The sequence below is a fragment of the Podarcis vaucheri genome (assembly GCF_965113315.1).
Source record: "Podarcis vaucheri genome assembly, chromosome: 11".
Lineage (NCBI taxonomy): Eukaryota > Metazoa > Chordata > Lepidosauria > Squamata > Lacertidae > Podarcis > Podarcis vaucheri.
The window spans coordinates 18206216-18259566 of NC_138749.1; the positions used below are offsets into that span (position 1 = coordinate 18206216).

Consider the following 53351-nt stretch of genomic DNA (forward strand, 5'->3'; position numbering starts at 1 on the left):
TGCTGTGATTACTGATTCTGTAACCCTAAATGTGTATTTTTGCAAATTTATGCTAACATCAGGCGCTGCATACAATGAACTTTTTCCCTTTTTGGCTGAGTAGTTTAAATGACTTGTGTCCTTTACATACACAACATTGTCGCTGCTAAAAAAAACAACCAAATTGCATTCATGAAGAATCTGAGTCCCCCTCCACCACTCTAACTAGTTCACACCATTACATGCATAAACTGCAATTCTCAACAGATTTGTCTCAAATTTGTCCACCTTGTGTCACAGTCAACATGCAGATATTCCACACCAAACTTGAGATCAGTTGGCCACATCATCTGGGCATGGTAAACAATTAGAGGTTATTGGGGTTGTTTGTTTTTTTTTTGTGTGTGTGTGTGTGTGTTCAAATGGTGCCTCTAAAGCACAGGGATGGGCCCTGCAGACTACAACTCCCATCATTCCTAAGCATTACCTATGCTGGCTGGGGATGAAGGGAGTCGGAGTCCAGCGACATCTAGAGTGTTACTGGTTCATCATCCCTGTTCCCACAGACTTTCAATGGGTTGCACACTTCCAATTTCAATTATGACTGCTAGCGAAAAGTACTGTTTGCTAGCTTCCTAGTCTAAAATCATTCCATCTACTGGTAAATTCATGTGGCACTTTCTGATTTTGCAGTCCATTCTGATTGCTTCCTAAATCCTCCATAGTTCACCATCTTATCTGTAACACATCAGCACCTTTGCAAATGACTTTGTCAACAAACATTGTTAAAGAAATCAGTAAATAATGCCAATGCCAGATTTTTAAAAATTGATCTTATCAGCCAATACTGTCAGTGATGCTGTCAGGGATGGTGTATAGGGAGATTTTTAATGTTTGATGTTGATGTTTTACTGTGTTTGATGTTTTGATTTGGTTCGCCAGATACTCCATTCCTTTCCCACCCATGGCCAGCCATCTATATACACAAAATTCTATATACAGAGGCCAACTGGGCTAGCCATTTAATCTGACTTCAACACTAACATAGCAGCACATATGAGGCTTGCCTTTGCCATGCAGAGCCATCTGCATGGTACACACACTTTGCTGATGCCTGAGCTATCTCACTCTGCCTAACGATAGAGCTGGCCCCACACCTACCCCAGTTCTGATTCAGTTTGATTATTTTCTGGACAGACACTCAGGTTGCAATCCTGTGCCCTTACCTGGGAGTGAACCTTACTGAACTTCTAAGTAGGCATATCTAGGGTTGTTTTGTTAGTGTCTTTTGGCCACTGGGCAAATTGGAAAAGGTTTGGAAAAGGGCAATCAAAATGATCACCTTCCCTATAAGGAAAGCTTACAACATTTCAGGCTTTTTGAGTTTAGACATGATAGAGGCGTAGACAATTACTTCTCCATATCCACTTTCTTTACTTCATGCATAATGTTCTCCTATAAGACTCAGGGACATGCAGTGAAGCTGAAGTATGGAAGATTCAGGGCAGACAAAATAAATTAATTCTTAACGCAGTGCATACTGCTTTGGGGGGTTTTGCTTTTATTTTACTGTCAAGTGGTATATAAACGTTATGAAATAAATAAATAAATAAAATAGTAAAACTGTGGCATTTGCTCTCACAAGGGGTAGTAATGGCCCCCAACATAGCTTAAACAGATTTAAAGATTTCCATTTACTGAGAGAAACCTTCTTCCCTCTTTTACCTTCCTTGACTCTGCCCATTAACTATGTTGCCATCCTCTTGACTTTTGTGCTACCTTTCCTGATCTGCAATATACATTCTTCCATTATTGCGAACAACAAAACTCTGGTTATATGTCTACTGCTATTTTAGGATTCATTCTACTGCTATTTGCTAGTTAGGTAAAGGTAAAGGGACCCCTGACCATTAGGTCCAGTCGTGGGCCGACTCTGGGGTTGCGGCGCTCATCTCGCTTTATTGGCCGAGGGAGCCGGCGTACAGCTTCCGGGTCATGTGGCCAGCATGACTAAGCCGCTTCTGGCAAACCAGAGCAGCGCACAGAAACGCCGTTTACCTTCCCGCCGGAGCGGTACCTATTTATCTACTTGCACTTTGACATGCTTTCGAACTGCTAGGTTGGCAGGAGCAGGGACCAAGCAATGGGAGCTCACCCCGTCTTCTGATCGGCAAGTCCTAGGCTCTGTGGTTTAACCCACAGTGCCACCCGCGTCCCTATTTGCTAGTTAGCCTTTGGCTAAAACTGTGATACTCCAGAAACAAGCACTATGATTGTTATAGATCTTTATTTTGTGAACCACACTGAGAACTACGAGTGAAAGGGTGGCATGCAAATTTAATAAATGAAATTCAGGGCAGGTAAGGCTATCTCTCCATGCCTCCTAGCCACAATGGCTATACTCTGCCTCCATGATTGGGGACAGTATGTTTCTGAATACCAGTTGCCAGAAACTGCAGAAAGGGCAAGTGCTGGTGCCTATTGGATTCCCACAAATATCTGGTTGGCCACTGTGAGAACAGGAAACTTATCCAGATGAGCTATTGACCAGATCCATCAGAACTAGTCATGTTCTTACATAAAGCACTCTTCTATCACTTTAGCAGTCCCGGAGAAGCCCGGGAACTGTAGTTTGTGATGGATGTTGGGAAATATAGCGCTCTGAGGTCAGCACTCTTAACAAACCACAGTTCCCAAGATTCTTTGGGGGAAGCAATGACTTCTTAAGCGATATAAGAGTGCTTTAAATGTATGGACGTGACCTCAGGGAAGACGTTTGCAGTTATAGAGGTATGCATTTTTTATCCATGACTCAGGGAGTAAAAATAAATATGGAAATGTCTTATGAGTGGCCTGAAGGAGCCACCAGCATTCCTCTGAAACTGTGTGCAACGTCTCGCTCGGCATCTTAAAATGCGCTCATTCTTTGGAAGTCTGCATCCTGGGTGCGCAGTAAATTAAAGCAAAAGAGAAACTTCGAAGCAGCTGTCCTTTCCCTCGTTACCTTTCACGCCTTCCTAAAGCGCTGAAAGTTTCGGCTGGGCTTGAATTTACTTCGGGAGGCTTTTAAAAAAAAACGCTGACAGAACAGTCTTGAATGCAGCGTAACGACGAGTCACGGGAGAGGGCAGGGAGACAGACCAAAAGGAAGAAGAGCCGTCTGTGCTTCTGTTGACTTTTCCCTTGTCCTGGTCCTGCTCACTCCTGAGAAATCGCAGACAGGTTACTCGCCCTCTGGGGCAGCTTTCACAGAGCACTGATTTCACACGCACACACAAATAAAAATACCAACACGTTTCCTGACCTCCTACAGGAAGACTTGAAAAGAGAGCGCACACTTGCACCACTATTATTTTTTTATTTTTTAAAATATTTATTTATTATTATTATTATTATTATTATTATTATTATTATTATTATTATTATTATTATTATTATTATTATTATCCTAAAAGGATAGATGCATGTATATAATGCTGCATAACGCTATCTGGAGACCCAGAAATCTCGTTTGGCAAGGCGACGAAGGCAAGAGGAGAGGCTTGCGCGCTCGCCATTCTCTCCCGGGTCCAGAGTTTGCATTTCCAAGGAAGCTGAACTGACAAAGCGTGAAAGTGGCCTAAAAGTGGGGCGGGGGGCGCACAAAGGAAAGCCACCCCGGCTGCGGAGCGCGGAGGCTCATCAGTATTCGCCAGGCTCGCCTCCCAGCGCCCCTCGGCGCCGCCGCCGCCTGCGCGCACACACATTTGCCAGGCGCGGCTCCTCCCCTTTCCTTAACTTGCTGCGCTTCTAAGTTGCCTCCGGCAGAGTCCCAGCCTGCGCCCCCGGCCCACCTTCTCGCTCCTGCTTCCCCGGACAGCTTCCGACCCTCCCCGCGTGGTCTCCGCTCGATCCGGAGGGAATCTCGCCTCTTGCCTCCCGCCCGCTTCGCTCGGAGTCTGGAAAGGTGAGCGCGCGCTCTCGATCTCGAATTGTAGAGTTGCGAGGGGATCGTATAGTCCGGACTCCCTTTAGTGCGCGGATCTTTTGCGCGACGTGGGGCTCGAACCCGCGACCCCGAGGTTCAGAGTCTCGCTGTGCTATCCCTTCTCCAGTTGCATATGCCTTCCTCTCCCCTTGGCACCCCCGGCCCTTTCCTGCCTCAGTGGATGCTGTCTCCCTTTGGGGTACTCCTTGCACCCAGGATATTGATACGGACAGGTTGGGGGGGGTCCTGATTTGGGATGCGGGAGAAGAGCGACTGTTTCTTTAACAGCGTAATGACCTGTGAAGTGTCTCCTGGAGAGGTAAGTTCCCCAAAGTTCAGTGGGACCTGTTTCCCAAAAAAAGGGGGTATAGGGTTGCAGCAAAAAAAATATACCCCTTACAAATAGGATTCCCCTGCCCCAAAACGATATCTTTCCAAAACCAGCAGACAGTGGGAAACTTTAATTTGTTCTAAATAATGCAGAAATTAATATTTCAACACGGCTGAGAGGATGAATGTTTCAGCAGGTACTTGTGAGAAACTTTATTAAAACTTCTATGGTTTTCGGTAGCTGGAAACCACCGGCTACTAGAGATGTTAAGCAGTTGATACAATTGGAAAATCTTGTTGTCTGTGCCCAGCTTCTCATCATTTCTAATCTTTTGTGAGTCAGCCTCATAACTTTTGCAGTGGGAGACGCGAACAGCTGTCTTAAATACTACGATCAAACGTGGAAGGTGAAGTTGGATTTAAGTCAAGGATTTTTTTAAAATCCCAATCATGCACACCTTTAGAATTGGGTGTTTGATGTGTGAACTGCACATCAAAATATTAGTACTTGTGAGTGTAAATGTGTAATAAGCAAGCAGTGTCCCTCTAATAGGGGTTTAAACTCTAATTTGTCCTGTTTTGAGTTGATATGCAGACTACAGGATACCTCAAGAGAAGGTAGTGCCTGTGGAAGGGAAAGTGCCTAAGAGCAACCTTCTTAAATACAGCAGATGAATGGATTGCATGCTTTTGTTTGGGGTCATGTACAAGATAATGCAAATTACTCATATACTGTCAGCAGAGAACTAAAAATGATTTGCACAAAAGCTGTGAAATTTGGCTAAAGTGTGATATGATTCCCCCCCAAAATATATAACAATAATAAGTAATTTGATCTGAAATAGATTTTTTAAAGCAACCGTAAGATATCCTGACGCAACGCAGCCAAATTTAAGTCCTGTTGCTTTTAGTGGGGGTGCTAAACCTGTTCTTTAATCTAAGCACTGGAACTTTGAGGATGCATTAATATGCTGCTTAGCTGAGCTCCAATGAACACAGTGCAGTTCATATCTGAATAAACACGCATACCGTTGTGCCCTAAAATAGCTGGATTGTGTCCGCGCCCCTCTTCATACAAGCGACTCTATTCTCCATTGGTGTGGTGTAAATTATTCCATATTGACTACAATGCCTTGATTATTATAATTTTTTTAAAAAAATGTTTGCATAAAAGAGCTGAAAGTTGGGTTTCTACTGCATGGTTTTGAAGGCACTTATTGAAAACTCGGCTTTCTCAATCTCCCTCTCTCTCTCTTTTAGGGTTTCTGTTGTCACTGATCAAGGAAAAGGAGTTTTCACCCCACCACCACCACCACCACAGAGATTTTAACAGCAGCAAATCTATAAAGTAGAGGCGTTGTGAGCTATAGATGACTAAAAGTAACGGTGAAGACACGAGGTCAGGCAACAGGATGGAGCGCATTCAGCAAGGGGTCCGGAAACGTACTCTCCTGGCAAAGAAGAAAGTGCAGAGCATCACAAAGGATGATGTCAAAAGTTACTTACTGAGGAATTTTTTTGTGCTCTTCACCATCATTGCTGTCATTGTCGGTGAGTAATTTTGACTGAGGCAACAAATCTTGAAAAAACATCACTTGGACAGAGCGGTTGCTGTTGTCCACTTTCTCCCCCGTTGAGAAGAACTTGCCGGCTTGGAAAGTTTTCTATCCGAACACTCTGCGTTGTTCAGGAGTTGGTGAAAGTTTCACTGTTGATGGTCAGGTCTGCAGTTGCACGTCTCTGTGTTTTAAATCAGTAGAGCTCCAAGGGGTGTAAATCAGGAGGAAAATGGTTGAGTTATTTTACTGATTCCTTTAAAAAAAAAAGCCCTTAATTAGAAGCCGCTTTTTATGAGCCCTTAATCCTTCTTAACAATTAAAGAAAATTGGCTACTGCCTCAGCGCAATTTCCCAAGGGTGTGTTTCTCTTACGTATTTATTTACTATATTTTTATCCTGCTTCTCAGACCATTTCAGACAGCTATTGTCTCCCCAAGCAGCTCACTTCAATAAAAAGAGAGTGAAAGAGGCCAGCCATCAGACTTACAAACTAAAAAGGGAAGAGGAGTAAAGGGAAAGAAAGGTAGAAGAGAGAAAATCAGTTATTTGAGGCCAGAACGAAGTGTTGAGTTATAAGCATTTGTTATACCCTGTTTGGGTCAGGCTGATCTTCCTCTGCTGGTGTTCATGCTTAAATTCCAGTTGGTAGCTCTTAGAGCAAAGTTTCCAGTTTCTCTTAATTTTGAACAAAGTCAAGATCCAAAAATGAGAACATAACAGCCTCAATATTAAGCTATTTTTCCCCCTCACAGTTAAAGAATTACAGCCACACAGCCAAGGTCAGGAGTTTATGGTTTGTTTGGTTTTGGGGTTTTTTTAGAAATCTGTGTGTTACTCATGCAATTCAGTAGCTATTAAGATATATACCTGCATAATGGTTATGGAAGGTAACCTGATTGGGTTTTGTTTACAAAGCCGATTAGGGCAATGTTTGCACTTTTTATATATTTTGAATATCTTCGGTCAGATGAAAGAAAAAAGTTGGCTTGGGAATTTTCCTTGCTGTGTTTACAATCCACCCATATATATATATATAACCTTCAGATAAGAATTTATAGTGGCCTGAATCTACAGAACAGTGTGGTCCCTAGTTCTACGTGGCAAGAAGACTTTGGGCTGGTAGTCCCCATTTGCCTCATGGCAAATCTCTTTTTGAAACATTAAAAAGATACAGCGTTCTCATCCACCATTCAAATGAAAAACCATTTTGATCCCACCAGGCCCGTCCAACTCCTTAGGCACGCCTAAAGTAGCTTTCTGAGCCATCGCTGTCGGGTTCCTTTTGTGAGAAAATATTTTTATAGGAAGAAAAGAATTCACGAAAGTGTGGTGTGTATGAAAATATTTGATTTCTGGGGTTCTGCTTTCTGCAAACAAAAATCATTTGCACTCTGGAGAGTCGCATTCTTTATTTTGGAGAGTATCAGGTGTTGGCTATTATTAAAAGCAAGACAGAAAGGCTGCCGAATACAGCGAAAGAGGCTGACCCTGCTTGCTTCCTAAGATTGCACATCACGGATATATTCCTGTGGGAATTTCACAAGGATGCTAATAGGGGTGTCTGGTTCAGTGAGAAGATGCACAGAATCCCGGACCACTTTCCCAAAGTTTGCACTGCGTGCAGATTGTGTCCCAAGCTTTCCACCCTTTTTGTCATTACATTTTAATGGCCCGACTGGGTGTGAACCAATGCAGTTGGGCTTGCAAGCGAAAACTTCTAGTTAATTTATGCCATGATTCATCTTAAGAAACAAATTGGACTCCCAAGAGGAAGCTTATGTCTTCGGGGGAGGATGTGGTACTTCAGGAAAAAGGAAGGCTGAAATCCTCTGACCCTGAACCTGTCTCACAAACCGATTAGAGTTAATATAATGTACTTGGACTTCAAAAAAGTTTTCAACAAGGACCCCTGAGTAAGCTTAACAATTAAGGGAAAAGAGGAGAGGTCCTCCTGTGGATCAGGAATTGGTTAAGCAGGAAGCAGGGAGTGGGAATGAATTGACATTTCTCTGAACGAAGGGATGTAGAAAAATTAGTACCCCCAAGGATGAGTATTGGGACTTGTTCTTTAAACTTGTTCATACATGACTTAAGAGTTCCACGCTAGGAATAATTAGAAAAAGGAATTGAAAATAAAACTACCAATATCATAATGTTGTTATACAAATGTATGGTGTGGCTGCAGTAGGAATACTATGTATAATTCTGGTCACCTGACCGCAAAAAGGATATTATAGAGTAGGAAAAGGTTCAGAAATGGGCAACCAAAATGGTCAAGGGGACAGAGTGACTCCCCTAGACAGCAGTGTGTGTGACATATTGATTTGGTTTAAAGAAAAGGCAAGTAAGAGGTGTCATGAAAGAAGTTTATAAAAAGGATGCATAACATGGAGAAAGGGGGGGGAGTTTTTATCCCATCCATAACACTAGAACAGGCATGTCCAACAGCTAGATCATGATCTACCAGTAGATCACTAGACATCTGTGGTAGATCACTGGCTCCCCTCAAACAACTTTGACCTGAACCCCACAAAAACAGGGCTTCCCCACCTAAGAAAAGCTAAACAACTTTGACCTGAACTCCCCAAAAGGGCGTAGATCACTGCCAGTTTTTAACTCTGTGAGTAGATTGCAGTCTCTTGGGAGTTGGCCACCCATTCACTAGAACATTGGAAGATTCAGCACAAATAAAACGAAGTACTTCTTCATGTGGTGCATAGTTGAACTATGAAACCCATAGTTTCAGGAGGCAGTGGTAGCTACCAACTTAGATGGCTTTAAAAGGGTTAGGAAAATTTGTGGAGGTGGCAGCTATTGATGGCTACCAGCCATGATGGTAATTCTCTGCCTCCATGGTTGGAGACAGTAATGCCATTGAATCCCAGTTGCTGGAAACTACAGGAGTAGAGAGCGTTCTAGTATTTGGGTCCCGTTCCCTGGTTTCTCACTGGCATCTGGTTTGCCACTATGGGAACAGGGTGTTAGACTAGATGAGCCATTGGCCTGATCCTGCAGTCTCGTCTTATGTTACCTGGGAGCGTGGCCTCACTGAATTCAGTGGGGCTTGACTAGACCTATGTAAGGCTGTGCTGCAAATAAAGTCTACAGGATGTCACTGTTTAGGTATTGGAGATGTAACCATCAGAATCCTAACTGTTTCTATGTGGATACACCTTCCATTAAAAATAAATATTGGTGAGCAATTTTAAGAATTGCATTTCCTTCAGAATGCAAAGACTGTCTCGCACGCCTTTCAGGAAATCTCTCTTTGGGCATTGAATAGGCTTAGAACTCTATGGTTTTAACGGATTATCAGTCTAGCATCATCATATATATATGCCCTTAGATGGGCCCCCGTATAGAATCATAGACTAATGGATTGATATTATCTAACACACACACACACACACACATTTTGTTGTGGAACTCTAAGCAATCACAAAAATTGTCTCGAAACCTATGCCAACAATTATTAAGAGTGGCTACAGAATTAAGGGTGATAGTTTCAATGGGAAAAACTTTCTGCATTGTAAAAAGGAATCAAAAGGACAGGTGGATTCACTTAAAGAAAGTCCTTTCATGTCCAGTTCCTCTAAGGATAACTTAGATTCACCTGCTGTACACTTCCCCCCCCCAAAAAAAAAGAGGTTCTGTAAGCTCTGTGTGGGGTGTGGGATGAGCTGTTGTTTTCCCCAGAACCAAGCTGCAAGCTGAACATCAGAACCAACAGCTATTTTTGTTTGGTGTTTCCATTTGTCGCAGTAAAACAGAAAGCGACATTGTACATGTTTGAGAAACCACTGGGAATGATTTCGTATGAGGTGCTTCCTGTCTTGTCAGTCATATTGGACAGCATGGAAACCTTGAATTGCAGCATTCGAAGTTTTGATGTGCAATCTTTCTAGTGTGCTAGCATATTCTGAAATGTCTATTACAATTTGGAAATGAGCCTTTCTAGTGCCCCCCCCCAAAAAAAAACTGAATGATGTTGGTAGAATTGCAGGTCTTGGCATACAATCTCAAAGAAAAGATGATTTAACTTTTGAATTTTGCGGAAATCTTCCTCCTTTTTAAGAAAAAGAGAGGGAGAAAGAAGACGAGAAAAAAAATGTTGCTGATACAAGGACTTATTTGTTGAATTTATTTGTTTGTTGGAATTTCTATACCGCTTAACGTTTTAAAATACATGAGCAATGTGCATTTTAAAACCTGGAATTACGGTATATGCAAAATACAAAACGGAAAAAGAGCAAAATATCTTCAACAGCATGGGCAACTATGGTAGGGAAAGCCTGCATGAATAAGAAAGCTTGAAGCATAGGTCTAAAACATAGTAATGTAGACACTGATCAGAAATCCATTCTATAAAATAGTGTAGTAAAGTCAAATCAGCAATATATGATAGTCTTAAGATGTTGATTTGCAGACTAATTTAGTTTGCTTCACTTGCTAAAGAACTAATTTTGTACCATGGATGTTTTGTAAATAGATCAAGCGGGCCAATTACAATGCAATCTTACATTGTCATCTTCTGGAATCCTATGAGTTTGGTTTTTTCTCTCTTTCTGCATGGATATTGTCTATTTCAATCAGGAATGCATCAAGCAAGAATGGGGCACCCGCAGCCCATCAGGTGGTGTTAGACTCAGCTCCTATCAGCCTCAGATTTGTGGTCAGTGGTCAGGGATGATGGAAGTTGGAGTCCAAAAGCTTCTGTAGGGTCACAGGTCCTGCAATCCTGGTGCAGAGCATTGAGAATTCCTTTCTGAAAAGGAGAACCTTCCCTACTGGTCATGATTTTGGGGGGTGAAGAGATGAAAACTGGAAAGAAGTGGTGAGGGGAAGGATGGATATTTGTACTTCACAGAGGAGCACTATTTCTAAATAGAGAGCTGAGCTTGAGTTCAGGGCACTTTGCACCATCAGGCAAAGCCAAGGAGGAGGAGGAGACCTAATGGTTAACACAAGGATGAAAAGATTTTTCTCATATAAGGAATATTTTGGTGGGTTTCATAAATGCGCAGTAAAATGGAAGCAAAGATACCGTGTGTGATGAGCAATCTGAATTGTGAGTGCCAGCAGGATGATAACTATGTAAATATTCAGCCAGGCAATCCTCATTACAGCCACTGCTAATTCATGGTGACTAGCAGGATCAGTATGGGGGAAAGTCTCATATTCCTGTGGCCAGATCCAGCACTAATCAGCAATGGTAGCATAGAACTTGAAGAAGAAGAAGAAAAGTTTGGACTTGATATCCCACCTTTCACTCCCCTTAAGGAGTCTCAAAGCGGCTAACAATCTCCTTTCCCTTCCTCCCCCACAACAAACACTCTGTGAGGTGAGTGGGGCTGAGAGACTTCAGAGAAGTGTGACTGGCCCAAGGTCACCCAGCAGCTGCATGTGGAGGAGCGGAGACGCGAACCCGGTTCCTCAGATTACGAGACTACCGCTCTTAACCACTACACCACACTGGCTCTCAGCGAGAGGCACTTCATTTTGCAGATGCTTTAAGGGATAGCAGTTCTGCTGTGATGAGGAAGTAGCTGCCACCTGTAATGATTCTGCTATCCTGTCTGGTCTAGCAGTGAACAACAGAATCATAGAATCATAGAATTGGAAGGGATCCTGAGGATCATCTAGTCCAACCCCTTGAAATGTAGGAATCTCAACTAAAGCATCTATGACAGATGGCCACCCAACCTCTGCTTAAAAAGGAAGGAGATTCCACCACCTTCCGAGGGAGTCCCAGCCAGCATGGCAATGGTCTGGGCAGATGGGATCCAATCACATCTAGAGGGTCACAGGTTTCTCATCTACGCTCTAGCCAAAACTTTGCCATTTTTCTCTTTCTTTGGACCAGGTGGTAAGAAACTCCACCTACAATCAGTAAGAAATACTCCCTCCATTTTATAATCATTAACCTGCTGGGAGGCGAAGTGAGGCTAAGAGGCAGTAAGGGGCTCAAGGTGACCACATGAACTTTATGGCTGAGCATAGATTTGGACATGGATCGCCTTATGTGACACTATCATCTGCACCACATTGATTCTCTAAATTTTAATGCCCCATGATTCCTATAAATACCTCCCAGGTAGCTAGGTCAGTTCCGTCTCAACTTATCCAAGAGATATGTTGCCTTTTGCAGTTCTTGTTTTGATTTACTGCTTGCCTCATCTCCAACCAGCTGACATCCAACATACGGTAGTTTATTTTTGCTTGCTCTGTAGTGAGATAGCTCTGACTTCAGTGTGAGACTTAAGTTTGGCATCATGTTTTGCTCAGATTTTAGCACCTGGTTTCACTCAGGGCTTAAGGCCTCAAAAGAACATTAGAATGGGTTACCTTTCTGGAACTATTTGCCTTAGCTCCAGTTTAACCAATCAGCACAGTCTGATTGCAAGCTTAATTTAAGTACAGTGGTACCTCAGGTTACATATGCTTCAGGTTACATACGCTTCAGGTTACAGACTCCGCTAACCCAGAAATAGTGCTTCAGGTTAAGAACTTTGCTTCAGGATGAGAACAGAAATTGTGCTTCGGGGGCGCAGCGGCAGTGGGAGGCCCCATTAGCTAAAGTGGTGCCTCAGGTTAAGAACAGTTTCAGGTTAAGAACGGACCTCCGGAACAAATTAAGTACTAAACCCAAGGTACCACTGTAACTCCTTTCATCATTTGTGAAAAGTTGAAAACTATTACAGCTGAACTAGAAACATCAAGTTGTACATTCAGTTAACTTAGTATAACATTGTAATCCTTTGAGCTCTGTCTCTTGTGCCTTCTTCCTTTCCCGCTTGATGGCTCAATCCATTAAGGCTCCCCATAACTTGTTGGACTCCAGCTCCCATCAGCCTCATTCTGCCTGATCAATGGTCAGGAATCATGGGCATTGGTACAGTTTGGTGGGCACCTAAGGCTCCAGGGGAAGCTGGCAATGCTAAGGTAAAGAAGAGAGTATACAGAACCTTGGACAGCTCCAAGGGGCCCTATAAATAGAGCTACTGGCGATGATGTCCCTTGTGGGGCCAACCAGAACCTTATGTAGGCTGATCAGACCTGTCGTGTGCTAGGCTTTACCTCCCTGAAAGAGCAGGCGGTCTGGTTGAAGAGTCGTCACCTTATATAGCAGTCTATGGCTTCTATGAGACTAGGGAGACAGGTGTTCTGCAGGGGCTTTCCCTCTGAGTCAAGATATGGTGGTAGAGCTGTGTTCTCTGGGGCCCTGAATGAGGTGCTGGTGTTCTTCCCTCAAGGAAGATGCCTGAACCTTCTCCTCATCAGTCCCCACTATGCATGGCTGGGTCCCCAAGTCATGTGGTGTAGTGGTTAAGAGCGGTAGACTCGTAATCTGGTGAACCGGGTTCGCTTCCCCGCTCCTCCACATGCAGCTGCTGCCAGTCACGCTTCTCTGAAGTCTCTCAGCCCCACTCACCTCACAGAGTGTTTGTTGTGGGGGAGGAAGGGAGGAAGGGAAAGGAGAATGTTAGCCGCTTTGAGACTCCTTCGGGTAGTGATAAAGCGGGATATCAAATCCAAACTCTAGTCATGACAGAGTCCAAGTCCAGCAATATTTGGAGGGATGCAAGTTCCCCATCAAGAGCTTGGAGTAGCTTCCTTATGAAGAAACATTTGGGATGCTACTTAGTTTAGGGGCGGCAACTGCATCACTGAAGTTTATGACATTATGAAAATTCTGGAGTGAGTTTATTTGGTGGTTTAGAGGGAGGCAAAGAGGAAGAGCCCCTGCTTGTGAAATACTCTCCCCACCTGGCACCAACACTACAATATTTTTAGTACCATCTCAGGACTTTCCCTTGTTCACAAGCATTTGATGTTACTGTCTTTTGTGCCAGCTATTTTTTCAGATTTTGGTTTGGTTTTTTGGATGATGTTCCTAGCAGCGCATGGTTACATTTTTCTTTCCTTGTCTAGTTATTCTTCACATGGAATAACATACAGAACTGATCCCAAGATGGTGCTGTGTTGCTAAATAAGACAGATTGTTCAAGAATGGGTTTTGACAGAGAACAGTCTTGCAATAGCTATTAGCTAGGAAAGTTAGCAAGATGTTAACGATCTTTGTATTACCTACTATCCAGAGGTATACTATCCTGTTTTTTGTAATATACATATGATTACTGAATGCTGGAACAAACAAATTCTTATATTTTTAGTTTCCACAGAAAGCTCTTCAATTGCCTTAATAAGGAGGGAGTTGTTTTATTGCAAGCTCATGCTTATTTGTGTGATTCTTGACTTTGTACAGTATATTTTGATTATTTTTCATAATGAATAAGAAGAACGCAATAGTTTGCTAATAGTGGCCTGGTTCACAACCACACCATGGGTGGTCTTCAGGGCCTTGTCTTGGGTTTGCATGCGGTGGTTCCCTCCCTCATTTCCTGCTTCATGATAACTATAAATTGCCATGATGACTAATAGGGCAAACTATGGGGTTTCTAAAATACTGCTATCTTATTGGAACTCCCAGAAATCTCGTAACCAAAGTCTATACCTTTTTAGCTCCAGAGAAACACTAGCCTATTGCGCACTCCCAGATCATTTCCTGGGCTTTGAGCAAACTATTGTTATTATCGGAATTGGAAAGTCAGTTCAAATTGATATCCCATTCTCAAAACCAAGCTGTAGTTTGAAACAACCGTAATTTTCGAAAATTGGGATGGCTTGTCAAACTATAGTTATTGCAAACCAAAGAGGGAATTGGTGCATAAGAAAGCAGGAAAGAAAGGAGGGATTACACAAAAGCCTGAAGAACAGTCTGGGTAGACAAAGCTTGGTTTGGCCACAACATCTGAACTTATCCACTGAATTGGATGTGTATGTTTATCAAAGGGAGTGAAAATAATTGGACAAAACTGAAATAAAACCAAGCTAAATCTTACTGGTATTGGACTTCCTTAGAGGACCTAAGTGGGTTATATGTGTAATAAATAAATGGCACGAGGAGGAATTATATTACAGTATATTACCCTTTCATTCTCTCTGCATAGTGCACCTCTTTGAAATAGATTATCCTTCCAGCCATAAATTCATCTTTCTCGTTAGTTTTTGTCCATGTTCTTCCAGCTGGTTTATTTTGGATAGGAAGCATCATTATTTCTACTAAGATAACACTTCTCTGACACTTCCCTGCACAAGAGGACATCATTTTGGATGACATATCAAAACGAATTCCATCTCAAGTTTGCATTGCTTTTAAAAACCACTCCTCCTTTTTCTTCCCATCTCCCAATGTATCCTACCTGGATCCTTTGGGTCTTATGAGAGTTCCAAAAATCTAGACCAGTCAGCTGCTAATTACATTTTATTGTGGTAAAATAACTATTTTAAATTATGCAGGACTGCTAGCTTTACTCATCTTAATCGGTAGATGAACAAACTAAGCAATCCTACACAATGCTTTCTGGGAAGTAAGTCCTATTGAAGTTCGTGAGACTTACAAATCTAAGATTGTACTGCACAGGTTTAACTGATGTGAATTAGTGCCACAAATTTAAACAGATGCAGGACAACTCAAAGTGGTTACATCTTGTTATTACTAACAGAAGGCAATGCATGTAACATATTTTTCATCTCTGTGTAAACATTTATGTAACCTCCATTGGCAACTTGGACCTTTTCTGTATTCTTCATCATAATATTATAGTGTGTACTTAGTCTCTTTTCCATCATTTGGAGAGAGGCTATAATAAATGCTGCTGCATGTGTCCCTGATTTGCATGTGAGATAAAATCAAACTACACTATATGAAAATACAATATTTTATCTTTGCCTCCAGCTAATTTAAGTTGGTACATGATTATTTTTTTTCTCCCAGGGCTTTTTGCCACAGCTCACTGTACCAAGAAGACACTGTTAAAAGTTCTGCAGTTGCCCAATTTTGTGCTTATTACCCTGCAACTATGTAGCCTTTGGGCTCAGATGTGTTGTTGAAATATGAAAGGAAAAAGAAAACATTAAAAATAGCCTAGTTTGGGTTTCTTTAAATTATATTCCCCTTTTCTTGGGTCAGAAAGAAAAGCTGGTTTTAGTTCGTTGGATAGGTGGTAGACACCTAAAAGAGCGATCAGACAATGCGGTTCCTTCAATGTAATGTTGAACTACAACTCCCAGGCAGCATGGCCAGTGGCCAAAGATGATATGGGTTGTAGTCCAAGAACATATGGAGGGCACCCTATTGGCTACCTTGATCTAAATGTATATGAGGCTGTTCAGAGGTTTGGGCTGAAGTGTCACCAATAGATCACTAAAATGCAGGACTCCGTTGTCACCTTTGCATCTGAGTCAGATGAGGTGATGGAAGTGCTGAGTGGGTGACTGGAATCAGTAATGGTTTGAATGATGGGGTAAGAAATTGAAGCAAAATACCAATATTGGAAATCCTGGTAGTTGGGTGTTTTAATGGATCTGATAAGTGACGTTCAGCCTTTTCCTGGATGGGGTTGCACTTCCCCTGAAAGACCAGTTTTGCAGCTTAGGAGGACTGTTAGCTCGGGCCCTTACTTTAGATGCCCAAGTGCTATCAGGGAAATGATTTTGCTTTCTCCAGCTCCAGACCCTCTTGTCACACTTACCCATGCCCTAGGTGAAGATTTGGCTGCTACAATGTATTGGGCTCTCCTTGGAAACATCCCCATGTTCAGAACATGGCCACCACATAATTGATTGGCATGGGTGGCTTGGAACACGGGCTTTCTGTTTTTAAAACAATGCTCACCGGTTTCCGGTTACGATTCAGTTCAAGGAGCTGATGTTAACATATAAAGTCCTATATGTCTTTAAACTTGAATCCATCGGCTCAGGTTGGGTTCTGTGTATTTTTATGGCCACAGTTGTGTTTCAGACAGTGTTCTATCGGGAAATAAATAAGTGGCACCTACACCAAAATAGGGCTCAAATGCTAGACATTGCCTGCAACTTTGAAATATAAAGAGACAAAGTTGACATAACATTTATCACATTGTTTAAAGGGGGGGGATCTTCCCTATCTTGGGCTCATGTTATCTGAAGGACTGCCCGTTCCAAGCCTCCCTTTTCTCCACCCCCGAGGACCCCTGAGGACCAGTTCTCAGTGCCATCACCTTCACAGGTGAGGCAGGTATCAATCAGATATACCACAGAAACACCATATAGATATTTAACATTAATAATTATTTTTTAAATGCTGTGTATGATTTGGAGAAAGCCAAGTACCTCCAAATGCCTTGTAAGGATCATGTATGGTATTTCTAGAAAGAGTCCATTAATAAAATGTTGTGCCTGCTGGACCAAGTCTTTTGTGTGACCTCAGTCCTATTCCCCCCTTCTCCGTCATGAAATTCCCTTTGTGGTCAAGCTTCTAAATTGTGCACGGAAGTCCGGCAGACTCCGCGCTGCAGACATTCAGCCGGAAGCCATGTTGGGCTGACATTGATAACAAGGGTGGAGAATCGAGGAGCATGCCCCCCCCCCGCTTTTCACAAGTGGGTAGGGTTTTAGTAAGGCCTTCATAGTGAATGTGTGCAAAAAGGCCATCGGAGTGGAAGGGTAGATATCAATATTTGTGGCAGAGGGTAAGGTGCAAATAAGTGGTCTGGTAATGTTTGTGTGAGTGTGGACATACAAGCGATTTTTGTCATACACTCTTGCTAATGATGCACAGATCTGTTACTTTTTTTTCCACCTGAGTTAGGAGAGGCAAGGCAACTTCTTGGTCAGTTTGTGGTTCTGGTAATGGACTGTATGAGGGCCAATGAGCTGAGATTGAATCCTGATAAGATGGTGGCCCTGTGAATTGAAGGTTCCCACAACTGGGAATTGGGCAAGTTCTGAATGGGGTTGCAGCCCCCTATAAGGAATAGCCACATAGTCTGTTGGTACTCTTCAATTTAGCATTGCCAATGGAAACGCTGGTAGCCTCCATAGGGTTTGAAACGCTCTTGGCCAGCTTTAGCTGGTGTGCCATCTAGGGCCATTCCTAGCCAGGGATAACTTGGCCACAGTGATCCATGCAGTGGTAACTTCACAAATTGATTATTGCAGTGCACTCTGTGTGGGGCTGCCGACTGGAGCAGGCTGGTGAGTACATGTCACACCAGTTCTAAAATAGCTGCAATGGCTACCAGTGTACTACCAAGCCAAGTTCAAGGTGCTTGTGTTGACATAAAGCCCTACACTGCTGCAGACCAGGATACCTGATGGAGTCCCTACTCCCTTATGCACCTGCCATTGCTGTAAAACTGGCTGGGATGCTCTCCTTTGCCAAGTATGCATTGTGCAGCAACAAGTGAGGGGGCTTTGTCATCTGTGGCACCTCGATTTGTGGAGTGCTCTCCCCTCAGTGCCAGGTGGCTTCTCGTCTGTGGAATGCTCTCCTCAGTTAGGTCTGCCTGGTGCCTTCATTAACATCCTTTAGGCTACCAGGCTAAAATGTCCATCATCTCTCATTGTAATCAAAAGATGGATGATGGACAAGTTGGTTGAAGGACTATTGGAGAAAAGGTTCTAGGTGCTTTAGTTTTCTTTATTTCTCTGCTGGGTTTCCATGTAGGTTATTGGAATGGTTTTATTGACATTTATTGTTTTGTACATTATGCCTCCTCCCTCTCTTAGAGACTTTTTTGGACTAAGAGACCAGCTAGCCAATTCAAATAAATAAATGTTAAAAACAACAACCTTGATGGTTATCCACCACCTATTATAAATGTTTTAATTTACATAGACTGGTTTAATTGAAGGTGGAATTGGCTGGGTTATTTTCACAGATGTGATAATTTTGTTACTGCTGTATGTAGATGGTTATTTTCATTGCTTGTCTACTTTTTTAATTATTTCCTCTTGGATTTGTTTTAAATGAAAAATGTGATACGATTTTAATAGAATAAAAGAGGATGCAATGTAGCCACATGGTTTCATTGCTGTTCAGGAATCTCACAGAACCCAGTTGTTTGACCGATAGACGTTTCATAGGATAGAAAAAGCAAATATTCAGCCAGGCATCCCCAACCTGCGGCCCTCCAGATGTTTTGGCCTACAACTCCCATGATCCCTAGCTAACAGGAGCAGTTGTCAGGGATGATGGGAATTGTAGTCCAAAACATCTGGAGGGCCGAAGGTTGGGGATGCCTGGGATAGGCTTTTAGGTGTGATCAGAGTTTGGTAAAAGATCTGATTTTGGATAAGCAAGTTTACATGCAGCAATCTATTGAATGCTTGCCTCGAAATTGGTTTTATAGTTCTGTAGTTTTATCATTCTGTAATTATTCATCGGATGTGCTTATTGTTTGTCATCATCTTGCATGGCCTGTGGTCAAACAAACAGAAGTATTACCAAGCTGTAACTAATAACATGGCAGAGCTGCCTTTTAAAAACTCACTTAAACCTAATGTCTGTCCATTAACATGAAAAAGTATAAAATAGAATAAAAAGGCTTTATATTTTATTCTGTTCTTTTTGGTGGTTATACACAGCTGAATCTTTTAAGTACATTTCTAATTCTGCATTATATTAAAACTGGAATAAATTGTTCTCCAGAAAACAATCAGGGCATGGATTGGTGTTTTTTTTAATTATATGAAAATATGTGCTTCTCCCGTGCTCTCTCTGAATATTTGCTTTTTCTACCCCACTGATGTGAAAGGTCAAGGCAAAGCCTGTAGAACAGCTTTGGGGTATTTCTTACAAGCCTTTGTTCCTTTGAAAGGCTCACAAATTATTTGGAAACCTGAAACTCTTACTGAAAAGGGCTTGCTCCAGGTCTAGTCAATTTACGTCTGATCCTTTAGTGTGCTAAGTTCCTCTTAAGTGATACTCAGCACCTCCATTTCTCTGTAGAGTACAGTTGTACTGTTGAGGGTCAAACAGCTCATGACAATTATCATGTTGTTTGCCCCTGAGTGCAGAAATAGCCAGCATAAGGAGTCCAGTCTGGGTTGGGATCCCAGAGTAGAAGTCAGGGTGCTTTAGTCCTTTACCTCCTGCTGTGTTCCTGAGCTGGATTTAGGGACTTTTTTCATCCTGAGGGCCGTATTCTCTCCCAGGCACTCTTCTGAGGTCCACATGCCCATGGCGGGCCAAGGACAGAGGAAACAACAGGTGGAGCAATGCATTCAAAATTTACCTATGCGCAGTAGGCTAGTTTCTACAAGCATGTACCCAAGAAACAGGATGAGCTCAGCTAGGAAATCTGAAGTGTGTTCTCTATGTTGTGCAGAAAGGTATGCTGTGAGAGTTGTTGTTTAGTCGTTTAGTCGTGTGCGACTCTTCATGACCCCATGGACCAGAGCACTCCAGGCACTCCTGTCTTCCACTGCCTCCCGCAGTTTGGTCAAAACTTTTATATGCCTGTTGTCTTTGTCCATGGAGTTTTCTTGGCAGGGATACTGGAGTGGCTTGCCGGTTCCTGCTCCTGGTCAAAACTCTCCACTATGACCTGTCCATCTTGTGTGGCCCTGCACGGCAAAGCTCACAGCTTCTCTGAGTTATTCAAGCCCCTTCGCCACGGCAAGGCAGTGATCCATGAAGGGGGCTGTGAGAGAGACTGTAGCAAAAGGGAATTGGTACCAAAACATCCATCAGCATCCAGCATCTTCAGATGGGTGAAGCCCTTCTTACGCACTAACTGTGTTCACATCAGCAAGATGCAAAAAAAAGCTTACGGACCCTAAATTTGCTAAGAGTTTTCTGCATATCTGGGCTATTTCTGGATTCTGTCTGAAACACACACTGATCTGTGGGAGTGGAAATGCACGCAGCATCTTTTTGCTCTTCTGCCCAAAGAGGCACATTTAGCAAAGTTAGGAACTTAGCACACAGCTATTGCCCATTGCAGAGTTTGTAATTTAAAGTTGTCCTTCCATAGCCACTGAGGTCAAACAGGAGCAAGTTTCCCATTACACTTGGCACAGATATATGTCCTTGTGGACAATCCAGGCTGGTGCACAGGACCACCTTGTGTGTGCTGGCCATAGTGCTGAGCAAAACATCAAGGGTTCCTTGAGGTGAACAAGCCTCATGACCTATTTAGGATGAGAAGGGAGAATCACTACAGAGAGGTCTGAAAAGATTATTTCCAAGCTTCTGTAAGCAGGGCACTCATGTGCCCTTGACCTTCAGTGCAAGTCAAGTTACTGTAATGAAATAAAAGTTTGTGAGGTTTTTCTCTTCAGGGGCAAGCCCCATGCAAGTGAACTCGGAGCATGCTTGTACTATGGACAAGCAGGTTTAATGGCCAATGCCTTGCTCCAAGGAACCTTGCATAAATAGCATAACTAGAGGCAGGTCAGGATTGTGGTTCATGATTGCTAAGGTGTTGATGAGGAAATACAAAGCTACCTTAAATGTGTTCAGGTCTAGTGTAAGGAAGGAATTTGCTGGTGTACGCCCAGAATATTTGTCCACCTTCTTTGAGAAATCTTGGAGAACAGGTGAAGTAGCACAAGACTGGAGGCAGGTAAATGTTGTCCCAGTCTCCAAAAAGGGGAGAAGGGAAGAGTTAACGGAAAATATTTTGATTCTGGTGAAGAATATAATGGAGAAAATTTATAAGCATATTGGTAATAATGCAGTGATTAGTAGGAGTCAGCATGGATTTGTATCCCAGCAGATTAATGTTACCTTCCTTTTTATTGGGTTACTAGCTTAGTGGATTGTGGGAATGCTGTGGATATAATTTATCTTGATTTCAGCAAAGTATTTAATGAAAGTTTGTTGAGTGTATGCTCAGAGCTTCCGTGAGCCTCCTTTCAGTTGACCCTGAATACATGCAATTTGTGATGAAGATGGTAGTCTCATTTTTTCCCATTACTTTCTCCCCAGGTATCATCCTTGGATTTGGTCTTCGGTCATACCACTTCAGCTACCGAGAAGTGAAGTACTTTTCCTTCCCAGGCGAACTCTTAATGAGAATGTTGCAGATGCTGGTTTTGCCTCTCATTGTATCCAGCTTAGTAACAGGTACACTCTTATCTTTTCCCTTTTTCTGTTTTGCAGCAGCTGCTGCTTTCTCTTTCCCTTTTGCCAATGTGTTGATAAAGAGAAAGGAAAGCCTACAGCCGAGTGCATGAAAAATGGCAAACTCCAGGATTCAGATACTTAGTAAAATAATTCAGGGGCCATCAACATGGTACCTCTGGGTGCAGTGGTCCCCCTTGGGGTCTTCCCTTGGCACAAGAAAGCCTTTGAGTACCCCCTCTCATTGAGCACCCCTTGATCACAAAGTGGTGGTTACGTTTTCTCCCTTGAAAAATACATAGAGCTGAAGGAGGAAGTTGTAAGAGTGATGCTCTTTCCCACTTCCTCTTTCAGCTCATTAACTCCACTGGGTCTGACTTTTACCCAGCTCCCTTGGAAAGGTGAGGTGTGGGCTGATTCAAGGAAGGAGGAAAGAATTGAGTTGCTTAAAAAACCAAATGTGCCCACTGGCTTAAAAGTATTGGTGACCTCTGCAGTAATACACCCTGAATTATTAGGAAAGAAATTGAAATTAAAATTCCTTTATATATAGATGCTTTACATGCAGAAGGTCCCATGTTGAGTTTCTGACATCATTTAAAAGGGCAAATTTGCACTTGATGAGATAGATCTCTCTCTGCCTGAGATCTTAGAAAGTGGCTACCATTCAAAGGAACAATATTGAGATAGGTGAGCAAATTGTCTGACCTGGTCTAAGCTTCTTTGTCTACTGACAGTCAGCAGCAAGGCTGGCTGATTTCACAGAAATTGCTCGGAAACATACCTGCACATTTTGCTTCATAACTTTCTTTCTAGGAGCGCTCCAGACCTACTTGCTGAAAAAAGTAAATATCAGAATCAGGGCCTCCTCCCTGGGGCTGTCAATGAAGGCCTTTGCAAGGCCACGGCAACCCTTACAATAGAAGGAAATATTTTTTCAGAGCTGAAGTTGTCTTTGGTCGTACCAAATATGCTCATGTTTTACTCATCTGCTTATTTCATATTGTTACACACACCCCAGTCTCTGAGTAGTAAGAGGTTTCGGGGGTTCTAGTGTGAGCCCTGGGGTTAGTTATCTTGGAATGAAGGCCGCAGGAGAATGATGGCATTTCTGTGATAGCAAGGTTTTGTTTATACATACAGTGGTACCTCGGGTTACAAACACTTTGAGTTACAGACTCCACTAACCCGGAAGTAGTACCTCGGGTTAAGAACTTTACCTCAGAATGAGAACAGAAATCGTGCAGCAGCGGGAGGCCCCATTAGCTAAAGTGGTACCTCAGGTTAAGAATGGTTTCAGGTTAAGAATGGACCTCCGGAATGAATTAAGTTCTTAACCAGAGGTACCGCTGTATTTATACAGGCTGAGCATAAGTAGAAGAATGGAAGAATGTGGAAGGCATTTTAGCCACAACAAACCCTCTCTGCTGCCACAAATGACAAAGCAGGAAAATTAGGATTTACACACCCCTCCTAAAAGTAAATTAATAAATAGGTTTGCTGCATAGATAGTGCTTTGAGTATTTTGACTTGTAACAAAAATATAAGACTATTTTACGATACTGCATAAGAATCTTCTCAACTGCTTTGTGTGACTGCAATAATATTATTTTTTAAAACAGAAAATATCCTTCCCTCCTTCCTCCACCCTTTTATAAATACAACAAATATCAGAGGGAGGAAGAAGACCCATTGTAGAACCAAGAAGGGTGCGAGACATGAGGGGTAGTGGGGTAGTTGGCAAGAAAACAGGATGGTTTCCACTTTCCTTGAGCAGGGAGGACAGAGTGGCTTTATCAATGGCTAGAAGTATCTTTGTAGACAGTATTGATGTCCATATGCTGTTGTCTGCAGAAGGCAGCTAGTTTGTAAAGGGAATGAGGTCAGTTGTCCAGTGTGAATAGGTAAGGATTCTTCGTTCTGATGTTTCAACACAAGTTGTTTGGCTGCTTCGCGTGGTGCAAAGAATCCACTTCTTTTGTCTGGATACAAAGTCTCATTGAGGCAATACAACTTAGCAGTAAGTCTTTTGAGGGCCATTGGATCGTAGCCCATCTCCCCCCACAAACTACCTTCTCAAAGTGATTCTCTATGAAGTGATGGATGGATCAGTCTATTTTTGCTCCATGTCATTTTTGCATCTGTTCCTTCATAAGCTTATTCCATTTCTACACTAATCTGTGTTTATTTTAATCTGCATCAGAAGTCATGTTTAAATACATATTGGAATATGAATCTTTGGATGCATTTTCTCGCAAAGTACACATTTATACTTGTGTAAATGCTTTACAAAAATAGCTGTGTTGCAATATTCAGAGCAGTGTGAAATCTGAAAGATAACTGTCCTGTTCTCATTTTGCAGAAGCTGGGGGTAGGGGAGTGAAAATCAACTCTGTTTTTAAATAGAGCATTCCTCAAGCACCCCCACCTCTGAGAAATCTAGTTGCTAACCTTGGGCATATGTTAGATTCCCGCCCCCAGAACTTGAATTTTTATTTATTATTTGTTTGTTTTTTTTAATGCAAGTTACTTGCATGAAATGGCAGAATTTTGCTCAGCTCTGTTTGTTTTGTGGTGTTATATACCAACCTTGATACAAGGTGTTTCTGAGATATAGCTATAGATATGCAACCTGTTCCCCGCATTCCCATTCAGCGAGAAACTCCAGAACCAGTACTACAGGACTGAGAGTCGAGCTAGTCATGACAATAAATGTCATGCATTGCATTTCAGCCTTTTGAACTAAAAATAAAATAAAATAAAATAAGGCAGCCACTGGTGGAGAGAGCAGGTTTAACCACAGTGCAGGGAAGGGGTCCTGTGCTGTTGAAAGTCCTGCCCCTGGAAAGATGTTTTTTTCCTTAGGCAGAGGGACATTTAATTATTAAAACATTTTTATATGGTGCTCCATGTTTTTCCTCCCATACCAAATAGCTTGAGATGGAGCTCGCTCAGTGGTTGTTCTCAGGAGCAGTTTGTGTGCCATTTGACCAATTCTGAGACCATGAAATTTCAAGTCACTGCACTGAGGCATGAAGACTAGGGTATTTCTTTCCTTTCTCCTGCACCCTGAGATTGTTCTGCCTTCTCACTGCAGCTTCATGCTTCCCCATTCCATGCACTCTCAGATGCTCCAGCAATGATTACTCTTTTTCTGAGAGTAAGTGATGAGTGTCATTGTGGCCACAAAACTCCCTTCCCTTATGCCACGTGACTCTACCGGACCTAAATTCCTCTCCCAGGAACAGCAGGAGTTCCTTGCTGAACTTGATGTGTGGCTGCATTCAGAGAGCACCGTTGCCGCAACTGACAGCATTTCCAACAAGGCCATGAACTCTGACCCTCATTTCCAGGGGTCAGAAAGTTGTGCCCGATTCTGGAGCGGGAAATCTGGTTTTTCTGTGACACCATGACCCCTGCCTGCAGCTATAGGAGAAAGACTCCATGGCTCATGTTTCAGGGGAATGTCATCTTGCTGGTTTTAGTTCTGAGTCCATCTCCAAGCATCAATCTTATCGTCAGAGAAAATCTAATTCCATAGACCTGGAAGAACTAGCAGCATTTGGAAGAGCTGGTCCAGGACTGAGCTGAAATGGCCTCTCCAATTTTGCCACCCCATTCAGAAACTTTGCATTCGGGAAGGTCATTTTGATGATTTTCTGTGGCACAGAAGAGAGGGGGCTGACATAGGCAGTAATTGCTATTGGTGACCAGACTGTTTCCTAGTGTGGGGCGATCACCATTTTGCCTCCAGGATTTCCTAGATTGAGGGCAGTAGGTCACCACATTGTGCCACCATTGAGTCAATGAGAGTGAGGGCAATACTTCCAGCTGTCACTCTTGGAAGTTGGGGGATGGCAATGCCAGCAACCAGCCACTGGAATTCCAAGGAACACCATTATCATCACCAGGACAGTAAAACAGATGGTAGGTAAACCTAGAAGGATGGTCTTGGGAAATCTCAAACCTCACTCAGAACTCCCAAATCCTGAGCCAAAAGTTCTTTCAAGGGAATGTTTGACTTGGTCCTTGTTAATGTGGAAGTCCCAAATTTATGCCCTGTCCCAGTGTCACGGTTCAGTTCACCGGCAATCAAAGTCCCGGCAGGGGACGTCAGGACCGGAAGCCGGAACAAGGGTCCAGATGCCAGGAGTCAGGAAGCCAAGAGTCTGAGGGTCAGAGAGCCTGGAGTCAAGAAGCCAAGAAGCCAAGGGTCCAATGGTCAGGAAGCAAGGAGTCAAGAAGCCGAGGTTCAAGGATCAGGAAGCAAGAAGCCAAACTCAGCAAGGCAGGAAGCGTGTTGCTGTGGCAAAGAGCCAAGGGGAAATGCTGACCTTATATCCCTTCCCAGCTCTTGCCACCAGGTGCTGTGAGTTACCAATCTGCCTCACCTGTGTGGCCACGCCTTGCCTCTTCAGAACAAACTTAGGAAGACCCCAGTCCTGTAAAGTCCTACTGTCACAGGGCCTGGCTCCTGCACACACACCTGACACCCAGTCTCAAACTTACTAAGTAGTCTTAGCCAAGTTTTTATCTTTCAGCCTCAACCATTCATCTTAAGCATGAGGATAATAATGCTAATCTATCTTTCAGAGTTCTTGTAATAATTATTAGTATAAGATATACTAATCCTTGCAATTTATGGTCCCCTGAGCATAAGAAAGCCCATCAGCTGCATATTGCAATATGCTCCACTTTCCAATGAAACCCCTTGCTTTGGGTTTGGTGGTTCCAGAAACTTTATTATTTTATTTTCTTTGAGAAAATGTGCGTCCTGCACTTTCACTGGAAAAACAGTGCTCAGTTTATGGTGGACTGCAGTACACAGAGGGTGCACTACTTTCAGCCTGTTGAGTTGCAAGTTGTGCGAGTTGTATATGTGGAGCATTTTGAGAAAGCATTTCATAGATACGAAGCTGAATCTATTGTTTGGTCATACAAATCCATCACTGGTTGCAACTCCAAGAAGCCCTGGGGGCTCGCTCAGCACCCACTCTGTGGGGCCTTGGACGCAACTTCTGGGTCTCATCTGAGGCCTTGGGGGGCCTTGAAAGGGGTGTCCTAGGCCTCGCAGGGCCTCCAACATCACTTCTGGGGGTGACATAAAGCCATGACTTCATGTTATAACGGCACCGCTGGGCACCCATGATGTGGGGCCCAAGTCAGCACCCTGAAATCCCTTTGTTCCTGACTGGGGAATTTGATTTGGGAGAGAGGATAACCTCAGCCAAATGAACATAATGATCTTTCAAGCCAAAGATGGCTACCCTTGTAGATATTGTTGAACATTGACTCCCATCAGCATCAGCCAGAATGATCAATGGTCAGGGATGATGGGAGTTGTAGTCTAACAACATCTGGTGTGCCACGTACAAGTGTCTGCTATTTCCCTGCATCAAGAATCTGCTTCTGATGTATTATTTTTACTAGTGTATTAATTTTCTGCTTTAATTGCTCTGCATCCCAAGTGACCATGCCATTTGACTGGCTTAACAAGTTACTATGATGAACTCTCCTCTAATTAAACTAAAGCAATTCACCGCATTACATCATGCTTATTTAGCATTAGGAGGGCCAACAAAATCATCAACTGGAAGTTCTTTTTTCAGAAGCAAATCGCCTTTAATAGTGGGTGACTGATGTGAGTGTGCCAGCGCCCCTTTCCCCCCTCCCTGCCAACACTCATTTCTTCTTCTTTTTGTGAATGAGCAACGTTAAACCTTCTTGTGAGATGGGGGGGAAATGCTATCAAGATGTCACGTCCAGAAAAGGATGGCCTTTTCAGGTCTCCACTAAGCAGGTATCAGCTGTGTTTTGTTCCTGTAAAAAAAATAAAATTGTGCTGCTCTTCTCTGTGCTCCTGCACTTCTGATTCTTGGCACTGGGACAGTAAGTTCTTTGTGCTCTGGTATTACAATGAGGCTACCAAAGAGAAAGAGCCTTGGTCCGAGGCTGTCAGCTGTTACTAATCACTGTTCTATGGCTTGCTGTGAATCTCTGCGAGTCCTTACCTCTTGCTCTGCTTAGCACACATAAAGAAGATAAATTACGCCTTTAGTTTCCCTTCAAAAAGCATATTGTGTGGCACATTCCAATACAGTGAGCAAAAGGCGGAATCATGCAAAGAGTTAAATTAGTATCTAAACAGCCCCCGCAGCAGGGCTTTGCCCTGGCAGATGTGAGGAACAGGAAATGTACTGCTGGGCTGGGCATCCAAAAAGTTCCTTGTTGCTTTGCACTTGACAAGTTTCAGAGGATAAATCAGTTGCAGCTCAAAGCACAGCATGTCTGGAGTTTATTTGGAGCCTGCCTATGCTCTTCCGCTATAGAACCTGGCTTCAGTGCCAAGGGCGGCGTTATGGAAAGTGATGATAAAAAGACAAGAGTGAATCTGAGCATGTACAAAATTATCTCGAAGTAATCACAATCTCTCCACAAAACATGGCATTGGGGAACCTGCCTGAGGGCAAGAGGCCTTGACCCCGGTGAAAGATTCATGAACCGTGGTCCAAATGAAAATATCTCTACATCATCTTCATTGGAGGTCTCTTTGTATTACATGACAGGTTTGTTTTGCTTTGTTTATATTAAACAGGGTTAACGATGACAGCAGTTAAAGTACCTGGCTAAATAACTTTTTTTTCTGGCACCAAAATATAGCAACTTAGGCACCTAGTGAGCCTTTTAAGGGAGGGCATTCCAGAATGGGGTTTCTATTAGCAAATTAGTAGCTGCTTTGTCATTAATACTCCAAATAATTCGGAATTACAGTTTGCAGATCAAATTTTAAACTGTATGCTCACTATTTGATAATTTCCTCTACACCTGCATCCCATAAGTATAGGGAACACTTCAGCATGCCAACCTGGCATTTTCAGCAGCTAAAAGTGTTGGTTTTTTAAATTCTGTTGGGCGCTGTTGGTATAATATGCCAGCGATACAATATCCATAGGTTCATTAGGAGAGCTCAGTGAAGAATATTACAGCACAGTCCACTGGTGGGCCGCCAGCTAATTTCATTTCACTTTATAGTTGCTGAGATTTTGACCCTATCAAGGCACTTTTAATGTTCTTATACACCTTTCAAGGATGTTTACTGAGGAAATTGGAAACATACAATGATCTACCAGTCTTCAAACAACCCTATTAAAAAAGAAATCTAGAGTAATTAGGAGCATCCCAGGGAAACAAGGGACTTACATTAAAAACATATGGCATACACTAAAAACAGTAAAGCAATTCAGGTGCTATGAATAGGGGACAGTGAACATGTGAACATGTGATGAGGACAAGTAGAGATGAGCACACTAGCTGCATCCCATCTCTCATTCTCTTCATCACCTTCCAACTGCTGGTTGTCTAAAGCATGGACCTTTTTATATCTGCAGAGACTCCCTGTGTATCTTAAAATGCTTTTGTTTTGTTTTTTTAATGCTATCAGAGGACTGTTGTCCTTTGTCTGAAATGACAACAGACCTCCTGGTTGACAGAGTCTATGCTAGGATTAGCTAGCTGTTCCTTCAGACTTGTACTAGCTGTGTCCTTCACATCCTGCTCTGATCATGAGCAGAAGTCCACAAGGAGGGATAGTCTAGCACAGCCTTTCCCCAAGCTGGAGTCCTCTAGATGTTGTGGACTGCAGTTCCCATCATCCGTGACCATTGTCCCTTCTAGTGGGAGCTGAAAGGAGGTGGCATCCAAAACATCTGGAGGGCACCATCTTGGGCAAGGCTGGTCTAGCAGATCAGGTCAGAGTCACAGGATCTCATATACTTTCCAAAAAATCAGCAAAGCCTTTACTGCTCCTAGAGCTGATTACCTCTCCCATGCTTTACCCACTTCCTGAAAAGTGTCAGTTCTTAACACTACTCTGCTTCTCACTTAACTCCTACCTGGTGCATTGCCTGCAGCAATAAGAAGGAATCAGGAAGCAGAAGACCCCACTTATAACTCAAGGGGCTGATTAGTTCAGATAGAACTCTTGTCCTGTGTCTATTTCATCTCTATTTAAATGTGGAATTTCCTCTGCACCTGTAATCAAGTATCTGCAAGAGCACTGATGGAAGGATGCACTCCCACAAGTTAAGATGCTTGAAGGAGGGGTGTGATGCCAGAGGAGGAGAGGACAGAGGGTGAAGAAAGAGCTGTGAGTGGAAGGGAGCACTTTCCCATCCTTTGGACCCCCTGGGAAACTCATCAAACCTGCTGCACCTGGAACTGGGTGTGGAGAGTGCAGCTGTGGGCAGCCTAAAAAAGTACCATCCTCCTTGGGCATGTCCATAAAAAGCAAGTCCAGAGTAAGAGACTAGGGTGATGTCAGCTGTTTTCAGGAACTCTTTTCATTGGTGGGTGAGTTGAGAGTTTGTTTGCACCCTGGGTTCTCACCTGGAGGCAGAGAGGAAGGGGTGTCAGAAGGAAAATGAATTGATATTTTTATATATTACAAACTTTATGTTAATGTAACATTTTCATATGTAGCTGTGTGTTTTTGTAATATCTGTTTAAGTTGCCTGTTGTTTCAGCTTTCTGTACACTGCTTAGAGATATTTTTTTAATATATCAAGCACTATAGAAATTAAATAACCAATACATATATTAGAAAGTATATGGAAATAGTAAAAGATTATACCAGCTCAATATTTGGGGGTAATAGCATCTACAGCCTGTGTATAATGTGATGTTTTTACTGTATGTTTTTAATAGATATTCATGTGTTTCTTTGTACAATTTTTAAATTAAAATTTGTGAATTATAACAATTTGTACAATTTTTGGGAACGTGACCAGCTTCTTTTGTAAATAAGAAATTACAACATAAGAAGTTCGAGCACAAAATAATTGTGTTATATAGCATTTGCAATGCATTCCGAAAACAGACATACCATCTCTCCCAATCCAAGGGTAGTTCGTGTGGATCAAGGGAGAGAGGGGAAGCTTTTATCTCCCCTGCAGTTGTGCTGTTATAAAGCACACCATGTCTCAAATTTCAAGGGAGAAAGGTAACGTAAGAGCAAAGGAAGTCACTTTATATCAAGCCGGACCATTGGGCCATCTGCATCAGCTTTATCAATACTGAAGTGGGATAGCTCAGTCGGTAGAGCACAAGACTCTTAATCTCAGGGTTGTGGGTTTGAGCCCCATGTTGGGCAAAACACTCCTGCCTTGCAGGGGGTTGGATTAGATGATCCTTCCAAATCCACAATTTTATGATTCTATGATATCTGAAGTTGCTGGGGATTGAATCTGTGGGTGGGGAGGCAGTTGCTCTATCACTGAACTATCACCCTTCCCTCTTTGGACTGTAGCTCCGTGAGAGAGCATCTGCTTTCATATTCAGAAGCATTCTATCTTTGATACTGTTGATAATATAGCCATCGCTTCTAGTAGTCACTGATAGCTTTATTCTTCCATTTGTCTCATCCTCTTTTAAAGCCATCAGAGCTGGTGGCTGTAACTTGTGGGAGCAAATTCTGTAATTTAACAACACGCTCTCTGAGAAGAAATACTTCTTTTTCTGAAAGCCACGCCTTTCATCAGGGTTCTAGTATTACAAGAATGCTTATTCTAGTACAGTGGTACCTCAGGTTAAGTACTTAATTCGTTCCGGAGGTCCGTTCTTAACCTGAAACTGTTCTTAACCTGAAGCACCACTTTAGCTAATGGGGCCTCCTGCTGCTGCCACGCCACCGGAGCACAATTTCTGTTCTCATCCTGAAGCAAAGTTCTTAACCTGAATTACTATTTATGGGTTAGCAGAGTCTGTAACCTGAAGCCTATGTAACCCGAGGTACCACTCTATGTGTATTCACAGTTTTTTTGTGATGTACAGACTCTAGTTTCACTCTCATGCTTCTGTTTGCTAGGAGTTGCTGCCCTGGACAGCAAAGCATCAGGGAAGATGGGGCTCCGAGCCGTCGTCTACTACATGAGCACCACAATCATTGCTGTCCTGATTGGAATTATCATGGTGGTCATCATCCATCCAGGGAAAGGGTCGAAGGAAAAAATGCATCGAGAAGGCAAGATTGTGCGAGTGACAGCCGCAGATGCCTTTCTGGACTTGATCAGGTAAAAATGCATTTTCTGTCGTATAAGCAAGGTAATGAAAGTTACAGCATATGACTGAATTTATTAACACCGAGCTATCAATCTCTTTTCGCTCTCTTTTCCCTTCAAAATGGCACCCCCAGCTCAGAAATAACTTGTAAACATAGACCCCCAAGGCTTATTGATCAGGCTTTTTAAGCTTCTTAACAATGTACTGTGGGGTTTACTAATGAGATTTGAAGCAATTCATAATTCCCTAATTCATGGCCAGCCCTGCTATTAGGCAGAGTAATATGGCTGCCTCAGGAAACATAATTGAGGAGGTGGTATTCACCCACTATTTCCCCTGAGTTCCCTAAGCTGGTCTACTCTGCACTATCGAAACTCTCCTGCTGTGCTCAGTATGGTGGAGGAAATTGTCCCATCACCAGTATTGAAGTAAGATTCGGGGGCCAGCCATCTTTGATCTCAATAGTAGAGCAATGGCTTTCCATGCAGACAGTACCAGGCTCAATCCGTGGCATTTCCAAGCAAAGCTGGGAAGGTCCCATCTGGAACCATGGAGAGGTGCTGCATGTTGATGCTAGATGGACCCATGTACAGTGGTGCCCCGCAAGACGAACGCCTCGCAAGACGAAAAACTCGCAAGACGAAAGGTTTTTTCGTTTTCGAGTTGCTTCGCAAGACGAATTTCCCTATGGGCTTGCTTCGCAAAACGAAGCTTGCCCCCGCACCCCGGACCCCTTTTGAACCAAGGGGCGGCAACGGGGAGAAGCGATCTTCTCCCCTCCACCCCTTGCTTCAAAAGAGGGGACAGAGGGGAAGGCGCTGCCCCTTCCCTTGCTTTAAAACAGGTCCCCTCTGTCCCCGGACGGTCTCCATAGGAATTCATTGATTGATTTTCAATGCATTCCTATGGGAAACCGTGCTTCGCAAGACGAAAAACTCGCAAGAATTAAAAACGTGCGGAACGAATTAATTTCGTCTTGCGAGGCACCACTGTATTGACTTGTTTAAATAGCAGCTTCCTATGTTCCAGGGCTCCAGACTGATTCTGTATGTAGAATGGAAAAGTAAAAGAAGAAGGTAGTTAGCGTAGGACTCCTTGACATAATAACAGAATGTCTGTGGCTTTTTTAAGTTTAGAATAAAATTTTACATAGAATTTTTAAAATGGAAAGATTACTGTAGGACTTTGTTCTAACTTCCTGTTGTGGACATTTCATTCTGGAAATCATTAATGTACAAAATGTAAAAAATGTACAAAAATGTTGCGGATTGTGATATGTGGATTTGGGGGACACCATCTTATCCTTTGTGTTGGCAAAACGCCTTAGGCAGACCTGCCCCAATTCTCCCCACAGCTGTGCGTGTGAAGAATTTGAGAATTTCTTCTGTGGGTTGACTGTGAACCTGTTGGAACTGTGATTTCAAATAATGCTCTGGCTCTAAGTTTTGGAGGGTCCCTTTCTATACCCTCCTCCTTCAGCGGCTTTACTTTCTCACTGCAAAAGTGTTGTTTATATTCTGAATCAAGGAAGACGTGCATTTATTATTTCTATTGTCTAACCAAAGTAAACTTGAGGCAGGGTAGATTTGCAGCATGCTCCTGCTCAAAAGGTTGAGGAGAAAATTCGCTGAGATTAATTTGGTGAATTGCAAAGAAGTAGCAGTCTTTTTTAAAAAGAAAAAAGAAAAGAAAAAAAGAGAGAGTAAATTGATGCTAGTTCAATATACTGCTGAGACCGTATGCCTGTGGTAGAATACATGTCTCATATTCAGTCCCTCACATCTCCCATTAAGAGGATCAAGTAGCAAATGATGGGAAACACCTCTGCCCCAAGAACCACTGCAAGTCACTATAAATTATCATCACTAGGTGGACAAACAATCTGACCTAGTATGGTGTGGAAGCTTCTTATGAGCATAAGAACGTAAGAAGAATCCTATTGGGTCAGGCCAAATAGATGACCATGGAGCCCAACCCTATACATATTACCTTTATGTAAACCCCACCAGCTTCAATAGGGCTTCATCTTGAAATGATAAAAGATGTGTACTATTCCTCAAATAGTTGTTGTTCTTTCTTCACAGAAACATGTTCCCTCCGAATCTGGTGGAAGCCTGCTTTAAACAGGTAACGATGTGTGGTTTTAATTACACCTATCTTCATCCGGGAGCTTCAAGTAAATCTTCTGATGCAACTGAGTAGTCTTAGCCATTATGTTTTTGTAATGCCTAGAAAAGACACGGACATAACGTCTCTCCTTTTCCCCATCTCTCACAGTTCAAAACAAACTATGAGGAACGGACACGTAGTATAGCAGTTGACTCAAACGAAACATCTCTCCTTGCTGGCATTATAAGCAATGTGTCCGAAGCAATGGAAAACCTAACTCAGTTGAAAAAGGAGATGATCCCTGTTCCAGGGGCTGTAAATGGAGTAAATGCACTTGGACTGGTTGTGTTCTCAATCAGCTTTGGACTGGTGATAGGGAACATGAAGGAGCAAGGACGAGCATTGAGAGAATTCTTTGATAGCCTTAATGAGGCTATCATGCGCCTCGTATCACTAATCATGTGGTAGGTGTTGAATGCTACATTTGTTGATCTATCTAGCACCATCCGTGTGCATGGCATTTTACAGAATACAAGAGGAAATATCCCTTCCCTGCCTAACATTCTCCATTTATTTGCCATTAATTTCCAGTGCAGCTAAATAACAGAACAATCTCGTGCATGTTTGCTTGGAAGTAAGTTCCTCTGTATTTGGTGAAGCTTACTCTCATGTAAATGTGTTTAGGATTTCAGCCTTAGCCCCCTTGAAATGTGTCAGGAAATTTCTGAGTGCGTGCAAATAGCACCACCAAAATATACACACCTAGGCTTCTCATTGGATAGCCGTATATTATATTAACTGTGTGGTTTGTTTGTAGGTATGCGCCACTTGGTATCCTGTTTTTGATTGCTGGGAAAATTGTTGAGATGGAAGATATGGGTGTGATTGGAGGGCAGCTTGCCATGTATACTGTTACTGTCATCATTGGCTTGCTCATCCATGCTATTGTAGTGCTCCCTTTACTCTACTTCCTAATCACTCGAAAGAACCCTTGGGTCTTCATTGGAGGATTACTGCAAGCTCTCATCACAGCCCTGGGAACATCTTCAAGGTAGGAATATTCATAGCCAGATCAAGTTTGATTTTGAGTGAACGGGGTGAGTTCACTGAGTTTGCATATGCACGTACACCATTTTAATAACTCCACTTTTGCCTCAATCCAGCTCTAGTCATGTTTTACAAAGGGAATTAAACATGACAAGCTGTACCAATGTATGGAGAGGGAACTGCATTTCAATTCACATAACGTTTACAGCAGTGCATTGAGTTTAGGCCAGGAGTGGAGAACCTGATGCCTTCTAGGTGTTGTTGGACTGTAGCTCCCATCAAACCTGACCATTGACTATGCTGGCCTGGGCTAATGGAAGCTGAAGCCCAGCAACATCTGGAGGGCCAGAGATTTCACATTTGGGTGCACATACCAATGGACATCCAATTTACACTCATGGGTCTACTCTGAGATGGACATTCATTGGATACAGCCCATGGTTCCTGATCCAGTAAGTGTGCATCTGGGGCTACTTTATATCCAGCGCTATCTACTTTGGCACTAGCTTTCCAGATCTAAGGCTTTCAACTGAAATGACAGGGTGTGAACCAGGACACATCTGCAGGCAACTCATGAGATCCACCACTGAGGTATGGGCTCTACCAATAACACACAAGCACCCAACTATATGTGGAGATGCTCTTAGCTAGATTGGGGCACTGGCACACAGTTGAATATGTGAATTAATTTCATTTCAAAAATAATAATTTTTTGGTAATTTGAGGAGACAGGAAATCTCTATCTGCCGTACTTGTTCTGGATGACTCCATAATGTCAGTAATAATGTAAAGCCATCATCCATATCAATATTACCTGCCTTTTCCGATGAGTTAATTTTTCTCCATTTCCCCCCTTTTGACTTTAGTTCTGCCACCTTGCCGATCACATTTAGGTGTTTGGAAGAGAATAATGGAGTAGATAAACGCATTACAAGATTTGTGCTTCCTGTGGGTGCAACTATTAACATGGATGGTACAGCTTTGTATGAGGCACTGGCTGCAATTTTCATTGCACAGGTTAATAACATGGACCTCAACTTTGGACAGATTATCACAATCAGGTTTGTAAATGTTGCAAAACCTTAGACATTTGCATGGGCTGCTTTTTGCATCATATGGTAGTGGGAAAGACATGTGATAGGAGCCATAGTATACAGTGTTTTAGCTGCCCTCTATGTGTACCTCATTATGCCCATGATTGAAAACATTGTCATTATGAGTTAGCTCCAAGTTTTGTAAATCCACTGAAAGCAATAGGACTTAAATCATCACTTAACATAGTGAAATAGCTCACTTCCAGGGGGATGGGTACCACAATATAGCCCTAGCAAGCTAGACTGTACAAGGAAGAAGAAAGAAAAGGATTGCCATAATGTTGAATAAAATGGGTGTCCTTGAATAACTTAATGATTCAGGCTGAAATTTTATGCACATTTACCTGGGAGCAAGTCCCATTGAACTCACTTCTGAGGAGGCATGCATAGGATTCGGCTATAGTTCTCTCCCACTGAAATAGATGCCTTTTTATCAACTCAGTTCAGCATACTTCCTTGAGCTTGTTCTGTATTCATTTGAGAAAATCTTCAGTAATTCCTGTAACTTTAGTACTTTTCCATAAGTATAATCAGGGGTAAAGAGTAAATGATCATTCCTTGAATATCGTTGTTATCATCAGATTTTATTGGTCAACCAAATACAGGTTATAGGCAAAAGCAAGCACACGTCTCAAAAACATATTACAGCACATACGTTTAAAGCATTATAATACACATATCAGTTTAATCTGCACTTTGCACCACAAGTGTATGCATGTTTACTCAGAAGTAAGCCCCAGTGAGTTCAATGAGACTTGCTGCCAGATAAGTGTACATAGGATTACTGCACAGTCTTAATCAGCTACAGCAGGGGTGGTAGAAAACTTCCAGTCTGTGGGACAAATCTGGCCATTCCTAACAAACCACACCCATCGGTTGCACGTCAAGGTCCCCAAGACACCCCAAATACGAACACAATGACACTTGATTTTTATTTAAGGTTTTTGGCATAATTTTGGCCCCAACTTTATAAAAATACAGCAATGTGAGTGGTTGCTTAGGCATTGGTAGCAACTAACTGACCCCGCACGGGGACAGCTCTGATATTCGCACCCCCCGCAAAGTCAGAAAGAGTACGTTACCTGGGGAGAGAGACGGGACTGGGAACCATGCCTCACCTCTCCCCAGAATGCTCCCAGGGGCTCTTGCGTGGCCCTGGCCCCTTGCCAGGGGGTTTGGACAAAAGCATGGCGAGCCCCTGGGTTCCTTTAATGGAAAACCCTTGCAGCAGCAGCATTTTGGAGGGGCAGGCACAGCCAAATCCATACCCCTCCACCAACCAATTCCCAAACCAATGCCTAACTGCAACCTTACAAGTTGTGACGATTTGCTACGCAGTAGGCAAAAACCAAATGGCACCAACCAATCAGCCAAATGGACAAAATTCCTACTAGGCCCCTGCCCCAAAGCAGACGACCCCATGACAGGCATAGCAAGGTCAAGCAAACAGCCTAACATTAGGGAGGGAGGGCGGGTGATCCGAAGCACGCAGCAAAAGAGGAAGCTCGTCGCTGTGTGCAGTGCATTTAACAAACGGGGCTGTCAATCAAGAAATGGCAACATATAAATCTCTCCAGTAACAGTGAGGTATCTTGTCAGCCCCCACCACAACACGTGCTCTCCATGAGGGAGACCACGCTATGTCATATGCAGTATTACATCAGGTGTGGGGTAGCTCTGCATGTGGCTACAAAGGAACATTTGGGAGCTTGAAGTGAGCTCCTGGCTGTTCCTTTGCAGGAGCTAGGTGTAGCCCAATCAGTCATCAACCAAGTTTCCCCCCTCCGTTTTATTAGCAGTTTCAATGTAAACCACTTTGTGCTACTAATCCCTGCACAAAGCAGGCTTCAATTAACCACCCATCAGCTGAGTTCAAGGCTGCAGGAATGTGCTTTGCCAGCCTTCTGCTCAGTGCAACAACTGGATGGCACCCCATCGTGGAGCAGAGAGGTGTCCCTGATGACTGATCTGGCTCAGGCTTTTTGAACTTGGTGCCTTCCAGCTGGCTGTGCTGGCTAGAGAGCCAGTGTGGTGTAGTGGTTAAGAGCGGTAGTCTCGTAATCTGGTGAACCGGGTTCGCTTCCCCACTCCTCCACATGCAGCTGCCTGGGTGACCTTGGGCCAGTCACACTTATCTGAAGTCTCTCAGCCCCACTCACCTCACAGAGTGTTTGTTGTTGGGGAGGAAGGGAAAGGAGAATGTTAGCCGCTTTGAGGCTCCTTCGGGTAGTGATAAAGCGGGATATCAAATCCAAACTCTTCTTCTTCTAGATGGGAGTTTTAGTCCAAAACATCTGGACACCACCAAGTTAGGAAAGGCTGGTCTAGACTATGTGCAAATTTTTCTCATAAGACATAAAGGAAGGCGGGGAAAACATTTTTGTAAAATGCTAGATAGATGATAGATAGATAGATAGAACAAAAACATAACCTATGTGTGTGTTTAAAAATTAAAAGCTCTGTGTGATTGTTTTGGTGTCTCCTTTCTCTGAACAGCATTACGGCTACAGCAGCCAGCATTGGTGCAGCAGGAATTCCTCAGGCTGGCCTCGTCACTATGGTGATCGTATTGACATCTGTTGGTTTGCCTACAGACGATATCACCCTTATCATTGCAGTGGATTGGTTTTTGTGAGTATTTCTGCAGTGTAATGTGTATTATAAAATGAAGCAGGCTGGTGGGCATTCATAAAAACTGAACTTGCAAGTCATTTTAGTTCATTTCCCCATGAATGTTTTGCCAATATTCAGTTGTATTGCATAGGATATAAAAAACGATCATTTTAACTGCAAAGCAAGCCAGCACCGATTAGGATGTTCCCCACGCCCTGAAAGTATTGTGTTTCTCAAATCTCTGCTCATTCAAGAAGCTTTCTGGATGACGTTGTGCCAGAAACATACTTTATTTCACCAGTCCTACTTCATAGGGTTGTTGTGCTGGGGGGAAAGGATAGCCCCTTCCCACCACTTCATGGGCCACAGGTTAAGAACCTCCGCCTTAGAGGAAAGGATTAGATGGAAGTGTTACAAATAAATTTATTTATATACAATTGCATGCTTTGTTTTGTTTTGTTGTTTTGTTTTGTTTTGTTTTGTTACTTGAGTGTAAGATTGCAATGTCAAATACACTGCAGATTACATCTTCCTTTCCTAATTTAAGTGATTCAGTGTAATAATGTACTGTGTAATCTATTGGGGCTTTGGGGGGCTGGGACTGCCTAGCTTGTTTAAATCTGCAAATTGTTCTATAGGGATCGTCTGCGTACCACCACCAACGTTTTGGGAGACTCTATCGGCGCAGGGATTGTAGAACACTTATCGCGGCATGAGTTGAGGAGCAAGGATGCTGAGATGGGTAACTCTGTGATAGAGGAGAATGAAATGAAGAAGCCTTACCAGCTGATCTCCCAAGAGAACGAGAACGAAAAGCCCTTAGACAGTGAAACCAAGATGTAAGGTAGAGGAACAATACAAAGCACTAGATATGCAGAAAGCGTACACTTCCTCCAATCCTTTCTGTAACTTGTCCGTTTGTTCCTCATCTCTCTACAAGCAGAGCACTGAAAAGGTTTAGGGCTTAACTAGACATGATGAGAGACATGAGGTTATATCCAGTGGTGTCACTCAGCTGTTATTAAGGCTTCCATCAGCAGGAAGGGAAGCTATTTTCAGCCATTTCCTCATAGGCCTAGAGCCCCTCTCACACCCTATATCTGCTCCTGAGAGTTGTGGAACCCTCCAGTGCAGCTCAGGGAAGTGGGGGCTACAGTGCTTCCCTCCTCATTTCGCTGATGGAAGCTTCACTGTCAGTTCAGTGACGTTACTGGATAAAACCCATGGTGGCTACATGCAAGGTCTCTTCGCCCCCTTCTCCTTGTGCTTGCATCTAGGTAAGCACGACACGTATTGTGATGTCATCACTGTGTGCATTGCCCTGCATCCAGTCCTGTGTGGCCGGAAGAGGGCAATGCACAGCACAATGACATCATTCCACGTGGTATGTTTCCCTGGATAAAGGTTTCAGGTGGCATGTGGAAGGAGAGGGGAAAGAAGATTGAGTGGCTCCAGCGCCACATCTACTGTAATGTCTAGTTAAGTCCTTGCTGAAATCTATACCCTGTTACTTAGTAATGAATGTGTTATATGATTGTATCCCATTAAAATAATAATAATAAGATGAAATACCAAGCATACACATTATGATATGATATGATGTGATGTGCTATGGGGATGGGATATATTGTGTAATCAAATTACCAAGAATATTCAAGTGCACATGCTGCATAGTCCTGTAAATGTGATCTCACTTTATGTAAGCTGAAGCAGCAAAGCAGACAAGAAATCTTGAAAAGGGGGGCTGTTTGTTTGTTTGTTTGTTTGTTTGACTGTTACACATTCTTCACACCAGGAAGGCTGTAATCCTATACACATTTACCTGGGAGTAAGCCCTACTTAATTTAATGGACCTTACTCCTGAGTAGACACATATAGGATTGCATTGTAAATTTACTTTTTACGCTTGATGCTATTCTCCAGAAAAGTGAGTAGCAAATTTTGCTTTCTCTTTTTAAATATATTATTTCCTTATTTTATTGCAATTGGAGCACTAAAAATAGGGATACTGATTTTTGTTTTAAATACATGGACAATATTGTCCCACAACTTGCTCTAGTTACCATCTAAGCAAAAAAGGATGTATCATAGTTTCATTTCTACCTAATGGGATATTTTAGGATCAGGAAAAGCTTCCTGGTACTGTGCACCTTCAAGTCCCATTTAATTCCTAGATCATGAACCTAGAAAAATGCATTTGTGTATGTGTAACATTACTGTTCCTCTTTGGGATTATGGCATTACTACTTAACACAAGTACTGTTACCTATGCGCACTGTCTTTTCAGGATCAGAGATCTAATATACACATGCACTTTGGAACATAAAATGTCTTCATCCCTTCGTTGCAGGGGGCGGGATATTAAACTGTTGATACCACATCAGTGTGGGCATTTTTGAAATAACCTAGGCGTCCCCCTCCCATAATTTTCCAACCACTTACTTAACTCTGAACATTCCATTGATTTAACTAGATCAGGCCTGCCCAAGTTGTGATCCACCCAACTGAATGTAGCCCACCAGTAATGATAGTTCAAGAAACTTCCTGCTGTTGCTGCACACGACAGATCACAGAAACAAGGGGATTATCACGCATCAGACCGATAGTGAGCTACATTTGGCTGTGTCGTGGGCCATAAATTGTGAAGGCCAGTCCTAGAAGCTCTAGCTGCACAGTGAGTTGAATTTGACATGCATTTTAACTTTCAATGGGAGTTGGGATCCTAAGTGACACTTTATAAAGGCATATCAGTTTTATATTCCCACTCAAGTGTGTACTTTAGCTGGTGCTGATAATTCTATTAAAGATCCCTAGCCCCCTCAAAAAGAGGTACTTATTAGGATAGTTTAAATCTGTGACACAGATACAACCTGCTTATCATCTCACTTCTAACTGCTGTACAGGGCTCATTAAACTGGTCACCTAAAGGTGAAAAGATAGTGGTTTTTGAACATATCTTTGTTGTATTCTGAACCATTTGTTTTCAGGGCAGGCAATGTGAGTTCGAGCCACTTCTGCACAGTTAAAATGTTTGCCTGTCTTCACCCTTGCCTATCTACTTTGTGTCAGAGATTTTCCGATGGAAAGAAGCACTTATAGACTAAGAGGTAGAAAGCAGAACGCACAGAGCACCTGACAGGGTTCAGTAACATTTCCACTGTCATATCGGAACTGCAGGGGACAGGAGAATGCTTTCAAACAGGGCGATTTCCCAATTAATTTGGTCTGTTTCGTTGTCTTGCTAAAGAAAAGAAATTGTTGCCAAATGCATTTTTTCCCAACACTTGGTTACAAGGGAAGAGGGATTTTTTTTCATTCCACTGCCAAGTTCTCCATACTAGCAACACCCCTGATGTAGGGGGAGTAATCTTTTAGAATAGTGAAGCTAATGTGGTGCTCAATTACTTTTAGTAGGAAGAATATTAAAAAAAACAAAAACACAGCAGGATAGCAAATACGTTGAATAAATATTGAAAATATAAGAGAGGATTTTTAAAGAGCAATATTATAAGTCTTCTTCTGGGAGTAAGAGGCAGGGCAGATTTTACACACTGAGGTGAGATCCATATATTATCATTGATTGTTTTTCCTGCTCCAATCTTTACTCCCCGATGAAGCCCATTTATGAAAAAGAAAAGAATGATTTTTATATATATATATATTTACATGCATTGCCATAGCAGTCAAACGGGAAAGGTATATGGATGTGAAGCAGGGATGGTGTGCTATACTGTAGATATATATACACACACAAACTGGTTGCATAGTCTATGGGGGTTGGGGAATTAATAGTATTTCTGTGAGGTAGGTACAATATATTTCTTGTGTTACAGCTGCCACTCAACCATTTCAATGTAATTTTTGTCCCTGAGAGTTCATTCATATGGTCACAGATTTTGAAGGCAAAGAACCCTGAGAATTGCAAGACCATCTCAGCTAAATCTCAATATGCTATGAAGTTAAACTTTGATTTTTTTTGTTACCTCGCTTCCCTTCACAAAGTAGCCAGAATTAACCTAACACTACAGTCTTCCTTAATTTGTATGGGAGAAGGGGGGTTTAAAGCAGTCGTGAAGGTGGTCTGTATAGATACAGATTTGTGAATTAGATGCAAACTGGGTGTGCAGCTGAGGCTGGATCCTGGAGACCTCCATTGTTATACACACTCTACTGTAATGCACACGTGTGTTTGTGTGCAAAACAGATGAGTTCAAATGTATGTGTAATCATGGCATCAGTATCACAGGAGGGTTGTGAAGGCAGAGGTCCTTCCTCACCACAAAATTCCTAGTAGTTTTGCCCCATAAACCATCCTTTCCTCCCTGTCCCGTGTTGGATCTGTGCATCTGTAGAAACCAAAAGTATGTTCAGGATGACTGGCTGGCAGATAGTGCATGCTTCCTGCAAGCACTTCCATGGGAGTGCAGAAGGTAGCATCAGAAAGCTGGACCATCAGACCAACAGGGCCACTGTTTCCAGAAGTGAGGAGGAGCCTTACTATCAGCTCTTTCCACTTGGCCCAAACCCATCTCATATCCTCTTTTCACTGTACGAAATTGCCTTGCCAAGCTGATAAGAAGCCCATCTGATGAATGGCCCACCACACCCGTGGTGCAGTTAGGCAATCACTGATCTTAGGGGATGTAGTTCTTTAGAAGATAACAGGTTGTATCCAGTATAGCATGAAGTGAATCGTTCCATCAGCACAAGGATTGACACTTGTGCAATAGAACCCCACCACCACCACCATGCACCCGCTAAATCTGTCCTGGAGGTTTCCCCAACCCTCTGGAGCAGATTTGGGGATGACACGGGGCATGCACAGGAGGAGAACATTAGACAAGCCCACTGGATCAAGCCAGTGGACCATCTGGTTCAGTATGCTGTTCTCACAGGGGCTGAAGAAGATACCTGTGGGAAGCCTTCAAGTTGGACAGCACTCTGCCCACCTTCAATTCCCAGCAACTGGAGGAGGGGAAAAGTTCTGCCGCACAAGTGTCAATCCTTACGCTAACAGAACAAGTGCATTGGATGCTGCTCAATGTACACTGCTTCACTTCAGAATGTGGTAAGCCAGCTCAGCTGCATCTGAAAGCCCTCCTGGTGTAGTGGTTAAGAGCGGTGGACTCGTAATCTGGTGAACTGGGTTCGATTCCCCGCTCCTCCACATGCAGCTGCTGGGCGACCTTGGGCTAGTCACACTTCTTTGAAGTCTCTCAGCCCCACTCACCTCACAGAGTGTTTGTTGTGGGGAAAGAAGAAGGGAAAGGAGATTGTTAGCCGCTTTGAGACTCATTTGGGTAGTGATAAAGCGGGATATCAACTCCAAACTCCTCTTCTACTACTTACTCTGCTGAATGGGACCATGGACTTCTCCAAAATCCTGCCCTGACATAACCACTGACCACCAAGGGTTTTCTGGAATGTAGAGGGGATCTTTGGTTCAAAAATGTGACCTGTGAATAAAACTTGCAGACACACACACTACAAAATGTGAAGTGGACAAAGTCTCAGAATGCTGGACACAGGCGGTCTTTCTTTGGACTGATGAGGCAGGCTCCTTATTCCACAAGTTGCAGATCCTACTCACTTAGCTTGTCCTTGAGCACTTTCCTTATAGAAAGTGGATAGGAGTTAACCCAGTGCATTCAGGAATTGGAGGTGTTTTAAACAATGCAAAGCTCTTGGGTCATCTCTAACTGAATGCAGTAATGGATGCTCCTTTTTATTATATTTCTTACTTGTGCTAACAGAAAGGAAAACTAGATTACAGACAGGCATCTTCTGACATGTAACTAGAGATATTTTTTATAGAAATACTGTATTCAGTATGTGTGTACAAAAGTTAATATTAGATTATATGGAGTAACTTTTTAATTACATTTTTGCTTTTGATTGGATACTATTTTTTTGGAAATACACTGCAAAGAAGATTTCGTGTTAAAGGTTGTCCTTCCGTGACATCACTGTAGGGGGGGAAATGTGTTACAAAGCATGACAGCTTTTAAAATATTTTTTACACTAACTTTGTTTCTTACAGAAATCAGGTACCATAGAACAATCTCTATTCCCTGCCCACTCTGGGTTGGCAGCTGGGTGCACCCAGTGTGGCTTGAGAAATATTACTTTGTAGATGTATTTTCAATAAAAAAAATAGTTTTACATTTTTATTTTTGAACTGTGTGGTGTTTTGCCTTCCAGAGAATAACGGGACTCTTCACATTGTTGTGCATAAATTAATTCCAGTTCTTCTTCTTTTTAAGTCAAACAGTAGTGAACAAGCAGTGTGTTCTGGTTTATTTATTGATTTATTTAGTACTGGGACCACCTGAGAAGGTGCTCTCCCCAGTCACATAACAGGAAAACAGTCCACATCTGATACAGTCCACATCTGTAATATGAAATGGCACAAGTTCAGAACAATTAATATTCCATTCCAACTTGGAAGAATGTTTACAGCCCAATCCCAACTAGATTCTGCCTAGTGATACTAGATAGTCAACCTATATTAATCTGCAGAAGAGCATTCCACAAAGGTGCACTGTTGAAGAGCAAGGAGTATTGTGGATGTATAAGGTTAAGATGCCATTTTGTGAACTGCCACTGTGATGCCATCATGCTTCTGGATCATGATATTGCCAGTATCTGACTCAAGGCACACTACAGGAATATCTGTTGGATCAGACGTCAACTTGGCTGTTTGCTGGGATAGAACAGATATCAATGTTCATCTGAGAGGGTACCACTACAGTCCAGGTTTAGGCCCTGGGAATTGGTGCACAGGGCTCCTGCAATGGAGGGGTTCTTCACTGTGATTTCTAAATGATGCTCCAATGCCCCCTCCATCTTGCTGAGCACCACCTCCCAGTTCTTCTATTGAAGTGAATCTTAGACTTATCAGGATGTTAGGCACCAAGAGAGAAAATGAGGTGTAATGTTGCCACATATCTTATTTTCTCTGTACATGTTTTGTACACCGTGTGGCAGAAAAGGGGGGCCTTTTTAGCTCCGCAGACCAGATCTTTATTTGGCTCCACCCCCACAGGCCAACTTAGACAGGTGGGTGGGAGAACCCATCTGTCAATCACAGGGACGCGGACTTATAAAAAATATTGGGGGGGCCCGGGAAAGCTCATGAATAATAAATAAGCTCATGAATATGCAAATAAAGTGGCACCGCCTCCTCGTGAGCGAATAGGGGAGAGCGTGCTGCGCCTATTAATCAGCTCCGGAACAGCTGATATGCGGGAAACGTGGGGCTAGCCGGAGAAGAGAGGGCGAGCCCCCTCCGCTCCGGCCCTAAACCGCTGAAACCGCCAGGAGGAAGGAAATTCCCCCCCGCAGTGCCTTGGCAGTGGTGGTGGTGCTGCGAAGCAGCGAGGCAGGAGCCCCCGCCCCCGGGGATTCCCTAATCTCGCGGGGGACGGCCGGGGCTCTCCGACTAGGGCGCGCGGCTGGCTGGCTGGCTGGCGAGGGAGCAGGTGGGGAGGAGGCGGGGGACGGCGGCGGCGCTCTGCTGGAAGGGCGCCCGAGATTATTGGGGGGGGCTGAGCCCCCCCAAAATTTTTTTTGAGGGGGCTCGAGCCCCCTCAGGCCCCATGGAGTCGGCGCCTATGGTCAATCAGATGGTGTCATTAAATTGATGTCATGATTCCCAAGCACCTAGGACAGGGGCAGGAATAAAAAGCCTGCTTTTTGCAGACATCCGCTCTGAGAGAACATCCCCTGCTTATGGCATTGCCCCCACAGCCTTGTAGAACATGACCATTTTTGTTGAGGGTGGGGCTTTTAACTATAGTGCAGGGATATATCCCATCAGACATAGGTGGTATTGAAATGAAAGTTTTCAATTGAAATGGAAGTCTCTTTCCATAGTGTCTGTCCTTAACTAATATGGCCACTCTTAGGTAAAGGGACCCCTGACCATTAGGTCCAGTCGTGACCGACTGTGGGGTTGCGGCGCTCATCTCGCTTTATTGGCCAAGGGAGCCGGCATACAGCTTCCGGGTCATGTGGCCAGCATGACTAAGCCGCTTCTGGTGAACCAGAGCAGCGCATGGAAACGCCGTTTACCTTCCTGCTGGAGCGGTACCTATTTATCTACTTGCACTTTGACGTGCTTTTGAACTGCTAGGTTGGCAGGAGCTGGGACGGAACAACGGGAGCTCATGCCGTCGTGGGGATTCGAACCGCTGACCTTCTGATCGGCAAGTCCTAGGCTCTGTGGTTTAACCCACAGCGCCACCCACGTCCCTGGCCACGCTTATTTAGCCACATTAATGATTCTCAGCTTTCATGCGCGTGCTTTAGCAGGCAACCACAGAGGAACAGAGAGCAATGTTGTCTCTGCAGAACTGGCTGCTCTTGCCACCACACAAACTGATCTGGCAAACCAAGCCTCGCCTAACATGAACTTAATGTAAAACTACACTTACACAAGTAGAATAGCACACCAAACTATCATAGAATTGATGAGCTGGATTCCTGAGGTAGAAAGTGGGAGACTCCAGCCACCACTCAAACTTGACATACGTTGCGAATGCATCACATGAGAATGGCAGACAACATGAGGTGAGTGTAATGTTTCAGCTCAGCATAATTTCCAAGTACTCGCATTTTGAGATCGTGGGTCGACTCACTGGACTTCACCTACAACTGGGAATGTATATCCCACACCTGGGAACCCTGGTTGTTATACAAAGCTCATTGCATGGAACTACAGCTGGACTGGGGCCATATTTTAAATGCAAAAGAGATTAAGTTGGCTGGTACAAGTCACAGATTCTGTATGTTAAAACCTTAATTTTATTAATGTTGAAGATATACTGCTTTCCATGCTATTAAAATGTTTGTGGGTGTTGGGGAAGCATTTTCAGCCCAAGGGCTGCAACTCTTTGGGGGTCAACCTTCTGGGCTGCATGCCAGAGGCAAAAATGAGCAGAACAACTGATTTGACTTTTACTTTGTACAGTAGGCTACATTCCACCCTTGCAGAATCCAGCAGTTTCTACACACATACACACACCTCCATCCAGGCAAGAAAGAGGCATGATTATAAATTAATGCCATGTTCTATTCAGGAAAAAACAACAACAGTTGAATAGTATGTGGAGTAGAACCATGGGGTGGGGGTGTGTGACCTGGGGGGGGGGTTCCTAGGAAGATGACATGGCTTGAGAAGAAGCTTGAGGGCTGGATGCAGAGGCTGGGAGGGTTGCATTCAGCCTGGGGACCAGAGGTTCATCACCCTTGAACTAAACCTTGGAGAATCATATGACAGCTTTGCTGACACTGGGCTGTAGACATCAGCCATCGTTAATAGTTATATATAATTTGTTAATAGTTATATATAATTCTCGGTTTTTGTGTCTGTAACCTGAAACAAGAAAAGTGCACTCTCTCACTTGGACTAATTAAATTGTGGTTCATGATAACAACCAACAAGAGAGAGAAGGTGGGATATGCCAGCTCTCCCTCCCCAATATATGTGGAGCCCTTGAATTGCTTACCAACATTCTTCTGTACTGTTGTATATCATATTTTGACAACTCTGTAAAAGAAATTTTCTTCACAGTCTATGTAACCCGTCATATAGTGACAGTAAATTTCAGGAGCAGCCTTTTTACCAGGTCTGTTTCTATATAATAAGAGAGCCCATGTTCTAGGCTTGTTAAGAACATAAGAGAAGCCCTGCTGAATTGAATCAAATGCATATCTAGGTCAACATTCTGTTTCCCCCAGTGGCCAACCAGATGCCAATGGGACGCTTAATCAGAAGTAAGTCTCACTAGTCCAATGGGACTTGTTCTCAAGTTAGTAAACACGCACAGGACTGGGATGCATGTAGTGATGGGTGAATCCCCCCCCCCCAGTTCACTTCAGAATTGGATCATCAGTTGTGTGCGTCATGCGAGAGCCTACAAGAAAAGTTACCTCCCTCCCAAGAGTGCTGAACTGGCATACAGTATTGGTTGTAACTTATCATTTCTGTAAAGTTAATCTATTTTTTGCCCAAGTCATGGACACTAATCACAGCTCAGAACATAAGAAGTGCCTGCTGGATCAGACCAACAGGTCTTCTGGTTCAGTATCTTGCTCTCATGGTGGGCCACCTGGGGGAAGCTTGCAAGGAGGACCTAACAGAGCTCAGACAGAACCACATGTGCAAAATCTTGTTTTTCCATTCCAATATACTGAAGTATTGGGGAGGACATGGTGCTACTGGAGCACTGCCAGCAGCCGAATTTTGTACAGCAAACTTGATGATGATTAACCTTGCTAGCATCAGTTGCTCAACATGTTTCCATCCAGTTCCATTTTCTTGTGCTAGAGTTCAAGCTATTCTTACTTCTTCAGATAAATCTCAGCAAGGTATCTTTGGACAAAAGACAGTATTCAAGGGCTTGCCTAAATTATCGTTTAAATGTGTTGTATAAAATTGGGTTAGTTCTGATGTGCACTTTTTTAATTGGTTCATTCCCACTACATGGAAGGGTTTTGCCTATTAAATTGTCTAATGCATAAATCACTTGTGGCAGGCGGAAACCCCCTGGCTGCCTTGTCATGGCTTTGTTTTGTTTTGTTTTTTGGATAAGGTTCAAATTCAGATTCCTGAATTCTAACTGCAGATGCAGACAAGCAACAACGTCTTCACAAGAAATTGTGAAAAACCCTTTGTTTAAAAGAGCAGCTACAATTCTACAGATGTGTGTTCGGCCAACTAAAGAACAACAAAAAGGAGGAAAGTCTTCGTTCAAAGCCAACAGCGCTTTCGGTGGCCGTCAATCTCTGCTCTCTTCCAGACGACCTGTGTTTTGAGCATTCAGCCTGACTTGCTCGCACAAAGCTGGCACAGGGGTTAGACTGTGTGTGGTCTTTAGTGAACGTTCATTTGCATTTGCTTGCAGAAAAGTTGTACAACAATGAGCATTCATCCTTAGCTCTTTGTGCAATGTTTATACGTCTTCCCACTATTCATTCAGCCCAAGATTTCCATTGCATTTCCCCATCACTTTCCTAACTGCAAAAAGTCCATTTTAAAGAAGTGGATTTGTTGCACTAGAGCAAAGGTAACAAACGTGATGCCCTCCAGATGCTGTTGGACTCCAATGCCTACCAGCCCCAGCTAGCATGGTCAGTGGTCAGAGAAGTAGTTCAACAATACCTGCACGTGAGCAAAAGGGCATATTAATCCAATTTAATTGGGCGGTTCGAATCCCCGTGACGGGGTGAGCTCCCATTGCTCAGTCCCTGCTCCTGCCAACCTAGCAGTTCGAAAGCATGTCAAAGTGCAAGTAGATAAATAGGTACCGTTCTGGCGGGAAGGTAAACGGCGTTTCCGTGCACTGCTCTGGTTTGCCAGAAGCGGCTTAGTCATGCTGGCCACATGACCTGGAAGCTGTACGCCAGCTCCCTCAACCAATAAAGAGAGATGAGCGCCACAACTCCAGAGTTGGCCACGACTGGACCTAATGGTCAGGGGCCCCTTTACCTTTAAATGTCCGGAAAGGTACTGGAAACTCTCCTGCATAATACTGATAGTCTATAAGTGACCTTATACTTATACCACAGACTTTACCTGCCTGATGCCTTCCAGATGTTTTGAATTACAGACTCCCCTCAGCACCAGCCAGCATGTAATCAGGTTGGTAAAGGCTACCATACAATATATGTTTAATTTTTCTCTAAGAACACTATTTTCAGTTATATTGACTGATTGATAGGATTTATATTCCCCTTTTCAACTAAGACAGGTTCCCAAAGCAATGAAAATTACATTTGCTATGTAAGTGACAAGAGCACTTCCTTATCAGAAAGCAGAATTCATATGGATGGTTTGAATTAAACTGGAAGCAAGTTTACTGGTGACACACACACACCTAACATAGAGCTCCCCGTCATTTAGTTATTTATTTTATTGTATTATTTATTACCCTGTTCTTCCTCTGAAGAGCTTTCCAAGCAGCTTATGGTATAGTTCCAAAGTGAGCTATCTGGAGTACCCCCTATCAGGGATAAGAAAGCTGTAGCCCATCAGATGTTGCTAGACTCCAACTTACATCAGTCCCAGTCAGCATGACCAGTGATCAGGGATGTCTGATAACATCAGAAGGGCCACAGATTCTCCACCTCTAAGGTAGGTAGATGCCTAGACCTGCTTAAGTTAACAGTCGAACATCATCATGTGACTTCAGAGGATTTGATGGAGAAAATGGGTGGCACAGTTCCACTTCTGAAAATATACATTTGCTAAAACGTAATGGATAGGGTTTGGCTTACAAGAACTATGTGTCAAAATGTGGGGTGTTAATAAGAAAGCAAATAAATAAATAAATACATGAGCATGAGCCTACCTCGCCTACTGAACTTTAAGTAACTTTAAAAATCCGTTGTGTGCCATATACCAGGGCAGACTATCTGTCCATTTAGCTTAGGATTTTGACTAGCAGCAACTCTGTGGAGTCTCAAGAAGAAGCTTTTTCTTAATACCTTCTACCTGTTTCCTTTTTCCTTCTTAAGTGCCAGGGATTCCAAAGCTGGGAGATTTTGCATTCAATATATATGCTCTACCACTAATCTTCAGTCCTTCCCTTTTGCTGGATGCAGCATGAACTTAAAAAAAAAGTCCCTCCTTTCCCAGAGTGCATACATGCAACTAAGCAGAGCCCCAGCAGTGCAAGTATACCTCCAAACTATCACTTGTGGAGGTAGTAGCATGTCTATTGTCATTAATAGGGAATTTGTAGGGGTCTGGTGTAAAGCTTGCAGGCTGGGTCATGCTTTGGCTGATTCCTGGGGTGTGGAAGACATAGTTAACTGTTTTTGTGAATTAGCCCACAGCATTAACATGAATAACCACTGAGCATGTTATGAGACACTCCCACCCTGCTAGGCTGTTCTCTGGTTTAGGAGCATGCTTCCTCTTATGTATGCATATGAAAGACAGGTGATGAAACAGCCATTTTTCCCTCCAGAAAGCATTTATTCCATCTCAATTAAGAAGACTATTAACAGGCCCCACCTCTTCTCTAAACAGAAATGCTAGCTCTCACTAGTTCACTGAAACAACCATATCCTGCTGTGCCATTGCAATTCACTTAAAGGAACAGAGGAGAGAACTGGAAGATGAAACACAGCAAACTGAATCTGTCACTGGTTCTATGTGTACTGTCAGTCAAGTGTGTTGTTGCTGCTGTTAATTAAATTTGTATACCGTCCTTCATCTGAAGATCACAGGCAGTTCACAACATAAAAGTATAAAACGAGAACACAAAATACACAACCACCACCACCAATAACCTCCTCCCACAAGCACACTTAAAAGGCCATAGGATGTTAATCAACCAATGGCCTGGTTGCAGAGAAATGTTTTTGTAATACATACATATGGTTGCATACCTGGCATTTGTGGTATATTAGAGAAGTGAAGCTCCTTCATGGATCAATGCCTTGTCGTGGTGAAGGGGCTTGAATAACTCAGAGAAGCTATGAGCTATGCCCTGCAGGGCCACCCAAGACGGACAGGTCATAGTGGAGAGTTTTGACTAAATGTGATCCACCTGGAGGAGGAATCGGCAAGCCACTCCAGTATCCCTGCCTAGAAAACTCCATGGACAAAGACAACAGGTCAACATGAGTTTGACCAAACTGCGGGAGGCAGTGGAAGACAGGAGTGCCTGGCGTGCTTTGGTCCATGGGGTCACGAAGAGTCGGACACGACTAAACAACTAAACAACAACAACAAGGAGAAGTGAGGAGGATCTTAACACACAGCCACGGGGAAACATAATGTGCTGATACAAAGGAGTAACAAAAAATGTACATATGTTAGCCAAAATATGAATGGACATAGTAACAAAAGAAGCTGCCTTAGACTGAGTTGGATCAATTGGTCCATCTAGTTCAGTCTTGTCTGCAATGGCTGGCAGTAACTCTCCATAATTCCAAGCAGGTGAGATACTGGAGATTGAATCTGTGACATTCTGTTCTACCCCTTGAGCTATAACTTCACCCCGCAGGACTTGCAATATAAGGATTGCATATAACCAATAGTCAAGAAGCAAGGTGCAGTGCACCCAATAATGAGTATTTGGATTGCATCCTTGGCTCCTTCTGCCTTTGCATCACATCTCTTCTGTGTACACAAAGCCTGATACATGTCTAGTCCTTCCTTGTTGGACTCAAGTTATTATGCTGAATTTTGTTTGCAGTGGTCAGGTTGAGAAGTAGCAAATTCTTCCTACAAACCAACTACGTAGTATTCTGAAAACTGGGTTGCTGTTAGTGTTTGGCCCAACTTTAAAAAGTGGGTGGTTGTCAGTATGGGGGTGAGTGGCAGAAGCTTTCTAGATACAATCACTGTACCTGTTAAACAGTTAAACTCCTAAACAGTGCCTCCTTCCTGGAATAAAGGGCTCAAGCAATTCTGCTGTGTTTCAATAGGGCTTTTATGTGGGAGCAGGGGTACATAATGAGCACCCTATTCAGAACAAGAGTTTGTGTCTGTGTAACAGCATGCGGGAAGGATAAAGGAGAGAGCTCATTCATGTGGAAAAATCAATTATGGGCCCAGCAAAGTGCTTCTGTTCCCCGGTGTGAAGGACTGTACTTGAGAGAGAGGGAAATCAAGAATGAGGCTTGTGCTC

General features: G+C 43.1%; 1 protein-coding gene and 1 pseudogene across 2 annotated transcripts; one reads left to right on the top strand and one right to left on the bottom strand.

Moving 5' to 3' along the window:
• Positions 1 to 3700: 3700 nt before the first annotated feature.
• SLC1A3 (solute carrier family 1 member 3) lies at positions 3701 to 44874 on the top strand. The gene is made up of 10 exons (XM_082242016.1): positions 3701 to 3925; positions 5537 to 5827; positions 21653 to 21790; positions 31650 to 31854; positions 33928 to 33970; positions 34121 to 34416; positions 34770 to 35003; positions 35866 to 36060; positions 38590 to 38724; positions 39345 to 44874. The coding sequence occupies exons 2-10, from the start codon at positions 5647 to 5649 to the stop codon at positions 39547 to 39549; spliced, it is 1632 nt and encodes a 543-aa protein (XP_082098142.1). The 5' UTR covers positions 3701 to 3925; positions 5537 to 5646; the 3' UTR covers positions 39550 to 44874.
• Positions 44875 to 45215: 341 nt separating this feature from the next.
• On the bottom strand, positions 45216 to 45597 carry LOC309514559 (ragulator complex protein LAMTOR5 pseudogene; annotated as a pseudogene). Its single transcript has one exon. The product of its transcript is annotated as a ragulator complex protein LAMTOR5 pseudogene (transcript).
• Positions 45598 to 53351: the final 7754 nt, after the last annotated feature.

What these genes read in the sequence shown, in the direction of transcription:
- SLC1A3 (XM_082242016.1), top strand. Translation starts at nt 5,647, where the DNA reads ATGACTAAAAGTAACGGTGAAGACACGAGGTCAGGCAACAGGATGGAG. An exon ending in GCCCTGGGAACATCTTCAAG is followed by an intron (nt 35,004 to 35,865) that starts GTAGGAATATTC and finishes TTTTGACTTTAG; the next exon opens with TTCTGCCACCTTGCCGATCA. An exon ending in ATTGCAGTGGATTGGTTTTT is followed by an intron (nt 38,725 to 39,344) that starts GTGAGTATTTCT and finishes ATTGTTCTATAG; the next exon opens with GGATCGTCTGCGTACCACCA.